The sequence below is a fragment of the Rosa chinensis genome, chromosome 4, assembly GCF_002994745.2.
Source record: "Rosa chinensis cultivar Old Blush chromosome 4, RchiOBHm-V2, whole genome shotgun sequence".
Taxonomy (NCBI): Eukaryota; Viridiplantae; Streptophyta; class Magnoliopsida; order Rosales; family Rosaceae; genus Rosa; species Rosa chinensis.
The window spans coordinates 44,199,526-44,253,041 of record NC_037091.1 but is presented as its reverse complement, the minus strand read 5'-3'; the positions used below and the strand labels follow the sequence as shown (position 1 = coordinate 44,253,041).

General features: G+C 38.6%; 1 protein-coding gene and 1 long non-coding RNA gene across 8 annotated transcripts; both read right to left on the bottom strand.

Moving 5' to 3' along the window:
• Positions 1–26,965: 26,965 nt before the first annotated feature.
• LOC121052980 lies at positions 26,966–28,523 on the bottom strand. Of its 2 annotated transcripts, none has more exons than XR_005810437.1 (6): positions 28,432–28,523; positions 28,120–28,236; positions 27,761–27,826; positions 27,403–27,461; positions 27,176–27,283; positions 26,966–27,016 (listed from the first exon to the last, which is right to left on the bottom strand). It is a non-coding gene; the product is annotated as an uncharacterized LOC121052980 (long non-coding RNA). The 2 variants fall into 2 exon arrangements; XR_005810438.1 differs by having other exon boundaries at positions 28,438–28,452.
• Positions 28,524–31,170: 2,647 nt separating this feature from the next.
• Positions 31,171–40,548, bottom strand: LOC112196621 (putative disease resistance protein RGA4). Of its 6 annotated transcripts, none has more exons than XM_040517802.1 (7): positions 39,061–40,548; positions 35,502–38,952; positions 35,303–35,402; positions 34,422–34,547; positions 33,558–33,716; positions 33,336–33,415; positions 31,171–31,805 (listed from the first exon to the last, which is right to left on the bottom strand). In XM_040517802.1, exons 1-3 carry the CDS (start codon positions 40,222–40,224, stop codon positions 35,395–35,397), a joined length of 4,623 nt encoding a protein of 1,540 aa, XP_040373736.1. In that variant the 5' UTR covers positions 40,225–40,548; the 3' UTR covers positions 31,171–31,805; positions 33,336–33,415; positions 33,558–33,716; positions 34,422–34,547; positions 35,303–35,394. The 6 variants fall into 6 exon arrangements, with proteins under 6 accessions (XP_040373736.1, XP_040373734.1, XP_024192783.1 ...); XM_040517800.1 differs by having other exon boundaries at positions 33,336–33,395; XM_024337015.2 differs by lacking the exon at positions 31,171–31,805 and adding an exon at positions 35,076–35,186 and having other exon boundaries at positions 33,026–33,395.
• Between the last annotated feature and the right edge of the window lie 12,968 nt (positions 40,549–53,516).

Sequence of the window (53,516 nt, the reverse complement as noted above, 5' to 3'; positions counted from 1 at the left end):
GGGACGGAGGGACATAAAACGTGAACCCCGAGCTACAAGAAAACAGTGACAATAATCCTCATAAAGAACATCCTGAATAATAACAGAAGTTTCATCTAACCAAACATCATCAATAGCAAAAATACTAGCAAAGTGTGCAAGCTTATTTGCAACACCATTTGCTTCCCGGTAGGTATGTTGAATTCTAACTGATTGAAAAGAAGAAAAGTACTCTACAATCAACTAAAATTCTACTTACCTCCAAAAGATTCTCCTCCTCACTTCTAAGTGCAGCAATCAAAAGAGCCGAATCGCTGTCAATATCTATGTCTGCCCAACCTTGGTGAGTATCAAGAAGAAAAAGGAGAAGACCAGCTCTACACGCCTCTGCCTCCATAGTCCATACTAAGGGCTGAGTGTGCATGTAAAAAGGGTCTAGCCATGGCCGCAATCCCCCTACCCTCATGATCTCTGACTACTACACCAATACCTCCAAAACCATCATCCACACAAAAAGCCCCATCAATGTTGTTTGCTTCTTTTGTTCTTGGAGATAACGAACAAGAATTCAATGATGTTTTAATGTCATAAACTCTTGCCCTTGGGGCTGGTCTTCATGCTGCAATAATTCATGGCTATTCTCATCTGGAAGTTAAAGGAGATTCAAAACTATTGGTAGATAGCTTCCATGGAACCAATCATCCACCTTGGCGACTCAAAGCCATCTTTAAAGACATCACCTCAGCTTCAAAGCTTTAACCTTAGATATATCAAGAGGCACTACAAGAGAAAATAGCAAAAGCGAGGAATTTCATTGTGACAACTTAAAAAGCGTCGCAAAACTTGGTATTTGCGACAAATTGACAGTTGTTGCCCATTTGACATTATGCGACACCTAATTCCTTGCAAAATGTCAATTAGGTGACAATTTGTACCAATTGTCAGTTAATGTTTGTGTGACAACTTTAATTTTCTCACAAAAAATTAACTATGCGACAATTTCTGAAAATTATCGTTTAATTTTTCTATGACAACTAGATTTCTATCGCCGAAGACTGATTTAGCGACAACTCACATTGTTTATGTGGTAACCTTAATTTCCTCGTTGAAAATCAATTGGGTGACAATTTTAACGGGTTGTTGCTTACTGTTTATGTTACAACTTGAACTTCCTCACTAAAAACTAAGGACTAATTTCAGTTTACCCCCCTGAGGTTAGGGGTCGTCATCATGTTAGTCCCTCGAGTTTCAATTTAATCAGTAACACCCTTGTACTCTTCAAATTCATCAGCCGTGTCCAATTTCTACTATTCCATTCAATTTGGACCGTTAAGTCTGACTTTTGAGGGTTAAAATGGTCATTTCAAGACCAAAAAAAAAAAAATCAAAATTTTTTTTTTTTCATTTAAATTTTTTTTTTTCCATTTTTTTTTCTTTTTCTTCGCTTATTATTATTATTATTATTATTATTATTATTATTATTATTATTATTATTTTATAATTTTGTCTTCAACCTATACACCACAAGTTATAATAGGTTTATAAAAAAAAAAAAAAACTCTAGGTGGTCAAAAAGATGCTCGCTGGTCTACGATATTTGTGATATATCTCCGATAAAACAAAGAATTTTAGGATATATCTGTAAAATATAATAGGTTTATAAAGTGAAGAATTTTAGGATATATCCCCAATAAAGTGAAGAAATATCTATAAAATATGATTAAAAAATAAATACATATATTTCTTCACTTTATTGGGGATATATCCTAAAATTCTTCGCTTTATCGGAGATGTTCCACAAATATCGTAGACCAGCGAGCGAAGAATTTTAGGATATATCCCCAATAAAGTGAAGAAATATATGTATTTATTTTTTTAATCATATTTTACAAATATTTCTTCACTTTATTGGGGATATATCCTATTATTCTTCACTTTATAAACCTATTATATTTTATAGATATATTTTACAAATATATCCTAAATTTTTTCGCTAGGTAGTTAAAAAGTCGCTCGCTGGTCTACGATATTTGTGATATATCTCCGATAAAGCGAAAAATTTTAGGATATATTTGTAAAATATATCTATAAAATATAATAGGTTTATAAAGTGAAGAATAATAGGATATATCCCCAATAAAGTGAAGAAATATTTGTAAAATATGATTAAAAAAATAAATACATATATTTCTTCACTTTATTGGGGATATATCCTAAAATTCTTCGCTCGCTGGTCTACGATATTTGTGGAACATCTCCGATAAAGCGAAGAATTTTAGGATATATCCCCAATAAAGTGAAGAAATATATGTATTTATTTTTTTAATCATATTTTATAGATATTTCTTCACTTTATTGGGGATATATCCTAAAATTCTTCACTTTATAAACCTATTATATTTTACAGATATATCCTAAAATTCTTTGCTTTATCGGAGATATATCACAAATATCGTAGACCAGCGAGCGGATTTTTGACCACTTAGAGTTTTTTTTTTTTTTTTTTATAAACCTATTATAACTTGTGGTGTATACGTTGAAGACAAAATTATAAAAAAAAAATAATAATAATAATAAGCAAAGAAAAAGGGAAAAAAAAACAAGAAAATAAAAAATGAAAAAAAAAAAAAAAAAATTTTTGGTCTTGAAATGACCATTTAGCCCTCAAAAGTCAGACTTAACGGTCCAAATTGGACGGAATAGTAGAAATTGGACACGGCTGATGAATTTGGAGAGTACAAGGGTGTTACTGATTAAATTGAAACTCGAGAGACTAACATGATGACGACCCCTAACCTCAGGGGGGTAAACTGAAATTAGTCCAAAAACTAATTAGGCGACGACTTCTACTAGCGGTTAGTTAATGTTTATGTGACAACTTTAATTTTCTCGCAAAAGCCTGATTAGGTGACAACTTTTACAGGTCGTCGCTTGATGATTATGTGACAACTTGAACTTCCACACTGAAACCCAATTAAGCAACGACTTCTACGAGTGTCGGTTAATGTTTATGTAACAATTTTAATTTTCTAACAAATGGCCAAATAGGCGACGATCTCAACGGGTTGTCGCTTAATGTTTATGGGACAACTTGAAATTCCTCGCTAAAAAACAAGTAGGTGACGACTTCTATCAGTTGTTAGTTAATATTTATGTGACAAATTTAATTTTATTGCAGAAGACTAATTATGTGACGACTTCTAAAGATTGTCACTTAATGTTTGTGTGACAACTTGAACTCCCTCGTTGAAAACCAATTAAACGACTATTTGTACGAGTCGTCGGTTAGTGTTTATGTGACAACTTTAATTTTCTCACAAAAACCCAATTAGACAACAACTTATACCCGTTGTCACTTAATGTTTGTGTGACGACTTCTACAGGTTGTCACTTAATGTTTGTGTGACAACTTGAACTCCCTTGTTGAAAACCAATTAAAAGACAATTTGTACGAGTCGTCGGTTAGTACGTTTTTATGTAACAACTTTAATTTTCTCACAAAAGCCCAATTAGACGACAACTTATACCCGTTGTCACTTAATGATTATGTGACAAATTGAACTTTCTCACAACCTATTGATATATCATAGGGGAAAAATATTTTACCTTCTACCGTTTCTACAAAATTTCTCCGATATATTAGATATTTGAGATATATTTCGATAAAATGTGAGAAACAAAAAAAAAAATCAAAAATTTACTCGATTATTCATAGAGAACATACATAATGGAATATGGAGTTTATGTGGTGAAATCTCTCAAGGCAGATTTAGGTGAGGCGAAATCCTCTTAAGGTGAATCTAGGTGAGGTGAAACCTCTCAAGGTTGATTTGGGTGAGGCAAAATCCCCTCAAGGTGGATCTAGGTGAGATGCAACCTCTCAAGGTTGATTTGGGTGAGGCAAAATCCCCTCAAGGTGAATCTAGGTGAGATGCAACCTTTCAAGGTTAATTTGGGTGAGGCGAAATCCTCTCAAGGTGAATCTAGGTGAGGTGAAACGTCTCAAAGTTGATTTGAGTAACGCGAAATTCCCTCAAAGTGAATCTATGTGAGGAGAAATCTCTTCAATACGAACATGGGTGAAGAGTAATCCCCTCAAGGGAACTCTGGGTGAAGAGAAATCCCCTCTTTGTGAATTTTTTGCTATTGTTTGTACTTTCTTGTCCAGTTGAAATATTTCTTTCCTACTTGAATTATATTACTTAGATTGGTTTGATTAGGTTCTCTATTCCTTTTTTTGGGTCTTAGAATTATGTCTCTCTCTCTGACTCTCTCACGAGAGAATGTCCGCTAGCAGCTATCTAACGCTAGTGCCGGCGGTAAACCTACAATCGGAAACGTGGGATTTTCTCTTCTCTCTGATCGCTCTTCCAGGGAAGGCTGTGGGCTTCGGCTTCATCGAGTCTCTGCGTTTGTTGCATATGGTCATCTTCTGGTGCCCGGAGGCACCTTTGCCTTATCGCCGGGGGGATCTCTAGCTCGGTGGTGGTGCTCTGATGGCGGTTGCAACAGTGGTGCAGCATGGTTTCGAGTCTAGCAGCGATGTGGCTTTTTCTGGGCTGCTCGTTGATGGTGGAAGGAATGAGAGCGAGCCTTTTGGCTGTTTCCTGATCTTCCCATGTCGTTCAAACCGGGTGGATTGGATCTGGTTTTGGTACTGTTCGTCAATGCTGTCCGGGTTACGGAGGATGGTGGCGATGTGGTGGCTGGTCTGGACGATTGGCTGGGAGCGATGGGATCGGTGATGGTCGAAGCAGCGTCGGCGGTCTTGAAGCTATCGGTCGTTTGCAGCGGCAGTAATGGCTGTGGCGGTAGCGGCAGTGCTAATGGTGTTCCCGATGAGTGGGACGACTGCTTTGATGCTAGGGTTTCATGGGAGAAGAGTGGTTGGGTTCCACACAAGTTGTTGGGCCTGGGGTGGATTCTTTTGGATCCTAGGTTTTCAGTTTTTATTGTCAGTCTTATTTTCATATCGGGCTTTCATAAGGTGGAGATTGCTGGTTCTTATTTGGTTGAGGATGTGACTACCTCGTCCAATGTTATTAGTTCTGCTTGAGTGAGAAAGATCGACAAGAGAAAGAACTGCTTCTTGGGTACTTTATGTTTTCTTGGGGTAGTTTCTTCTCTTGTATTTGCGCTTAATCCTAAAAGGTGGGTGTGATAGGGGTGTGCGTAGTTGTATGCTCGAGTGGGAGTGTATTTTGATGTGTACTCTGTGTGATGGCTTTTTCTGACTGCCTTTACGGGCAAGTCATCATTGTACTGCTTGCTGAATTGCATAATGGATGACCTTTTCAACTCAAAAAAAAAAAAAAAAGGTTCTCTATTCCTTATTGGATTATGATTCTAATCCTATTCAACTTATATTTATTTTGTTTACTTCTCTATTTGCTACAATATGTAATTTTTGTAAATATCTATAAGATGGAGAAGAATAGCTAGATTCATCGAAGCTTATTGATAAATTTTTCCTCCATCATTGTTTGACATAATGGTTCATTCAGCCGTCACTTGCCACACGAAGCTAAACTTGCTAGTCCAATAAGATATCGTTGGATGTATCCAATTGAGAGGTAATGTATATTATTTTGTTTGAACTTATTTATATTCTTTTAGTGTGCATTCATAAACTAAGTAATTATTTTTAATTCATAGGTTGTTGAGAATATATAAAAAATATGTGCGCAATAAAGAACGACCAGAAGGGTCTATTGCTGAGGCTCATATCTCGTATAAATCATTAACATTTTGTTCAATATATCTTCGAGATGTCGAGATAGCCTTTAATCGACCAAAACGAAACCAGTCGGGGAGTAAACCCAACATGGAGGATTTTGTTTTTGCTCAAAGAATACGTCCAACTGGAAAAGGGGAGTATAATTTCCTAGCCGATGCAATTGTTGATACATGACATGCATCATCCCCCTGCAAGTATCTGAAGAATTCTCTTCTTTTGTCTGCTTGTAATAAGCATTACTTGACAGCTTAGGTGTAGGTTGTAAAAGAGGAACTTTATTGTAACTTCTTTTCTCTTATTTTTATAAAAACGAAAACTCCTTTTCTCTTATAAAAAAAATAGATTTATTTTTTGAAGAAGATAAATAACTCATATGTAACTAATTAAATGTTAAACTATGTTTAAATTCTATGATATCCTAAAATTAGTTCAATTATTTTTAAAGTTTATATTAATGGCACGTTTACTTACTTGGAATGGAAAATAATCATGAATCGGAGACAAGTGTGTTTGAACCAAAAATGAGCATTTTGGCCTGACAAGGCGTATCTTGGAGAAATTGAGCCAATATCAGTGGCTCAAGCTATATATTGTCAACAAGCTCGAAATATATATTTAGAGGCTAAATAAAGCCTACTATGGAAGCATGGAAGCATGAAAAGTCAACTTTAGCACATTTTCCTACTTCGGCTAGGAGAAACCGAGCTAAACAAGGAAGGAGGGGCGGCAGACTAATCAAATGAAATCGAAATGAGCTAAAACTTTTCAGATTGAATCTAGAAATCCCAAGGATCATTTCTTATGAAGAATACCAGAGCTAGTTTTGAGTGGAAGGCCTTCAAACAATCAGTCCAATTTTCTGCAGAAGCAAAACTGGAAAACTGGACCTGTAAGAGGTCCAGCAGCATTTCCGGCCCAACCACATGGAAGAAAGCTCTAAAAATTTGCCACAATGATCTACACTCATTATGGATCATTTTATATGAAGAAGTCGAAGGCCCATTTTGAGTTCTTGGTGGAGATATAGCTGCAGCAAAGTTGGAGCAGTAAGTGCTTAAACCTAACATTCCATTAGTGTTTTAAGTGCTTAAACCTAACATTCCATTAGTGTTTAAGTGCTTGAACCTAACAATTCCATAATCTCATAAGTGCTCCATCATGATCCCATTAAGTGCTCCATTATGATCTATTTAAAGGCCAAATAGTGTTGCTTGGAAGCCTATATATAGAGGCAAAAACAGGACAACAACACACCAACACATTCACAACAAACATCTCTAAGATGATCTAAGTTCTCTCTAGAGCAACTCCTCTCCTTCTCTTTCTCTTACCGGTGATCACACTCCTAGTCCTAGTCTTCTCAGAAGCCGACTTTCAGTGCCACCAAACCCTCTGTCAACGTACTTCGGTCCCAGTATCCTCGGGAGCCGACGGTAGTGCCGCGACCACAACGGTTACAGACCCAGCCAAGCAAGGGTAACGCCCTAGCAAACCAGCCAAGCTAAAGTCACGCTTTAGCAAGTTCTCCTCACTTCCCAGTGGTTCTCGCTCTGCTCGATCTACAACATCGAGTATCGATTGTGATTTTCAAGAAGCTCAGCAAAAGTCCTCGCCACGAGGCACAAAGAATCCCGCGACGAGGTTGGTGCTCTCCTCGTCTACAATCTCTTGAAAGAAGTCAAGTCAAGGGACACCCCCGACGACAGCACCCGAACGGTGCTGGCACGCCCACGCAGAAAAGAGACTGTTGACTAGCTGCAACAAAACTGGAGCCAAACATTTTGGCACGCCCAGTGGGACTACACTAGAGTCTTTTTGCATTTGTTCGCCATCATTGAGATGCTAGGGGAAAATCTTTACCAAAAGAAATTCCTAAAGTGAATAGATGGTCAATGTTGCCACCACTGGCGGTACTGCCATTAATGATGAGTTTATGCCTATTCCCATCCCAGAGGAGGCAAGCATTGAGGAATTGCTCGCAATCATCATGGCCAACATCGAGAGGCATAAAGAAAAGCGAGCCAGGGACATGGCCAGTTTGATCGCAAAAACAGAGCAGAGGTTTCGCGATTGGGAACAACAAATTGAGCAGAACGCTCGAGAAGCTAGAGAACAATTCCATAAGCCTTTCTTGAGCAGCGACAAACAGACCACTCAACATGCTGCGAACATCACATCTGAGTTCACAACCTTACGCGAGGAAGGTTCCAGCTTGGCTAATTCGCAGCAAGGCGAATTGGAACGTCAAAAACCTGCACGCGAAGAGGTTGTTTCTAAGACTGACTTACCTATAGGTGGCAATCAACCTAATGGCCTCACTGGTGAATCACAGCCTTACATAGAGGCTACTTATGGAGAAGAGGATCAACAAGATTGTTCTTCTGATAAGAAAATTGTCTCTGAACAGATAGCTGATTACTCCACTGATCAAGCCAAATACGTGGCTACTGATCGGATGCATGGGGGGCAAGATGCAGCCCATGTTGATTCCCTAGATCAACAGAAGCAGATGCATAATCAATTTAATTGTGACTCTGTTGCTGGACGTAATCATGATCATGATCATGCAGAGGACCAATTAAGGCATGGCCCACTTAATTATCAATTTAGCCTTGGCCATGGTACTGGACGTCATGGGAAAGATGATCAAAACCATGGCCAACTTAATTATAAATTAAGTTGTTATCTTGAGAAGCCAATTTGTGGCTTTATTAATAAAGCCAACTTGAAGTTCTTCAAGTATGCTTCAAGGCCAGGCGGTGGCTTTGATATATGTGGAGGGCACATCTACAACCCACGTTGTAAGAATGTCCAGAATAATTATTCTAGTGGCCAATTTGTCCTTCGTGACTGTAAATTTGAGTATCATCAATACAAGTTAACTCTTGTTTACAATTATCCAGCAAGTGAAGCTCTTGATGTGGAAAATTCAGACCAGCAAGTGGTCAAATGCAAAAGCCAATTCGTGGCTTATTCGAAAGACAACATGTTCTATGATATGTTAGTTGGCGACAAAGCCGATCTTGGAACATCTTCATCTCCAAAAGTGCAATTGAAGATCATGCCTCGTCAACCAACAAAGATATTTGGGGGGCAAGAATACCCCTCTCACGAGCCAAATTCCTCCAAATTCTTCAACGAGAAGTATCTTTGTTCTTTTCCTACAAGCTCTCACAGGAGGGATTTTTACCCTACAAATTTTGATACATCGGAGCTTGGAATGAAGTATAGATGGCCTCCCCCGTGGTCTTCTAGAAGTTAGCCAAACAAGGTGCTGCTAGCTTCTTTCTTTGCTTCTAATTTTCTGTTAATTTTCAGTTTGCATCTTTCTTTTCGTTAAAAAAAAAATAAAAAATAAAAAATAAAAAAAAATACAAAAAGAGTTCTAAGATTGTGCATCGCTAGATGCGAAGGTAGTGTGTCTGGCCTAGCTGTGGCTTGAACCTAATTTCTAATATATATTTGGAGGCCATTTGACTTTGATGTCGAGTTAAGGCCTATGCGCATACGAAGGAATTCGACGCCCGCAAAATATGCAGGAGTACAAGTCCTTTAAAGCTCTTGATATGGAGAATTTAGACCAGCAAGTGGTCGTAAGGGGTTGTGAATCATAACGGAATAGGTGAAGTCTCTTTTGTTAATAATGGCCTAAACTCCTTATTGGTGCCTAGTTCAGGTCCCTTAAGGTTAAGGGCGGCTTTTATTAACACTTGTTGAACTGTCTTCACACTTATGACCTTTCTCATCTTAGTAAGTATAGCCTATGTGAAATGGTGTCTAGAAAGGGGACAACGTTCATGACAGGTTCTTGAATCCAGAAGTGCGTGCAAATGGGTCTCAACCACTATGTAGGAGTAGCTCATGCCAAAATGGATTCTGCCTCTTTTGTTCGTCCTCCCCCACCTGGCCATTTTAGTAAGGTTGCCCAAAGGATTTGAAAGAAAATTTGTGTCTAGGCGACTATACTTGGGCCGCATGTCTAAACCTTGATTCACATTGTCTTATTGAATTCAGCTACTTATTAAAAAAAAAAAAAGAGTGCGATCCCAAAATTACTGAGGAGTCAAAACACTGAAGGATTCATTTATTAGCCAGTTTCTTCGCATAAGCCTTTGTGGGAAATTCTAGTGTTCCCACACTCGCAAAGCCCATTCATGAAGGCCTGTTTTTGAGGCCCATAATCATTTCTTCGCTATGCCTAGCAACACTAGGGGGCAACACTATACAATACTAAGCCCATTTAGCTTAACAATTATGGCTAATAAAAAATAAAAAATAAATAAAAAATTATTAATACAACTCTTAAGGGGCAATTCTAAGTGTCCCTACACTCGCGAAGCTACTAAGCCGAGTCAGCGGCTCCGGAAACTTTTTCCAGCTTTGCCCTCGCAGGAAAGGCTGAGCTCAAGGGAAATGTAAGAGCCACCACCGTGACCACCACCTCCGTCGGAAGTAGTCTTCATGTTGCCAAAGATGTCCTCACCGTGCATGGGAAATAGTGGAAGGGTTTTAATCTCCTGGTGATCTTCTCCTCGTTGTTCCATGATGGATCCACCAACATCAGCAGAACTAGTTGACCCAAAATTGAGATTAATGGATCCACCAACAAGCCCTGATCTTTGCTTGGGCACTTGAACATCCGAAGTGAGCTTTTTCTTTTTCAGCTTCTCCCAAGCCCTTTGATTCTGGAACCAATAAAAGACGTTCTTGTTCTCGATCTGTCCGTACCATTTTAGCTGGAGAGTGATCCTCTGAACTTGCTCTACAGTGGGGGACTTAACTCCTTTGTCATCGTAAAGCTCTTTGAGGATTGTTATCTGATCTATAGTAGGAAGCCACCTGGTATTACTCTGCTTGCAATGCATGTTAGGACTACTCTCGGCTGCTTTGTTGCTTCCTCCATCCTCGGTTAGATGCCGGTTTTGTGGTTCCATTGATGATGGATTGAGAGAATGTGAGAATGGAAGAGTGATGATGATAAGTAATTAAGAAAGATTGCTGTTGATGAAATGATTTTGGGATTGGAAATTTGGGTTTATAATGTGGAGGAAGATATAGGCATGCAAATGTCCACCCTTGGATGGACGGTCAAAGAGAAGAGTCAAGTGTCAGTAAAGCGTGATTAAAGTTGCCCTAAATTTCGGAAAAGAAGGAATTATTGGAGCTTGAGGGAACCGAACGGTTTTCGAGGATGTAACTGTTCCATTTTCAATATTATCTTCTCACGGTGGAGTTTTCAACAACTAATTAAGGCGAATTGAGTTGGGGCCAGCAAGTGGATCCAAAAGATAAATATTTTCTCAAAACCCTCGTCGCGAGGCTCGATTTGACGCAGAACATATTTTAAAAAGTTCATATTATTTTCAATATACAACTATGGGGGCCTATATTTGAGGCTTTGCGAGAAACAATTATTGGCTTCTCACGGATATTGGAATATCAGGATAAGAAAATATTATTGTATTCATAAAGTGGCTGTGTGGCCAAAAGCAGTATATTCATTACAAAGCCAAAAGTGGCTAGAATACAAAATAGGAATCTTCGGATATCTTCTGAATCTTTTCTCAAGTGGAAGCAGCTATGGAATCCAACGTCGGGTTGAGCCGCGCCATTATCTCAAGGAGGACAGACTTCAGGGAAGGAAAAAGAGGAGTAACGGAGCCCCCGCGCCCCCTTTACATGGAAACGGCAGAGGAATACAACATAGGCTTGGCCAACGCCAGTATCCATGAGAAGGGGAGACTCCAGTAAAAGAAAATGGAGCCTCCAAGCCCCCTCAATTGGAAGCAGCTATGGAATCCAACGTCGGGTTGAGCCGCGGCATTATCTAAAGGAGGGGTAGAGAGTGAAGGAACCGAATATCAGCTTGAGTCTCTGCATCCCCTCTAGCCTTGGTAACCACCATTAGTTGGACGTGAAGTATAGGAGTAGCCATTCTGTAGCTTGAACCCATTCCTTCAAAGAGTCCATCCCTTCTCATCCCTCCAAGATTCTATCAAGAAGAGAAAGGGGGAGAAAAAGGTGAGAACCAAAGCTCCTTCCATCTGGAGGGCACAACACGGGCCGAGTCCAGAAGGAAGGAAACAGAGGAGGAAAGACGAACCTCAATTTGGCTTCCCTCCCTTCCCCGATTTGCTCCAAGTGGGGGATCCTAATAAAGATGATCTCACATAATCGTGGATCTCACACTCGGAGCCCCCTCGTGTTTCTAAACTAATCTGAAGCCTGGCATTGTTGTTGCAAGATTCCAGTAAGGCGAAACAAAGGGTTGCCTAAGATTACGCCATAAGGCCTAACCTAGGCTTAAGATTACGCCATAAAGCCTAAAATTTAGAGGCTAAAGGTCATTTCATGAGGGAAAGATTTGTGAAGAAGGAGAAAGAGAAGTAAGGACTGAAAGGCCATTTCTTGAATGTTTCAGAAAATTTGTTGTGAGTATTCCTTGCCCAAAATACAACTATTTAAAGGGACTTCAGGAAAATCCCCACCCTTGGATGGATGGTTAAAGAGTCAAACCGATGTCAGTAAATCGAGATTAGTGATTCCAAATCTCGGGAAAAAAAGGGACTAGTAGCATGTGAGGAGCGGTTTTTGAGGAGTTAGCTATTAAAAGAAGAGATTATTGGCATTTGAGGAGACCAATCGGTTTATGAGGGGGCCTACAAAGATTGGCCCGCAAAGCTCAATTTCAAACAAAGTTCCTCCACGTGGCGTTTCGCTGCAATGGCACCAGCTTCGGCCTGAGTGGCCCGATCTCTGATACGGGCCAGGTTGAGGCCCATTTCTTCAGAAGCAGCCAAAGGCTCATTGAGTTGAGCTTCTTCTGCAATAATCGCATTCTCAACAAAGCCTAAATGGGCTTGGAGGTCCTCGATCTGAAGTTTGAAGTCAGACCTTTGGATTTGTAGTTCCCGCAGGCGGATGGCTCGCTCATTTAAAATACCACGGGGGATGTCCGTTTCTCGGGAAAGGTTATTCAAAGCCTCTCAAGCGTCGTGAGCCTGGGCGTTCGCTGCTGATTGATGGCGGCGAGCCCTACCAAGTTCATTCAGCAGATTGTCAATAGCACTAAATTGCTGCAGGGTCAATACCTTCTCCTGGCAAAGATACCTTAGGGCTTCCAAGACTCGCAGGAGAATGTCAGTCTCCAATACCTGAGGACCCAGATGTTCGCGAAGCACCATCTTAGCCTCATCCACAGCAGAAGGAGGAGTTACCTCCAACACCCTCATCAATCTCTCGAATCTGGTAGGAGGAGGAAGCGGCAGAGGCGCTACAGGATCATGAACCACCAATGCAAAAGGGTGGACAGCTTCCTCAGTTTCTTCATCTTCAACAGGTTGGTCTGTCCCTTCAGCCTTAGGGGAATCTAGAAACTCAATTCGCGGCTCACCATGGGCAAGTGGAGCAGATTCAAGCACAGAGCCCTCAGCTTCGACGGTTGTCTCATTTGTTTGCGAGACTTGGGGGGCACCACCACCGTTAGTATCATTTTCCATCTCTGGGGCGACTGTCCCGCCGATAAGACCAGCAGAGTTTGCAGCCACCTCCTCGGTACAAACAGAATCCTGGTCAAGTTCAGAAATGTCAGAGAGCAGGGTTGGATCTAAAGGGAAATGGAAAGTATTGGCCAAACATTGGCTTACCTCTCTAGTTGTCGGGTCAATATCTGGTACGTGGTGCCCAAGAGGAAGAGGCCCCGCCTCATTCACCTCTGAACCCCTAATGCCGCGAGAATCTCTGTCGTCATCAGTTCCTCATATGCGGCAGAAGTCTCAGAGTAGCTTTCCACGCTTTCATCCTCCGAGGAGTCGTCATCAGAGATCGTTATTAGAATGGTAGGACCTTGCAGATGCTCTGTAGTGGGAGAAGGGAGAGGTGCCACAGGGTTAGTTGATGTTTGAACTAACGAGAGAATTGGCTCTTCTGCAGTGGCTGAGGGTCCAGCCTCGCTCAGGTGAGATGGATCAGTGGTCCTTTGACGGACCTGTCAAAAGATACATAGTGAAAATCCTGCCCAGATTTTAAATTTAAATAGGATAAGACGGGGCCGGAGTTTACCAGTCGCATTCCCAGAGGTTCATCATCTTCAAAACTCTCTTCGACGAATTGAGCTCGATCGCGTTTGCAAGCAAGGACAGCAGTGGCCTGTACGAGAAAAGAGTCATAACTCAAAAGGGGGGGAAGCACCAAATATACAAGTTTGGGATCGTTCTTAACCAAATTACCTCAGCGGGATCTTCATCATGCGAAGACTCTCCCTCAGAAGTCTCCTCTACTATTTCCTTTTGTTTCCCGGCCTGAACAGAGGCTGTCCTGCTCCGGGTAGTTTGCTGCAAAACACACTCAGGAATAAGAGCGGGAAAATCAACACAAGGAAATGGAATGGTGAAGAAAGACAAAAACCTACTGTTGCCCTAGGCTCGTGGATTTGTATCCCTGGACGCAATGAGCGAGAAGGTAGAATAGGTCGCGGGGGTTATGCTGCAGGTTTGGAGAAGCGCTCAAGAATCTCGAGGTCCTCCGGACCAGGGCTACTCATGCCACGAAAGATCAGGACGAAGAGTTCGTTATGTGGCAGGTCCCAACAGTTCATGGACACTTCTTTCCACCAATCAGCATAATCATCGTCGACATCGTTGAGGGGGTATAGCGCTCTAACCCAAGGGGGAATCACTATCAAAGTAAACTGACTCTGAAATGGGGCAGACCCAGGCGGGGCTAATCTCCGCCAAGAAGTGTAGTAATTGGCAGAATCAACCAGAGGCCAGGGTACCAACTGGGCCAACCCAAATTGGCGAGCAAAGTGGTTAGGGGCGTAGAGCTCGTAACTTACGCGATCAGTGGCAAGACGAATATCCAAGCAGGAGATGGAGCGACGAAAGGCCAGGAGGGCTCTTTCACTATGATCCCGTCCACAGGGCAGAAAGCCATCATCAAGGGGAGGAGGGAAACGCCTAGAAAGGACTATTTTTGGGTCCGGCATCTCTCCCAGCAAATACAAGTAAATAAAACACTCGGAGTAGGGAGGAGCTCGATACCTTACATTGCGGCAAAGCCAGTTCCCCAAAAGGGAATCGACTGGAGGTTCCTTTGGAATATCATCGCGATGGAAGCGAGGGAAATAAATCTGCAGCCAAAAGGCAAGAATCCAGAAAGGGCCACTAATGTCGGTATCGAAGGGGTGCATTACGGCCCTATAAAGGGAGCGATATAACGCACCCAATATAGGTTGCCCAAGGCCAACGCAAATACCATTGTAGAGAGCAGTGGCTAGAGAATTCCAGGGCCCAGTAGGTTTGTTGGAAGAAGTGAAAAAGATAAATTTGCAAAGCCAGAATTCCAGGAATGCGATACCTCCTGTATGGTCACGCTGGGTGCAGTAACAGTTGCGCCAAAATGAGTAGGATTTGCTGTGATGTCCCCGACCAGCCATATTCATTCTCAAAGGAAATTGAATGCCATCAAACTGACCATGCACATAGGGGTCAAAATCAATGGGCAACCCCGTGATGGTAAGAACATCCAGCAAAGTTATGCTTATTTGCCCAAACCGGAAATCGAATGTATTGCTAGAGGTGTTCCAGAAGCAAAGAGCGGCGGCTAGCGGTGCAGGGCTAGTATTATGGGGAAGACAGAAGCATAGATCGATGGTTTGGGTGATACCCACCGCATCCCATCGGGCCAAATCTCTCGCTCGGACCTCCTGATACCAAACCTTTTCCTCGGGAGCGACGGTAGGCCAGAAGCCCACTTTCCTCCTTGGTCCCCAATTGCTAAAATCACCAGGCACCTGCCGAAGAGCCGCTATGGGACGGCGGATGGGAAGCCCATAATAGGCCATAGCATCATCCGGCAAACAATCGCGAGGTATGGGACTCAGACTCGCTTGACTATCACCGCCACCAAAGCCCATCAGTCAACTTCTCTCTTCTCCGGTCTGACGTCTACATCGAATACTCATGTTAGTCCGCCATTTGAATGCGGCATTCTCAGTGATTTCATCTGCCTGATCGATAACGAATGGTTTCTTGGATGCCATTTCTAGGTCACAAGGATTACTTCTGCATTACACCTTGATTTATAGCTCAGATATTTTTGGAGATTAATTTATTAGTTGGGCCAGTAAGTGGCCCTAGTTGATAATTAATGAATCATTATTCCATCTTGAGAATCGCATCTAAGGCGACAGTGAAGATACTTCTCCATTACACCTTGATTTATAGCTCAGATATTTTGGAGATTAATTTATTAGTTGGGCCAGTGAGTGGCCCTGGTTGATAATTAATGAATCATTATTCCATTTTGAGGATCGCATCTAAGGCGACAGTGAGGATATTCAACCTTTTCTTACCACAGCATGGCCAGCATAGTGGCCTGATGTTTTTTAATTAAAACATGATTAAAACCGATGCGGTTTTTAGATGCTAAAGTTGCAGCAAGTATGTTGGTTTCACTTGGTCACACATCATGATGTCGATAGCCATGATCCAATCATCCTCTTCGGCATAAGACTCGCGAAGGATTAAATGACAGCAAACAGTTTGCTATTTTGCATCTTATGTCGCTAAGTACTATAGGCCTTGATCAAGCCAGGAAAGCGGCTCCAACCCCTACATTTGAGAAAATCAACAGAGAGCCAGCGAACAAGGCAGATACTTGTTGCTATACACATGGCGAAGCAACCACCAAGGAAGAGAAGGATCCTCATTCGCGATCAAAAGCAGTTTCCTTCGCATGAGGGGCACGCTAAAGTTCTGATCTCCTACAACCTGCCCAAGTTTCGTCAATTCACTACATACCAGACATCAGATACATAGGGGCAATAAAGTTGGCAAAGAAAGCGTCAGTTCATGACAAAGGCAATCCAGATTGTGGCATTCAAGCTTTATGGCCTATTTAGAGGCCTATATGGAAACAGTCAAGCCAATACAAGTGGCTTTGGAGCAACAACATTATAAGAGCAGTGCTGATTCAAGACCTCTTCAGTCAAGACGAAGACCTTTTGACTTCGAGGTCTGGGGGGCAATGTTTGAACCAAAAATGAGCATTTTGGCCTGACAAGGCGTGTCTTGGAGAAATTGAGCCAATATCAGTGGCTCAAGCTATATATTGTCGACAAGCTCGAAATATATATTTAGAGGCTAAATAAAGCCTACTATGGAAGCATGGAAGCATGAAAAGTCAACTTTAGCACATTTTCCTACTTCGGCTAGGAGAAACGGAGCTAAACAAGGAAGGAGGGGTGGCAGACTAACCAAATGAAATTGAAATGAGCTAAAACTTTCCATATTAAATCTAGAAAGCCCAAGGATCATTTCTTATGAAGAATACCAGAGCTAGTTTTGAGTAGAAGGCCTTCAAACAATTAGTCCAATTTTCTGCAGAAGCAAAACTGGAAAACTGGTCCTGTAAGAGGTCCAGCAGCATTTCCGGCCCAACCACATGGAAGAAAGCTCTGACAATTTGCCACAATGATCTACACTAATTATGGATCATTTGATATGAAGAAGTCGAAGGCCCATTTTGAGTTCTTGGTGGAGATATAGCTGCAGAAAAATTGGAACAGTAAGTGCTTAAACCTAACATTCCATTAGTGTTTTAAGTGCTTAAACCTAACATTCCATTAGTGTTTAAGTGCTTGAACCTAACAATTCCATAATCTCATAAGTGCTCCATCATGTTCCCATTAAGTGCTCCATTATGATTTGTTTAAAGGCCAAATAGTGTTGCTTGGAAGCCTATATATAGAGGCAAAAACAGGACAACAACACACCAACACCTTCACAACAAACATCTCTAAGATGATCTAAGTTCTCTCTAGAGCAACCTCTCTAAGAGCAACTCCTCTCCTTCTCTTTCTCTTACCGGTGATCACACTCCTAGTCCTAGTCTTCTCAGAAGCCGACTTTCAGTGCCACCAAACCCTCTGTCAACGTATTTCGGTCCTAGTCTCCTTGGGAGCTGATGGTAGTGCCGCGACCACAACGGTTACAGACCCAGCCAAGCAAGGGTAACGCCCTAGCAAACCAGCCAAGCTAAAGTCACGCTTTAGCAAGTTCTCCTCACTTCCCAGTGGTTCTCGCTCTGCTCGATCTACAACATCGAGTATCGATTGTGATTTTCAAGAAGCTCAGCAAAAGTCCTCGCCACGAGGCACAAAGAATCCCGCGACGAGGTTGGTGCTCTCCTCATCTACAATCTCTTGAAAGAAGTCAGGTCAAGGGACACCCCCGACGACCGCACCCGAACGGTTCTGGCACGCCCACGCAGAAAAGAGACTGTTGACTAGCTGCAACAAAAATGGAGCCAAACAAAGTGGAATGAGAGAAGAAAGGAATCGGTATTGATTACGGAGGAATGATTCCTAAACTCATCTCCCCCTTCGTAATCGAATTCCTGAGTATTCAGGAATCGATTCCTGATAAGGAGGTGGGACCTACATCCATTCTGATTCCTTCATGTGTTAGTAAACGCAGGAATTCTTTTACCCGGAATCATTCCGATTCCTTTATGTGTTAGTAAACGCATGAATGTTTTTACCCCGTAATCATTCCCTTTCCTTCCAAGTAAGTAAACGAGCCCTAAATTACTCTGCCTAATCCCGGCCTAACTTGGTTCCCATTTTGCTCTTCAGGGCAAATATAGGCTAGTGATGGAATTGTTCTTATTTTTTGAGATGTACATTGGACAAATTCTTTGATAAAGAAGAATGAGATATAAGAGTACCTTCAAAACTTTGATATCATGTCCATAAATATTATGTATGAGTAGATTGGCATAGTCACTAACCATGTTCATAAATTATAGATTGGTATAGCGATATGAGACATGATTAAGGACAATGCTCATTTCGATTATTCGTATGAAATTTCAATTCTTACGTCCTCATTTCTCCCACTTATCTTGGAGTAAAGTAATATGGTCGAAGCATGTTCTTCCCTGGATGTCTCTTTTGACTTGGAAAACTTTGCGTGGTAGAATTCTTTCGGAGGACTATCTTCAAAAGCGTGCAATTTTATTGGCATCCTATTGTGTTCTTTGTCGAGCAAATGGTGAATCTATTAAGCATATTTTTCTTTATTGCCCCCTTGCTGCATTAGTCTGGGAATTTATGTGTGACAAGTTTGATATTTCTTTAATTCCTAAATCTATTCTGGCCTTGTTAAATTTGTGCCTTGTGGCTGGGCGAAGTCAACAGCTGCGGGAGTTATGGATTGCAGGATTTGTTCCGCTCTTTGGTTTATTTGGCAATCTGGAAACAAGGCCAGGTATGATGGTTATCTTTCTGCAACTCCTCAAGTTTGCCGCTTAATTAGTGGTAGTATCAATACTCTGGGTCGATTGGCAACGGGCACTATGTTTAATACATGCCAAGAGTTTTGTATTATCAAGAGATTTGGGGTCTCATGTAAACCACTTCGTGCTCATCCGCATATAAGTGAGGTTATTAATTGGCTTGCTCCTCCATATGGTTGTATAAAATAAATATTGATGGTGCTTGAAAGAGTGTCTTTAATCTTGCTGGCTATGGTGGTGTTTATAGGGATTATAAAGGCATTGTTATAGGTGCTTTTTGTTCTAAGCTCGGTATTCCAAGTTCAGTGGCTGTAGAGATTATGGCAGCCGTCAAAACAATTGAATTGGCTTGGTTAAGAGATTGGAAGCATATTTGGTGGAGGTTGACTCAACTATTGTTCTTAATTTTCTTCGTTCCCCACTTGGTACCTTGGAAACTAAAGGTGGAGTGGGAAAACTACCGGCATTGAATCTCTCAAATGCAATTTTGATCGTGCCATAGTACTTACTGCGAGCTTGTAATCTTTTTCTGTCTTCAATAATTTTTTCCTCGTTTTTTTTTTCGAGGATTCATCAAAAAAAAAAAAAACATAAAAATTCCGTGATGTTTGTTGGGCTTCCAATTTGGACCCATTGTGTTTATGTTGTAGTTTTGTCTATACCTATTGGATCTGTCCCTATTTGTAACCTTTACATGATGATTTGTTTGGTAAATTTGCTAATAGAAAAAAGTCAAAAAACAGAGTCTTGTCACTCAACGCTCAGCCTCTTCTTTTGCTATAAAAGAGAGCGCTTAGGTAATTGGCACAACTGAGTAAAAGAGAGTGTGGGTAAGATCCATAACCAAGGTAATAGGCACAAAAAGATCAATATGATCTATGCTGAACTCAATCAGCATCAACACCACTTGAATCGAGACCAGGTTATTCCCTTAAAAAATTCCAATTGCCTTGCTGCCTGTCTGTTCATACATTGAAGCAAATTACCAAGATTGCATCTGAGTGCATGGCTCTAGGGCTATTCGGATTAAAAAAAAAAAAACATGCACAATTGTTGAGGCAAGCAAAATTGATGATAAATATAACCACATTCAGAATGATTTCACTTGATCAATTGTGATTTATTTCACTTGATACACACACACACATATATGAGGAAGGATTAAGAGAGGATACCCTTACTTTAAGAATTTGAGGATTTTTACAATTTATACTAGTATATGACATAATTCAATGATTTCAACTGTTGATTCTTTAGATTCATATGCAATAATTGTGTCTACAAAAAATCAACCAAATCCATAATCATTTGGTAACTCAAAATTATGTAAACAAATGTAGTCCGTTAGATAAACGAGCATTGTGTTAATCAAATGGTTAAACGATTTCCGATTTGGTTAATTTTTTGTAAGATTCATATGTGTGTAGGTAACTAATTAAAGATTGAGTGGTTGTGATTATTAAAATACATCTTAAAAATAAAAACATCCTTACTTTAAGACATAGATCCTCCCTATGTATGTATGTATGTACGTATTTGGTTTTTTTTTTTCTTTCTAAATAGGGTGTCTCAAAGACATATCATTCATAAAAAGGTAAGGACAGAATGACCATTACATATCCCTCCGCTACCATCTACAAATAGACAAGAAGTTGTGATGCAGCTTGATACATAGACTAGGTTCATTCATTTAACAAACTCATGCTCACTTATTAAAGTAAGCCTATTCTAACTATAAAGAAAAACATAGCAAATAGGCCAAGATAGGTAAAAGAAATTAAATCTTTTCCTTGCCCTTAGAGCTAGGGCAAGGAGGCTTTCCAGAGTTGAGCATACTCAATACTTCCTCAGCAGGAACTCTCTTAGACTTAGAGGAGGATTTATTCTTTGATCCCAATGGGCATCCTCTCTTCTTCTTCACAGCACCGGTGCACTTTCCTCACCATCGTTGATCTCCTTTGGCATCATTACTTCCATGGGGACAAGCATGCATCCTGGAGTCTCAACTAAGCCAAGCGATTTAGTTGTAAAATTCGTGGAAAACTCAGGGACTTTGACCTTCTTTGTCACTGTTTCCTTGGCTAGAGCATCCATGTTCATGTTGAACAAGAACCTCGGCTTCTTTGGAGAAGAGTAGGGAGACCCCAGTGTACTTCTCTTCAATTCCTTTGTAGCTTCATCAAATGGGATCAAAGCATGGCGGGAGCCTCCTGCTAGTGGAACTACCCTCAGGCCCTGATCTCTTGATCACCACCCGTTTGCGTGGTTTGTTGCTCTCAGCAAACCCAAAAAGGTTACGTGCAATAGAAGGCAAAATAGGCGTCTGAAGCCCCTTGAATTTGAATGTGCCATTCTCAAATATGTTCTCAGCAAAACTCATTAATGCGCCTCCGCATTGTCCATATTCTTCACTGGCAAGACTGCTTGACACACCACTTGTACATGATAGATTAGGTTGCATTTCCGACATTTACCAATTAGGTTCTCATAATAGAACGAGATTTCTTCAACAACACCCTGAGCAAGTGTGACAACCCAAATTTTAAATTTATAATTTTTTAAAGTCGAAAGTTATTATTGAGAAATTTTTTCGATTTTACTAATTTTAAAGTTCTTAAAAAATTATGTGAATTTTGAAATTGGTCAAATTTTATTTTTAAGGTTGGAAGTGGAAAGTAGAGGTATCCACGAGTTCGCAGCATTTTTCGGATTCCCGAGCTATTTTTGATGATTTTTTGAAATTTGGAGAAACTAATTAAGATTGGACACATGGCGCGTCACTATTAGTTGCTATGCATTACTTGGTGACCAAGGACAGCAGCCCTACGTGTTGCAAGTGGGAATAGGTATATCAGGTGTTTAACATGTGGCAAATAATGATGACCAAGGACAGCAGCCCTACGTGTTGCAAGTGGGAATAGGTATATCAGGTGTTTAATAAGGATGGAAAGAACAACCAGATCAAGACACATGGCACCCATGTGTTGAAATGTTAGAGATGCCTTGACATGTGTCATTCATTCATGAACCAAAACCATAAAATTTACCTACTACGTTGGTTCCATCAGGCCTATAAACAGGACCCAACCAGATCATGGTTCCTCCATAATTTTCGGAGAGTTTTCTCTCTCTATCATTTTATCTCTCTAGAACTTGTTTTTATCATATCTTTTAAACCATAAGTCCAATTTAGGATCCGTTTTCACCTACGGATTCGTCTTGACTAGCTCTTTCTATTAGTGGAAAGAAAAGTCTAATTTGAAGAAATTATTTTTGACGACCTAAGAGGCTTGATTTTATTTTGTATTGTCCACGATTATCGGAAATAAGGTAGGGGATCTTGGCGAAACTTTTTATATTGGATATTGATTTTATGTGCTTCGTGTTTATATTATTCTGGTTAATATTATTTTGAATGATTTATTTGATGATATTTGAATTATATGTATTAAATGTACGCTGATCGTTGTAGTGCATGTTTTCATAGTGGTTGCTATTCATTGACTGTAAAGGAGTTGGGTGAAAATTATGGTTATTTGGTGTTGTGGGAATTATCTTTTGTGTAGCTGAGTTTGAACATTGTAGGGATCAAGCTCAGGCTAGCCCGTGTGCACATTTAGGTTTAGAATATCGACGGTATAATTGTCAATATATTTGGGTGATTTGGGCTTGGAGATCAATGTTTCAGACAAGATGACTAGGAAAAGGGGTTTTAGGGGATTTGATTGAGTCAGGGGATTAATTTATATGTTTGGATATTCAAGTCACAGTTGCAAAACTGTAAAGTACACGGTATGGGACGTGTAGGCTTGCGTATTCTGGTATATGAATTAACGGGTATATAGATAGAGTTGGATTGCATCATTGTTTGATATGCATGTTATAATTGAAATATATGATGGTATTATCTTTGGTCAATTATCCATGAGGAAGTTTTATGTCCCTACTGAGCCGCTGGTTGAGCTCACCCCTTAACAGATTTTGCAGTTATAGAATCAAGATGCTAGAGCAAGAAGTTCTGATATGTATGTCAAATGGGTTGTGAAACTTGTGTTTCCTTTATGCTTGTTTGGAATAAAGAATGAGTACTAGTGTACTATGTGATATAGACTATGTAATATATGCTTCCGCTGGAATTTTGAGATCTTGTTATCTAGTTTTAGTTCACGATTTATTTATTTTTTTGTCAAATTTTGGTTATAAAAATATTAGTTCTATAATTAAGATGTGATTCACACCTTAACTCGAGATTACAAAATTAGCTCGAGTCAGGGCGTGACAGCAAGCTTTATGGTGTTCCTGGGGAAGAAAGGCCCCTGTGCATGATAGATTAGGTTGCATTTCCGACATTTGCCAATTAGGTTCTCATAATAGAACGAGATTTCTTCAAGAACACCCCTGAGCAAGCTTTAGGGTTTTACTGGGGAAGAAAGGCTTCGAGATTTCATGACTGACATACACACGAATCTTACTAGTGGAGTCTAGCAACTTTTGATCGATATCCAGGTATGTACCAGCAATGGAAGCGATGTTCCTGATCATCTTCTTGTCCTCCAATACATGCGGGATATTACTGATACGAACCCAAAAAAACAGAGCCTCCATCTGCACTGACTGCAGCGGGGAGAGGCCGTCGTAGCCCGGCATCACAACCAGTGATCGATTGAAATACCACGATCCCCCCTTGAGGACTTTGTTCCAGTCTCGGCACAAGTCAAAAGTGAACACAAATCGATCTGGTTTCCTGTTCTGCACCTTAAAGCCGCAGTCAAGAACCCATATACGCCAGAAATGGCGTTACAGTTCAAGAGCATCGATTTTCTTCATCGTCAGGGGATGAGCAAGCAAGAAGGCCTATGTTCCACGTTGAGTTCTCCCTCCATCCATATGGGAGATATCAACCACATCTGATCCCAACAGAGCGAGAGAAGCAGTAAAGGTAGCAGTAACTTCGTCGACGGAAGCCATGAAGGAGAGCAGGGGACAAATAGCAGCATTAAGGTTTTGTTTTGGGAGCAGCTTTCGAGCGGCATAGCAAATATATGTATTTGGTCTATTTGCCATATGGTCGATAGAAAAAATTGTTAAAGAAAAGGCAAAACGTTCAAATCCAAAAGATGGAAGATTAGTTGTGTTTTTTTTTTTTAGTGGAAACTATAACTTTATTTTTCAGTGGCAACATTATAAAAAGAGACCTGCCATGATCCGTATATATAACTCTCACACACATAACGTTACACTTACATATGCTTGTTCGCTTATAAAACATAGAAAACTTATAGAGTACATAGCAAAATAGAAAACAGAACTCCCATACTCCAATTTAGCTGTCGCCATCATGACTACGTCAAAGCTACTGAATAAATTTCCTCATTTAGTATTAGTAAAGCCTATTGCAAGGCATCACTCAAGCCTCCTAAAATGTGATTTTTTTTTTGTTATTAAGGAGTGAGTGCCTTCCTGCACGAGGTTTCAACTTCTTGATAGAGGAAGGAATTCACCACTTCGCTAGGCCTAAAAATCTGGGGCAAAGCCCACTACTATGCCATAAAATTACAGAATTGAAGTAAAAAAACAACGTAAAATAAAATAAAAATAAAAAACAGCAAAATCCAAACAAGATCCAAGCCCAATCAACCACCAGAGGAGAAGACCTGACGCAATCGGAAGTAACCTGGGTTTACAAGCGATAAACCCTAACAGACATAATTCTGGAATCCACCAGAGAAAGAGAGAAAAATCTCTAATTTTTATTAATTTGATATGATAAACTGATCTAGTACAAAGTATAATGGTGCTTATATAGGCATCCAAACCCTAAATCATAGTCTAACAAGAAATTCTAAAGACTCCAAATTAAAAGGAAACTAAAAACCTAAAATAAAAGAATTCTAAAACAAATGTAAGACTAGCCTAAAATATTAAATCCCGAATCGGATGATTAAAACGACATATTTCGGCCAAAATCCGTTAGGGCTCACTAAAGTGAGTCTTGAAGATCTCGTCGTTCCTATTCTGAAAAGGTATCATGCGTCTCAAACGGACATTCTGGCCAAAAGTTAATCCCAATCTGCTTTGCAATTAAGACCTGATTTTTTGCTCGAGTATCCCGAAAAGTCCAAAACCAAATTTTCTTGGATATTGCAGCGGCTAGTAACCTCATTATACTTGAATTACCTATTTTCCAATCACTCTTCTTGATTCCACGCCGCTTCTTTATTATTCTAATTTTCCGCCTAAACCAGGCCCATTCTCGTCCTACATCAAGACCGGTCGCTGCCCAAGAGACAACCCCTGCCCAAACCCTGCAAGTAGCCACTAGCAACGTGCCACCACCACTGCTGCACCACCGCCTCCGTCAGACCGCCGCCACCATCACTACCTCAACCCCGTCCCTACAGCAGGCAACGAACCTTGTTTCGACCACCACGCTGCCCAGATCAGATCCCAGAATACGGAAGGGAATCTTCGATTATTTGTATACTTGGAATTTCGCCAATTCATATTCCTAGCGCAAGATCGCACCCATCTTATGGAGAGAAAAATCTAGAATCATAAAGAACAACACAACAATCAACAAAGAGGTAAATTTTAATGTGGCTCACCCCAATTTGGACTACTTCCACGGCAATAATACACTAAGATGTTCTTTGTTAAGTAATCTCGTTCTTTCTCACAACCCTTCTCAACAGAGAACCCCATTTACACCCAAAGCTCACAAACATTTGATCTCCCAGTTCTCTCCATGAAAACTTTCAACCAAGAGACTGACACTCGAAGAACATAAGAATATTTTAGACTACCACAACTGATGCCAAGCCACAGATAATTGCTCAAATCTCCAAATATATGGCTTGATACTTGAAAGTAAAAGAACTGCCGAGAAGCTCACAATAAGCTCCACAACATGTATGAGTAACTCATAAACAAGCCCGTGGTACCAAATTGACCAGGTCCTCCGGGACTTGTTTGTTGCTCCATTTGTTAAGCTTTCATGGAAACACCAAGAGAGCACAGAAATGCGAAATCTGACAGGAGGTTCTTCATATAGCTCGCAGACAATAGAAGGCTTGTTTCCTAGAAACCATGCATGCTTGACTGAATGGCTTATCCAAGATGCAGATGGAGTTTGTTCTCAATATCGGGCAAAGTTACCAGCCTTTGCGAGAGCCAAACAAACAGCCACTACTAGAAATTTCCCCATTGCACACTGATTTGAATTAGTTCCTATTGGGACAAAGCACACTAATAACAGTGGCTTATGCCATTAGCCACTATGCAGCCACTAATGCGGAATCAGTCCCCTCTATAGCAGATGCTATTGGGGCAATCCACACTGATAAAGCATCAGTGGCATCCCAAAACCCAATGCAGCAAGATACCTTTTTCTTTCCCACTGTTACTGAATCAGTGTGTATTCTCAATGGCACCAACATCAGTGGCAAAATTGGGAGTATATATATAAAAAAATAACAATTTGGTCTAGCTACAACCACGTATTTCTAAAATGTATTGTACAATTCATATACAATTTTAAATAAAATACAACATCACAAAACTTAAATATCTTCATGTTCCTCTCCATGTTGCATCTGCTACCTCCGGCAACTTTTCTATGCAATCTGGTTCCATCTCCCTTTGTTTCTGTTGACATTTACAATTATCCAAAACTTTAGGTTCATTACAGTCTAATGACATTTTTATCAACTTGTATTACGTGAAAAAAAAAATTCACCACATACCAAAAGGCAAATATTGTAGCCTAGTCATTATATTGTATACAAGACGGCCCAGCTATTGAATCAACAACCCCCTGTATTGGTGCTTCATGGCCTTGAGCATCCTCAACCAGACAAATATGAAATGCAGGCACTGTCTAATGAGTAAATGTGCCAACTGATTAAGTAATGAAAGAACAGAAAGCTCATCAAGCAATGAAAATAGGATTACCCGTGGCATTGAGTTAAAATATCTCTGTTCCCACACTCTTGCCATTTCACACTTCAACATAGTTTTGGAGTTGTTATCAGGCTTCTATTCTCTAGTTTCATTTTTTATCATTGTTCCCAGTAGTTTTATGCGCATAATGCTCAAATACAAGGCAGTAAGTAGGGTAATAGAAAGAATAGAAAGCTTATAAAGTAATGAAAATAAACTTACCCCTGTGGCATTGTGAGTTAAAGTATCTCTGTTCTCAACACCAAATAAATGCATCATCTGGAGAGCCTCAATTATCAAATGAATTGCACTAACATGTGCTTTCAAATCCTATACAGCCAATACATGCAAACAAGAAATTTATACAGAATAGTGTCCAACAAGTCTACAAAATACAGAAACTAAAACATAGATGTAAGTCAAGTTGCTAATAAACTAAAGCTTCTTACTTAAAGGTGGAATTGGTGAGAAAATGATAAGTAGAGAAGACAGAAAGAGTCATCCAAGGCTTCAAAACCAGAATAAAACAATTAGAATGAAACCAAAGCAGATGAGTGCTAGCTGTCAACTGAGATCCCGAATTCAAAATCAATCACAGTTTCGATTAAGAAAAATCAGAGAAAGTTTAGAAACATAGTAGACACACACTATTCACGAAGCACTAAGTGCATAGATCTTTCCTTACCTTTTGTATATGAATCCACCAAAACACATTTACATGTCACTCTATTACAGACTCCAATGAGCATTCATATTTCCAATTAAACGATCACATAATACAAGCATATTAACTTAACAGGAAAATACCTTCCATGCAAGCTAAACTCCTGCCAAACTCATAGGTAGGTGTGGCCAGCACAAGAACGTCTTTGCCTGCCATTCATAAAAATATTTAGACAAAATTTTCAAAAGAGAACCCCTATATTCATATACAAATCCTAATTTTATGGGGAAAAAAAACTAATTCATATTTTTCATAAGCCCAAGAAATTGTTTAACCCCAAAATAATTATTTGCAAAAGAGCATGAAAAGAATTGTTAATCTAAACAAATTAAAAGATAATAATACCTAGTAGATACAAGTGAGGTAAAAGATAAATACAGTAAGTAAGGCAAAACCCATTGAACGAAAACGTACAAATCTAAATAGAAGAAAACAGCCATACCCATGAAACAATTCAAAAGCAGGTTCCGTTTGCAATCTGACCAACATTGGTCTCTACCAGAGTTGGCAAATGCACGTAGATCAGCCCACCTTTGTCTCCAAAGTAAACATCCCCTTACTGAAATGTAAAGAGAAAGGGTGTATAATGAGATTGAGTAAAAAGAGGAACTCTTAACCCTAAAATCAAAAGATCAGATCAGATCAGAAAAGAAAAATCCTAAACCCAATTGAATCCTAAAATCAGTTTATCGATCCTACTCCTAAGATCCCCAAATACAAATTCAAACACTGAGTCAAATGATAGACAAATAACCTTTACCGCAACCCTAGATTCAAATACTCTAATGAATCTGGGCCAGAGAATCTGCTATTGGTGAAGGATGGATGGCTCCAGAGAAACGAATTTGGCTTAGTTTGGGAATGCTTTTGAAACTGCTTTTGAGATCAAAAGCGCTTCTAGAAATATTTGGGCTGTTTGGTAAACTGTCAAGAAACAGCTTTTGATCCGAAGCACTTCTCCCAACCTCTGAAATGGAGAAGCTACAATTCGTAGCTTTTGATTTCAACTTCTGCGGGAATAAAAGTCAGGACGTGGAGGATTAAATGAAATTTGATCAACTCTCCGAATTGTCCTCAGGCTTTTCTCAAATTGACATCCTTCTCAATCTCTCGCACACCTCCCTCTGGAAAACCCCCAGCAAAGATCTCGAAGGCTTCATCTATAGCGCCTCCACCTCTTCCTCTTCCCGCTTCGTCGACGCCTTGAATTCCGTTCAGATCTAGTTCCCTGAAGGCTTCTTTCCCACCTCTCCAGCCTATGCCTCCTCCATCCACCTCGATTTGCTCTGCAGACGGCCACCAACACCAATGCCCTGCTCCCAAAATCGATTCTTTGTGTTACTTCTCCGAAGATTAAGGTCGGGAAAGTGGCTGGAGCTGAAATTTGGAAAAGAAAAAGAGGAGGCTTTTGTGTGGGTAAGAGCAGCGATGGTGGGAAGAAGGGAGGGGTGGCCAATTTGAATTACGTGGTGGCCATGGACAACTCTGTGTTAGATTATGAGTTTGATGCTAATGCCTTGAAACCTAAATCTAAACCCAAAGCCCAATGTTTTTTGTAACAATAGGTGGCTCACCCATATCGTCAAAGGTATGCCTCTCATCCTCTAGATCCAGGTGCAAAATTAAAAGCTAGATGGCAGGATGGATCATTCTTCTTCAGTTTTATGTGTAATTTGTAATTTTTGGATGATTTCTTTCTTCTCATGTAATTTTTGGATCATTTATGCTTGGAAGATCGGTTTTCTAATTTCTTTGGATCATTTATGTAAAGGGTATGTTTGATTGAAAGGAAATGGGAAGTATATGAATTTTGGTTGGGTTTTCTTGTTTTAATGGTTTAAGGAATCTGGAGGGGAAACTTCAACTGAAACTCAATAGTGTTTTTAGTAGCAATGAGTGTAAAGTCTAGTTCTTTCCCCTTACTGGGAGAAATCTATGTTTAATATATAGTTGAGCAATCTCAGGAGTGTAAAGTTTATGTATACTTTGGTGAATTTTTTTGTCTCAAGTTCAATATTTTGATTTGAACAATGCTGTTTTCTTGCTTAGTGTAGATAAGTCCAAGAGTAATAGTTGTTCAGTGTTTGTGCAGTTTGGAGCATTTCCAGTCTTTGTGGTTGATGGAAGCCCATCACATTTAAAGTCACAAGCGAGGACTGCAAGATTATTTCGGTCTTCTGGTATTGGATGAGTTATGGAGATGATCTTAATCAGATGAAGTTGTTTTGGACGTTAGTTACTGATTGAAATTGAATTGTATTGTATATTTTTATTGCATCTGTTTTGAAAATTGGCATCAGTTTTGCCAGTTTTGATGGGAATTGAATTGCATCTGTCTTGGTATTTGGATGGAAATTGAAATTGAATTGCATACTGAATGTAATGCATTTGTTTACCTTGTCTTTTAAGTCTACTTTTTATCATGGAAATTGAAATTGAATTGCATACTGAATGTAATGCATTTGTTTACCTTGTCTTTTAAGTCTACTTTTTATCATTGATTGGCTACCATGCTTTTGATAACAGTGCACTTAGGCAGACCTTGAGCTCTAGCCTTATGTATTAGTCACATTCTATTATGCTACTGGTTTACTTCATTATATTCGTGTACATTATTGTTTCTGAACTTTTAGATTGCAGTTGTTAGGATTTAGGTATTTAAAGTAAGGAAAATACTTAAGTGCAGTATCAGTTCAAATTTAGTTTTTGATAGTTGGCAGAGTTGTATGACTGTCAGATGATTCGAATTGGTGTTTTGAGGGGGCTATGGTCAGCGTGTAATGTGCTCATAGTCTAGATCTTTTAGAACCAGTTGCCTTTGCAAACACATATTAGAACTTGAATGTCTATCAAGTTGTGAGTGGTGAAACATTTCCATTCAACTCTGCATCTTTGGTATTAATTGCCTATCAAGTTGTAAGTGGTGAAATATTTCCATTCAATTAGCTATGCTTCTTTGATATTGCCTACCTCCGCTGAGGTTATGGACTAATGGTTACTAGGGTTAGCATGTCGTAATGACCATGTTCTGTTTAAGATGTTCTTGTAGAACCTTATTTGCAGATTATTAATTACCTATGATGAAGACCTTTCAATATTTGCCCTTCGTAACATGACATATAAATCAAGTGAAGAGAATGCATATGAATGAGTTGGTCCAGGAAAATGAGTGACGGTGTTAAGAAATACAATTGCACAAATTATAATGAATACATCAAATTATTGTTTAGTTGGAAATTTTGAACGAGTGTACAAGACAATACATGAGAAAACTTTTAATCTGGTACGGGTACAAAATTCAAAAACAAAATCATGTATTTTAGAAGTATTTGCAGGATTCATGACTATTTTGGTAATTATACCCAGCCAAAGCACTTTTGCCTTGCAACTTACCAAACACTCAGAAATTGCTTTTCGCTCTCACAACACTTTTAAAAACAGTTTACCAAACACTTAGCTGCTTCTTCTCACAGCAAGTTCGAAAGTGCTTCCTCTCACAGCAAGTTCGGAAGTGTTTCTTCTCACAGCAAGTTCGGAAGTGTTTCCTCTCACAACAAGTTCGGAAGTGTTTCTTCTCACAGCACAGCAATCCCAAACTAAGCCTTAGTGATTTTGGGAGGAAGAGGAAGTGACAGAATTGGTATGAGTGGTTGGTGGAACAAGGAAGAGAAAGAGATAAGCTTTTGGTTTCAATTTTCATAACTCAAAATTGAGTAAATGAGTGTGAGAACCGAGCTTATAGGTATGAGTGGTTGGGAGCTCAATTATTAGCTTTTTATTCGATCACTATTATTTTCTTATGATAAAGTAAAGCCTGCACATCTTTTAAAGTCTGAATCTAATTTTTTAAGAATATTTATAACATATTATTGGGTTCAATATTATCTTTTAAATGATAAAACTACCAAAATTGGCACTTATGTCGGTGTTAAAGCCCATTACACACTGATGTACAGTGGCATGAGCAAAACAAGTCACTGAAGTTTTATAATGGTGTGAAACTGTTTCAAAATGACACCGATCGATTATGGTGGCTACTGGTTAGTCCCTATTGGGGAAATTTCTAGTAGTGAGCAGCCACTTGAGATCACGATTTGGGTACTCCAATTCCTTAATCCTTGGGACAATCTGAGTAAGAGAAGATAGGAGTCAGAGCGGACATTAGGAAAAAAAAAATGTAATTCCCAAAACCCACTAGAACAAATTGATCAATAAGTTTATCCAAATCACATAGAAGAAAGCACTAAATCAACAAAAAAGAAATGGTTTCGCAAAGGAAAAACTTATCCAGGGTTTTACCTCAGATAAATGAATGCTATCATTATGTAAAGGTGAATCATTATTGTACCACAAAGTGTTACTAGGAAGCAGCAGGGCCGGTCTTGAGGTTTTTGATGCCCCGGGCAAAAAAAAATTTGGTGCCTAACTACCCATATATATATATATATATATTCATATGTAAAACAGTACAACTTTAAACGATAAACATTCGAGCACAGAACAATAAAACTAGGATTGCGATGTAGCAATTGTAAAGACGTATGCATCAACATATCAACCTGCAACTTCTGACTTCCAATTAATGCATCTAAAGATGCTATGTTTGTAGAGAAAGAGAGCAAAAAAAAAAAAAAAATTCCATTGTAGGGGAAAAAAAAAGTCGATCTTCTAGTGTTCAGTATAGATTGAACCTGTAATTAACTGATTAAGGATGTTGAAAGCTGCAAATTGAACATCAGCGATGACAGTATAGTCGAGATTTTGATATTACAGGCATAAAAATTTATAATAGTTGTTAGAATAATCAACAAATACCACAAAATGCCAGTAATAGAACTTATAATGTCCAAAATTTCAACGAATTTAAAAATTGAAGAACACCCACCATAAAAAATAAAAAAAATTTAAAGAACACCCAATTTAACTATACCTATTTTGATCGATCTCTATTGCAGCCTGAATCGATGGAATGCCAAAAATTGTGTCTGATTACCGTAGAAGAAGAGAAAAATATAGGAGAGAAAGATTGAGAGGAAGTGACAGATGATGAAAATAAATTGCTTGATTGAATAACCATTGAAACCCCAATATTTCAAGAGAAATTTGTTTGTTTTTAAAGTTTTAGAGAGAGTTAAGAGACTCTTGAAATTCGTCTGCTATAATTGTGTGTACAATTCTCAAAGTGAGGAGAAGAGAAAACCATTTCGAAGTGAGGAGAGGAGAAGAGAAGACACTGCGTTTGGGAACAAAACAATTTTTTTTTTTTTTTTGTTTACCGTCGACATATACTATATATAATTTATATATATATATATAACCTTATTTAAAAAAAAAATTTGTGCCCCCCTCTCACTTGGGCCCTGGGCCGTCGCCAAGCCCGCCCTTGGGCAAGGCCGGCCCTGGGAAGCAGATGATTGCAGAGATTGGAAATACAGAGAATAGTTGAAACTAATAAAAGGTAACTGATTTACATTCTATTTTGCTAAGTTTAGTATACAAGATGCTTGATACTTGAAAGTTTATGAAACACTTGACTACTAAGAGAGAAGAAAAAGAAAAACCCATCAAAAGAGGGAAAATAAAAGGAATAAAACAGAACATGAGACAGCATAACATTCAATAAAATGAATCTATGCGTAAGATGGAGAACTGAAGTACCGGAACTTTGTTTGGACCATGTCAAGTTAAGCTGTTCTTCCATTTGAGCAGGACAGGGGCCTGGTGAGAAATTACAAATGCTGAAAAAACAATTATAAAGCCAGCCCGGGAAAAGCTGAAGTAAATAGCGTATAGAGCAGAGTACAATGCATTTGAAAACTGGTGAATCAAATAAAAGAGGAACACCAGGAGGGAAGAAGAGGTAGGGTTTGAAAAGCTTACAATGATTTTAGGAACTGGTTTAACTTAGAACATCAATGGAAGTAATCATGCACAACTGAAATTTTAAACACTCAAGGCACATGCTTCCCCTGGAACTTGAACCCCATGAATATCCCACTGTGCTAGTTTAAGAAGGTCTCTCATAGCTTCAATGCAGACCTGATTTCAAAAAGATGATTCGTCAGTGCTGAGGAAAAGAAACAGAGAAGGATAACAAGTTTACTTCTTTTATTAAATACTTCAAACAGCTTTTCCACAACAAAGCAATGACACACTATACTGAATAGTCGCGAATGAAAAAAATCTGTGGATAGTTTACAATGTGGAGGTGAAAGGTATCTCGAGAGTTTACAGTTGATTTTAAACAAAGATCTGAGCATCTAGGATCTTAATGTTAACTTTGCCCTCCATCCGGATTATTGGATACAAGTAATCTCACAATTGGGACACCTCAGCGTAACTTCACATAGACGGTGAAAACCAATAATTTCTAGTTGCAGTAATATGGTGAGGTTTCTGCTAGATTCAGCAGTAAGTAAATCTTCACATCATTGTTGGAGGGATCACAATTGTCTGACAACCACAAATGAATGAGGGTTTGAAGTTGTCTGGCAGGTACTTTACTAACAAGTATTGCCATTGAACATCTCTCCCTCAACCCAAAATAAGAACAATAATGTACATCCTTATCAATGTCTTCTTGGTTATACTAGAGGATGAACTTCCCCATCACAAAAACTAGTACTTACAAAGGAAAAGAAATAATGGGACACAAGAAATGAGGATAACCAATAAGTTACAAAACTAGATGAAATACAGGGAACAAGAACATACACAAATTACTCATTTGAGAAAGATACTTACAATCTACCTTTGGAATATTAGAAGTCAGCCACTCATGTCAGCTGTCCTCATCTTTTGTTTGCATAGCTTCCACTTTAGGTGGATAATTTACAACTTCTCATTCTCATAGCTGGTCCTGATTAACACCTTAGACAAAGAAAGTATAACAGGTTACAATGACTATACAACTTATGAATAAAGTGAAGCAAAGTAATTAAGCAATCATCCTAGTAGGGTTGCATCAATAAATTCCCAGTTCATTATGTGTCATAAACATAAGAAGAAAACAATGTTGTGGGAACTTCTTTACCAAGTCACTGCACCACTGGTTTCAGATAACTCTGTAGGCAGCTCAAAGAAATCCAATCCTTGTAAATTTGTATAGGAAAGTTACTTAATATTAAATCAGCAGGGAATGAAAATGCAAATGGCAATTAAGGAGTTGACTATTAATCAAACAGGGTATGGCTATATTTTTATATCATTGCAAGTCTTCCTTAAAGAATGGAACAGGGCATCCAAACCAGCACAGCATTTCATGGAAAAGATGTTAAAATTTTAAGTTTATAACAGACTAAAATGATTTCTAATAGTATGCCTAATCTCCATGAGGGAGCAAATATGATATGATTAGATTGAAATGATTGAAGTATATTTTTCCATTATAATGGTCACCTTGTCTTCAATGAAACACAGCAGACAAGCCGTACAAGGGTGATTGAACTATTGGGACTAGATCATCACCTATTCAGCATCATTTGATATTCCCATCACGTATGATAGAGCCTGCTACGATATAATTTATGCCAAAAGGAAAAAGTAGGATTGGATAATGCATTGCTGGTTAAAGTGAAAAAAGAAATGTGAGGATAGAAGAAAAGGTGGTGCTTTGAAAAGCTTACCCATCTTTAGGGATAAATTTCTGGCAATTGGGAATTGATTAACCTTGTAACATGAACAGACATTCTAGTTCATTAAGGGGCATTCCGTAGCTTCATCGCACTGAGTTAAGAAAGATGAAAAATGAGACATAATAAGAAATAAATTTGTAGGAAAAAAGAAAATAAAATGAAAACAGATTGATTTGGTCAAAAAAATTACACCGAAGATCTAGGATGTGAGAAATCTTGGGCCATTCTGGGCCAGTTTCCTTGGTGCATCTTTCTTCGAGCAGGGGACATCCGAAAATGGAGAGATCCTTCAATTTGGTGAGGCTTTTCATAGCATTTTCCGTAGGTAGATACTTGAGATTCTCACACCTCCAGATATGTAGAGTCTCAAGAGATGTAAGATTTCCCAACCACTCAGGAAGAGCCTCTAGTCCCATAAACTGTCCTATCCGGAGAGTTTTTAAAAAAGTAGAGTGCTGAATTTGTTGGGGCAGAGACTTGAGCTTAGGCCACCCCACCAACCTTAACTCTTCAAGTTGTGAATTAGGTGGAAGCTGAAAATCAGGGAAGGCGCCCAGCTCCTCCCAGAAGGGACCAATTGTGAGCGTCTTCAAACGAGTGAGGCGGTGAAATCCTCCTGTGGGCACATATTTTAATTTGCCACAATGACATATCAACGACTGACGGAGATTAGGTGGAATAGATTCTACACTAGGGCAATCCTCCTTTATAGACAAATACTCAACAACACCTGTAAAGACTTGCTCCAGTTGATTCGTTGAGTCCGGGTGGTCGCACACATATGATACTGACATAGATACTAGACTAGAGCAATCAGCTATTTCCAAATCCTGAAGAGAGGCGCAGAATTGGAGCCCACTCGGTAGGCTTAATAATCTCTGACAACCAGCAATCCTCACGATCCGGAGAGATGTGATGCCCTGTGTGATTGGAATTAATGTTAGATTGTGACAATCCGTTATCTGCAATTCCTGAAGAGAGGTGCAGTAGTTGAGCCCACTTCCTAGGCTTGACGATGCCCTACACCATTTGATAATCAATTTACGGAGAGACGACATACCCTGTGCGGTTGGAATTGATGTTAGAATAGGACATTCCCGTAGCTCCAATTCCTGAAGAGAGGTGCAGAATTGGAGCCCACTCGGTAGGCTTAATAATCTCCGACAATTAGCAATCCTCAAGCTCCATAGAGATGTGATGCCCTGTGTGATTGGAATTGATGTTAGATTGAGACAATCTTCAATCTTCAATTCCTGAAGAGAGGTGCAGTAGTTGAGCCCACTTCCTAGGCTTGATAATCCATTACACGCTACGAGATTCAATGTCCAGAGAGACGGTATGCCCTGTGCGGTTGGAATTGAAACCAGATTAGGGCAATCAATTATCTCCAACACATGAAGAGAGGTGCAGAATTGGAGCCCATTCGGTAGGCTTAATAATCTTTGACAACGAATAATCCTCAACCTCTGGAGAGATGTGATGCCCTGTGTGATTGGAATTGATGTCAGATTGTGACAATGGCGTACATCTAATTCCTGAAGAGAGGTGCAGTAGTTGAGCCCACTTCCTATGCTTGATAATCCCTCACAATCCCAGATCCGCAACATCTGGAGAGATGGCATGCCCTCTGCTGTTGGAATGGACATCAGATTAGGGCAATGATCTATAGTCAACACCTGGAGAGAGGTGCAGTGATCAAGCCCAACCTCCAGGCTTGATAATCCCTTACAACTAGATATGTTCAATTCACAGAGACATGCGATACCCTGTGTGATTGGAATTGATGTTAGATTATCACAATCCCTTATCTCTAATTCCTGAAGAGAGGTGCAGTAGTTGAGCCCACTTCCTAGGCTTGATAATCCCTCACAATCCCAAATCCGCAACATCTGGAGAGATGGAATGCCCTCTGCTGTTGGAATGGACATCAGATTAGGGCAATGATCTATAGTCAATGCCTGGAGAGAGGTGCAGTGATCAAGCCCAACCTCCAGGCTTGATAATCCCTTACAACTAGAGATGTTCAATTCACAGAGACATGCGATGCCCCGTGTGATCCGAATCGACTCTAGGCTGTCACAATTATATATGCTCAACTCTTCGAGGCAAGGAAATACCACGACCTCTCCTTCAGCTGATATCCTCGGTGCTTCCATCCATTCAATGAGCTCATGGCACTCATAGATGGATAGTGTTTTTAGAGCTGGAAATAAAGTTGTGCTAGTATCACTATAACCATAAAACTCAACTCCCACACGTTTCAGCTTTTTCATCCATTTAATCTCAAGAGATCTTAGATTAGGCAGGTGGCCGAGTGTTGGGACTTCTTCACAATTGTCGCAGTGCTCTAATCGAATCTGCTTCAAATTTTGGAGACTCGTTATCCATGACGGAAATCTAGCACCCATGAAATTTTCAATCTTCAAGCTTTGCAAGTTACCATGAGGTTCCAAGCCATCTAGTACATCCATCTCATTTTCCTCAGGAAACCTCCCGTATGTCCATTTAAATGTTAGCTCCCGTAAGTGACTCTTCTGCACTAAGCAAGCCTTGTTTGCTTCTTCTCCATCCCTTACATGTTCTAGCTTCAGAATAATTAAGTGGCCTCTCAATTGGTTCAACCCACCCAACTCCTTAATTGCAGGACCTCTCTCCTCAGCCACATTAAAGAAAGGCAATGCTCGGAGATTAGTTAACCGCCCCAAAATCCCAGCCTCAAATTTCAATTCCTCACCAAAGTCAAAATGCCTCAGGTTGATCAAATTTAGAATCTCCTTTGGACACTTTTCGAGCAACCACGGTAATCTCAATGTTTGGAGGTTATAGAGCTTGCCAATAGACTTTGGGAGTGCTTCAATTTTTATATCGGAAAGATCTAAATACCTCAAGTGCTTCAACTTGCCAATAGACTTTGGGAGTGCTTCAATTTTTCTATCGGAAAGATCTGAATACCCCAAGTCGCTCTCTGAATACCCCAAGTCACTCAGCACCTCTTGATTCTCAGTCTGGCAAAAACTTAAGACACGTAAAACTCTAAACTTTGGAAAAATGGTATTAGAGATAGGGCCATTTGAAAAGAGTGATCGTAGTTTTGAAATACTTCCTTTTGACATTTCTTCAAGCATCGGAGTATGAATCCATGCAACATGTCGAATAAGTATATCAGGATCATCCTTCTCATGAGGGAAGTCTGGTGTCAAGCTCTCACACTTGGATACTTCGTTTGCAAGATCATGCACAAGATCATGCATCTTGCATCTGGTGGTGATAACACCACAGTCATCCTCATACTCTGTAGCATCTTGAAACAAGGAGTTCTCTAGTAGAGTCTCAAAATACTTATTGCCTATATCCTCCATTTCAATCTCTTGCTTGGTTTGGGGACCATGAGAAGGATGGAGAAAACCTTGAGCCATCCATAGTTGGATCAACTTATCCCTTTCAATTGAGTAACCTCTCTTGAACATGGAGCAATATGCAAAACATTGTTTCAGTGGTGTTGACAATTTGTCAAAACTCAACTTCAAAACTGACATGATCCTGCTATCCTCATTGTCGGATGATAACTGCCATATTTGACTTTCTAGAATTGACAACCATTCCTCCATACTGTTCTTAGAACGCATCAAGCTTCCCAAAACCTATAGTTATTTGAGTTTCAAATTTTAGCACAAATTAATCTATACATATCAAATAGTTCATCTACACATTAAATATTCAATAAGCTAGGTGATCGAAGATAACCGTACCTTTGCCGCCAATGGAAGACCAGCACACTTTTTGGCAATGTCGACCCTTCCGATTTCCTCTAGTTCTGAAGCTATGGGAGCATTAGGATCTGCAAATGCTCTATCCTTCAATATGGACCAACATTCATCATCCGATAAAGTTTCTAAATTCCACCTAGGAAGTGTTTCCATGATTGATGCAACATTGGATCTACGGGTGGTGACAATCACAGAGCTTCCTTTGGCAGAATTTAGTTGCAACAAACAACTCTTGAAATCATTCCAATTATTAGCATCCTCATTCCAAACATCATCAAGTACAAGAAAATACCTTTTGTCTTTCAACTTACCGTGGAGGCTTTCAATCAATGCTTCCCGACTTGAAAGATTTGCCCCCGTCGCGTCACATGACTCTAGCATTCGACGTAAAATTGAATTGACATCAAAAGTATTAGATACGTACACCCAGAGTGTTGTATCAAAGTACTTTCCCATTTCTCCTTCTTTTAGTTGCTTGGTAATTAAGCGAGCCAAAGTTGTTTTACCTAGGCCTCCCAATCCCACAATGGCCATCACCGAAAGAATATTTTCTTGATTGTTGGAGTTAGTCAAGGTTGCAATTATATCTGACACAACCTGAGCCCTTCCAACAATGATTGCATCTTTGAAGGTGAATTCATTTTTCTCAAAGAATGAGGTTGTTTCCCTGTCCTGCATGCCTTGACTGGCTGCTGCACCTCCATTTGATCTGACGAGTCCCACGCCAGCTGCTTGCTTGTTGAGATCCTCCAAGGATGTGTTGATTTTGTAAATCTTGCGTGCCATCTTGAGACGAAATACTAGAGGATTGTTGCAGAAGAAGCCGAATATCTTCTTATCGAGGCTTGTCTCCTTTATGACCATCCGATAAACTTCATATTGACATTTATCTAGGATATCTTCTGCATTATAAGCTACGCTTATAAGCCTCTTCATCCACTCGGCCCTTGCCCGCATATCCCCATCTTCAGGTTCATGAGCAGCATCCTGGATTATATTTGCAATTAGAGTTGAGGATTCTTTGAGATTATTTAGCTCTTTGCGGAAACAGCAGATGATTTCGAGTCTCAATTGATCAGTAGCAAGTAAAGCCACCTTATTCACTACTCCTCCAGCAACGGGAGTAAGAACAGAGAGGATAAACATCTTTCTTTGGTCTTCAGATGGCAAGAGTCTCTCACCCTGAATCTCAATCTCAATGGGGAAATAGCAATCACACAGGATGAGAGTCCTTGACTAATTGTGAGTGAATAATGTGTGACACATTCGATGGCTCCTAAGACAACTTGACACCAAATATCTCCATTAGCCTTTCTGTTTATTTTAGTCTTTCGCAATAAAAAAAATTGCCTCTGCGTCTCCATCCTCTCCCTCCGGAGACCATATGAGATCCATTTGGAGTCCCGCATCTACAAGACCATACAATGATACAAACATAGTTGTATAAATTTTGAATTTTAGAATTTTAGAGTTTTCAACCTATAAAGCACTTATGCATAACATCTGGTCTGCTCTTTCTTCTTCACCTTTTGCTCATGGTGGAAGAATCATAACAGTTGTAGATCTAAAGGGCTTAATCCATTTCAGTTTTCAGATTCTTTTGCCTCTCATGCCCATATATATATAATTATCATGTGGGTTCTTTGGACGATTACTTGAAGTCGAAAGACCACAGGTTTCTTTGTGATATCATTGATAAACTATTTCATAGATTGAAAATAGAGAAGTATGCAAACTATCCATATGGTTTGATATTTGATCCATCTCCATGATCCCCTAATACCTATCATCATTGAACTTAAAAAATCTTAGAGGATACCGTGTGATCTCAATTATTATTATTATTTTCACTCTCCTTTATTCTACAACAATTTTTTATTTTTTTTGTTTTTATTTATTAGGCTAAACAAAGATTTTAATTGTTTAACCTATCTTTAGGTGACATAACACATGTCAATAATTTATTAAGACGAGAACAGAGAAATTTGAAATTGGGACAAAACTACAAAAGACTTGAACCTATGCTCATAGTTTAACGCTAACACATGACAATAATTGATTAAGATGAGATAAGAGAAAGAAATTGGGACAAAACTACAAAAGACTTGAACCTATGCCCCTTTTTTGTTTTTATTTTTTTTCGGCTGAAGTAACCTCTTGTCAATAATTAATTAAGATGAGCAGGGCCGGCCTTGCCCAAGGGCGGGCTTGGCGACGGCCCAGGGCCCAAGTGAGAGGGGGGCACAAATTTTTTTTTAAATAAGGTTATATATATATATATATAAATTATATATAGTATATGTCGACGGTAAACAAAAAAAAAAAATTGTTTTGTTCCCAAACGCAGTGTCTTCTCTTCTCCTCTCCTCACTTCGAAATGGTTTTCTCTTCTCCTCACTTTGAGAATTGTACACACAATTATAGCAGACGAATTTCAAGAGTCTCTTAACTCTCTCTAAAACTTTAAAAACAAACAAATTTCTCTTGAAATATTGGGGTTTCAATGGTTATTCAATCAAGCAATTTATTTTCATCATCTGTCACTTCCTCTCAATCTTTCTCTCCTATATTTTTCTCTTCTTCTACGGTAATCAGACACAATTTTTGGCATTCCATCGATTCAGGCTGCAATAGAGATCGATCAAAATAGGTATAGTTAAATTGGGTGTTCTTTAAATTTTTTTATTTTTTATGGTGGGTGTTCTTCAATTTTTAAATTCGTTGAAATTTTGGACATTATAAGTTCTATTACTGGCATTTTGTGGTATTTGTTGATTATTCTAACAACTATTATAAATTTTTATGCCTGTAATATCAAAATCTCGACTATACTGTCATCGCTGATGTTCAATTTGCAGCTTTCAACATCCTTAATCAGTTAATTACAGGTTCAATCTATACTGAACACTAGAAGATCGACTTTTTTTTCCCCTACAATGGAATTTTTTTTTTTTTTTTTGCTCTCTTTCTCTACAAACATAGCATCTTTAGATGCATTAATTGGAAGTCAGAAGTTGCAGGTTGATATGTTGATGCATACGTCTTTACAATTGCTACATCGCAATCCTAGTTTTATTGTTCTGTGCTCGAATGTTTATCGTTTAAAGTTGTACTGTTTTACATATGAATATATATATATATATATATGGGTAGTTAGGCACCAAATTTTTTTTTGCCCGGGGCATCAAAAACCTCAAGACCGGCCCTGAAGATGAGATAAGAGACGGAGAAATTGGGACAAAACTATTAGATTTGAACCCGTGAAGGTGTAAACGAAAGAGACAGAGAGATTGGGACAAAACTACAAAAGGCTTTAAATCTTAAACTAAACACTAGGTCTGTGTCTCATCCTAGTTGTCGCTATCTACATGATGTTGACCCTTTACCAATACTTTGTAGGAAACAATATTTTTAATATATTCAAAATTAGGTTTTAAGTATTAATATTGACTAAAATATATCAATTTGTTGTAAATATTATAAATATGTGGCCGTCCACATGAATTCTCATATTTAATGTCCTCATGATGTACACTCAACTCATATATAAAGGGATTCATGAGAATGAATAAGACACACTTCTACCTCCTCATATATTCTGTTTCTATATTTTATTTCTCGCTTTTTCTCTAGTTTATAACATGTTATCAGCATGCATTTGCTCTTATTATTTTTTTTTCCTTTTTCTTCTTCTTTTTTGAAGTCCATGATGATCCGCAAGCCTTCTACTATGAGTTTTTTTTTCTCTCCTAGATGAACATCAATTTTTTTTTATGCGATCATACAATTTACATATATTTGTACGTATCTATATTGTAATTGTTGAATTTTACGTTTTTATATACGACATTGAGAACTACATGTTCCAATAATCAAGACTCAAATCCGCTGACTAAGTAGTCTATGGTTCTATTGACATCACAAGAATATTTTTCTCGTATTTTCCCTATGGGATCCATTGTTCATATTTATGAACACTTCGAAACCTCTGTTTTGTATATGAATTTCCTCTGATTTTTCATAGCACATACATTTCTAATACTTATGAATCCTCACATGGCTGTAGATGTGGCTACGGTAATCATTTTTTGCGCATTTGGCGCATGCCCAAACATTTAGTGGCACTTCACCAAGCCCTCTCTCAAAGGCAAGAAAGCCGAAATCAGTTTTATTGATCAATTAAATCCCTTGGGATTAATCTGTGCCAATGGACGTCAATCACCCCACTCAAAATTGACGATTTTCTTTGTGGATAATAGAAAACATGTTGGTAACATGATCAAAGGCGGTGTTCTTGACACCAATTAATTTTAAGTCTATGTTTAGGCATTTTTCTATTTCTCTTTGTTTGTTTAGTCATTTTAAGCCTATGTTTTGACACCGATTAAATGTAATTTCATTTCATTATTTTGTTCTGTTTAATCACTTTTATTACGTTTAAATTACTTTTATTTTAATTATTACGTAACTGATTTAGTAATGAGAAGTTTTAAATACACACCCCTAATTACTTAATACACACTCCTTACTCAATACACCTACCATTTAATTTCTCATTCTAATATTTTACTAAATACACAACCCAAATTACCTAAAATATCCTTAAACTAAAAAAATCATGAAATACACTATTATTTAACTACATTAAGGCTACTATTTAAGTTGATTAGTATATATAATTGACCATATTAATTACTTGTGTTAGTTATTGGGAAATCCATAAAGATTTATTATTGTTCCCTTCAAATAGATACTTAGAAATAGGTTTTGTATTATTTGAGTTCTCATTCACCAAACACAGAAATACCCTATTGATCAAGTATAAAATTTTGAGTTGAACATTCAACCAAAATTGTATCAGTAGTTTCTCCACAATGGCAAAACTACGAAGTTGTCATTGGATGGTCAAACAAATTAACAATTACAAAGTTTTATACATGTGATGTTTTATATTAGATAATAAATTGACTAATCATAACTTTTAGGAAAAAACAAAATCAACTAAAAAGTGGAAGTACAGCGATATATATTTTTAAAACAATGGCATTAAGTGATTTTGAAATTCTAAATTATATGGTCTCTCACCCCATTTAATTACAATTTATTTAAGGAAAATTTAAATTAGATGGTTTCTAACTTTATTCTTGTTTTAAATGAGGATGCCATTTATAGATGTTCATTGTGTTTATAATTATAGAATAATATAAGGAAGATATGATTATTCTTATTTTTCTTCTAATATATAGATGTCTATTTTGGTCATTTAATCTACCTATGAAATCTGATTTGAAATATAAAATAATAGGGATGTGTATTAAGTAGTTTAGGGTGTGTATTTAAAATTTCTCTTTAGTAATGGGTATTTGTTGCAAATATCATGATAATGTGAATGTCACCATTTCTATTACCATTATTTGGTAGTTATTGTTATTAATAACTCGTTCCATTACCATTTTTATTACTGATATATATGGTAGTTATTGTTATTAATAACGCATTTTATTACCATTATTTGGTACTTATCATGGTTATTTATTTGATGTGATCATAATGGCCTGACATATTTTTAATGCATATGATTATTTTATCACAATAGTATATCAATGAACATGCATAATTAATATTTATTTTCTTCCCTAAAACAAATCATATTTGTACATTGATATTTGCTATCTGCCATGATTACATCTCTCAGCTTTAATTATACTTATAGTATATGTTTTGAGCGATGTACACATTGACTACGTACTTGTTGCTTTAATTATCTATAGTATTAGCAACATATTTATATATTACAACTATGTTTGTCATTTTGTCACACATATAATTGAAATACTAACTACATATTTACATTTTCATTGTATAGACGTCCACCGTGACATCTTAAGTGGGAAAAGTTTCGGTTGAAACTTTTATTTCCCATTCTCATTGTAATCTTCGTTTTTATTAATGAAGTTCTTATTTGATAAAAACAAAAAACTACATATTTACCTGTGGTTGTGAATTTTGTAATCATAAGAGGTCAAAATCTCTATTTTTCTTGATTCAATTACATGAAAAAAAATTCCTCCACTAATTGTTATACAATCAAAATAGATCGAAACCTTTTGTTTCTTGATCTCCATTTATGTCAGGTTTTGTCTCTTCTCTTTATGAGTACATGTGAACCTCTATTCACTCTACTTGTTCTAATTGTGAAGACTCGAGCCCAATGCTTTGAGTACAATATGAAATTTGATGAGGCTATGATCTTCCATTGTATTATCAATGGAGTATATGCTTATACCCATGTGGACCACTGTCCCAAACTCGAAATTCGAGTATATCATTTTAGAATTTTTTTTTTAATTGTTAAACAATAATATAAACAATGTGTTCATCAATAATTCAAATTGAACTATGAATGTTCATGATAAACATAATGACAAATGTATTTGTCTTGCACATAATGCAACTATAGACATGATCCATTGCAATTGTTGATAACTTTTCACAATTGATGCTTCAGAAACCTAAGGTAGCAATCATCTCAAAAGCTGCAGATCTTGATTGATAGCTCCAGGTGAGCTTGTATTATGTTATCTATGTGGAATACCATTGCATATATTTGGTGATGAAATTTTTACCTAAATTAAGTTGTATTAATCAACTACAAGTATATTACTGTGTACTATATCATGAACTAAAATTTTCATTAAGCCAAATAAAAATGATTTTGGTTTGACCAATGTGTCATTATTTTATGTACTATGTCATATAGACTTATCTACATACTTTGCACAATTGTGTAATACAACAATAATTGCAAACCTTCCTAAAAAGGAAATTATAATTTATTGCATATTTGTGAGTTGTCACTTTAATATGACAATTCTCCAGTCATTAGGGGAGAAATATCGTTTATGCAAAATGATATGAATTGGTGTCTGATATCTATTCACCATGTCTCATTTTAATTTTGAGAAAAAATCTAAATTTTTTTATCTTTTTTGACATCAAAATTTGGTTTGGGCTCGCCATACCCCAATGGATATCATAAATCCAATATTTTTTATCGCACATTTTGTGAATGGTTAAATTAGATAGTTTCCCACCGTTAGTGGGAGAAAACACTATTATAACAACGTGAATTTATGTGGAATAAATCTACAAAGTTCAATGTTTTAAGCTCCCTATACGGGAAGATTGTACAAGCCCTATAACACTCGCTTACACTGTTGCTTAAGAAATCATAGAGCATGATGATATCGAACCATGCTCTATTGAAAAATGTCAACAAAGAGTAGATTGGCCTAAATGGAAAGAAGTAATACAGGCAGAACTAGATTCCCTGGCAAAGAGACAGGGATTTAGTTCGATAGTGCTAACATCACCAAGTGTAGGACATAAATGGGTCTTTGTCAGAAAGCGTAATGAGAAGAATGAAGTCCTGAGGTTCAAGCCTCGCCTTGTGGCGCATGGTTTCTCACAACGCCCTAAAATTGACTACGAGGAGACATACTCTCCCGTAATGGACGTTATAACATTTCACTACTTAGTTAGCCTGGTAGTTTCCAAAGGACTGGAAATGCAGCTCATGGATGTGGTTACTGAATATGTCTATGGGGATCTTGATTCAGAGATATATATGAAAGTGTCTGATGGCCTTACATTACCTAAGTCAAGTGACTTTAAACCACGGAGTGCGTTTGTTACAGGACCCGCCCCAGAATTTCACCCTGAAACCCGAGATGGCCTTACGGGGTCCATTTTTTGAGAAAATTCAGCAAAACTTTCCCTAAAGTTAGACAACCCTAACCTGAAAAGAAGTAAACCACACTTCTAAGCAACCATCTTTATACTCCTGGAGCCATCCTGCTCCCCGATTACCAACAACTCCATTTTCACATTAAACAAATCTCATCTTAATAGTAATAATCCCATAGGTTATCAGAGCAATTCTACAATAAAAATAAAGCGAATAAAGGATCTATAGACCCTACAATGCAGAAGCAGTGACAACTATGCCTCAACTCCATGTACGCTCGACCTCAACTAATCCGCCCACAAATTGGGCATTTGAAACCGAAGGGTCCAGGGGAAAGTAATTGAAAAACACGTTAGAGTGAGTGGACAAAACTAAATATCATAGCATACGAAAATTTCAATAATTTATACTTTCCCACAATTTAAATTAAAATAAAACGCGATGCATGCCGAAAATATGATTAAACTTAAAAAAAAAGTCAAGCTGACTAGCCCCGCTAGCCTAAAATAACAAAATATAGAATAGGGGAAGACGGTGGCCATATAAGTGAGTCTCTCAGGCTCGGGTGATAGCCTCCCAGGCTAAAGTACTCCCATACTCCCATTTTATACCCACACGCCACTAAGTGTAGCAATTAGGATACTGGGCTTCAGCATTACTATCACAAGGAAAATAACCAACGCCACGCCTGTCCGCCTTTTTTCGTGATCCAATCACGTTGCCACAAAGGCGGACTCAATGCTAGCTTGACAAATTAAAATCACCCCAAAGTATGGCACAAGAAAAAAATTTGAAATCCAGTAAATCCATAAATACATAAAGCTTCCCCAAATTCTCACAGTAAAACAAATATATCATCAACGTGTCCCACATGCCAAAAACGTCTTCTCAAATCCGTAAATCCATAGAGAGAAATAATATACGGATAACATTTCATCGAAATTCCAATTTTAAATATCGAATCAAAGTTCTAAATCGTCGAACAAAAAGATTGCATATAATTCCAAAAATAATCTCAGAAATGAATTCATAAAAAAATTATTTGAAATCATAAATCCAAAATCCAAGTCAAACAATTTATAACCAAAGTTTATAATGTAAATTCAACAATAAATCAAATAAATAAAATCTCAAAATTTAGTTCATGCTGAATAAAATAATGCCATAATTTAATAAAACATTATCCGAGGAAAATAATTACATGCATCATTATTTAAAAAAAAAGTTCACTCACAGAGTCACAGATTTCGGTTACGACGACCGTCCAATTATTTTTTCCTCAACTCTCATTATCTGTCGTCCTGAACAATCAATATAATAAATAATTGTTTCTCAAGAACCGAGACTTAATTTATGATAAATAGAAATCGAAATTCTAAACATGTCCTTTAAAATAAACTCTTTCAATTCACATCGGATTCCACCCAAACTTCACCAATAATATTGGTTCGTCGATTTACAAATTCTATGGCAAATTCGAGAGAAATCCGACGGTCGGATTCTCGTAAATCGATAACCAAAATACTAAATTTCAGAAAAATTATAATCGAACCAAAACTTCTCCAATTTCCAACAAAATCACATATACGAGTTCTACAACTCACAAGGAATTAATCTAGCTAAAAACAGACATTAAATCACTGCTATACTCGCCTCCACGCGTCACTCACAGTGGCGGCGCGTGGGCCACCTCCGGCCACCAAATTTCATGTAGAACATCATCTCAACATTTTCAACAACTTTTTCAATTGTGACAAAGTCAGAAAGTACTTAGAAGTGGCCGGAAACCAAGCAAACCGGAAAAACCCGACGGGGAATAGTGCAGAAAATTTCCCGACGTGATTTCTCCGTCCACGCTTCGATCTGGGTTGTGAAACTTGGAAGGATTCAAGTATACTCCAAGGCGCTTCTAAAGAACCTTGTTTTGTTGCCGGAGATGGCCGGATTTGGAAGAAATCGGTGAAAAACCCTGATTGCTACAATAACTCTCTCGGCTCAAATTCTCTCTTCTCTGGTCAAATCACGACGACCCACAACTATGGATGTGTGGAGGAGGAATAGACGGTTCCAAAAAGTCCTGTGGCAAGCCAATTGGTGGCCAGATGGCGACGAATTGACGGAAAAACCATAAAAACCCGTAGAGCATGACGCTGCAGTGACTTCTTCTTGTTGCTGCACTTTCCATAGTCCAAAATAAATTACAAAACCACATAGAATCGAAGAGGAGGAAGAGAGCTTTCCAATGGTACCTAATTCATCAAAATCTATCGCCGAATGGAGGAGATATGGCTTGAAGAAGGTGAAGAGGTCGGGATTGGGGTCGCGAGAGAGAGAGAGAGAGAGCTCGGTAAGTTTTTGAAATGGAAACTTACTACAGTAACTCGATATATTTATAGAATTTATCATGAACAGTAACTTTAGTATTTTGACCATAACTTTCGCATACGAACTCTGATTTTAGCGTACCATATATGCACGTGTTCGGTTTAACGTCCTTTACGACTTTCATGAAGTAAATTTTCTCAAATTTTGATCCGAACAAAAAGTCATCTTTTAGGACCCGTTATAAGGTCAAAACAGAGTCGAAAATAAAAAATAACTCTCGTTTACCTTCCGAAAGACCAGTAAAACTGTAACTTGAGATCCAGGACATAATAGTTTGCAATTAGGTTGAAACGCTTACTTTATGGATTGAAACAATTCGGGTGGATGTGGTATACCCATCTAAGTGACTACTTAATTGAGAAGAGATATAAGAACGATGAATTATGCCCCTGCGTATTCATAAAGAAAACAAGTTCCAGATTTGCAATTGTAGCTGTATATATCGATGATATGAACATAATAGGTACTTTTGATGAAATAAGAGAAACCGCGAGCTACTTGAAATCCGAATTTGTGATGAAGGATCTTGGAGAAAACTCGATTCTGTCTAGGCCTTGAACTAGAACACCAAGTTTGTGGAATACTAATCCATAAGTCTGTGTATGTCCAAAAGATGCTCAGGTGATTTAACATGGACAAAACGCATCCTGCTAGCACTCCCATGATTGGTCAATGTTTGGATGCAAGGAAAGATCCATTTCGTCTAAAGGAAGATGACGAAGAGGTGTTGGGAGCTGAAATTCCCTATCTAAGTGCAATATGCGCATTATTGTACTTAGCCCAGTGCACTTAACCAGACATTGCATTCTTAGTGAACTTGTTAGCTAGATTTAGCTCAGCGCCAATGTAGCGTCACTAGAATGGTATCAAGAACATTTTACGATACCTAAAAAGAACCATTAACTTGAAACTGTTCTTTCCCTACAGAGAGACAAGAGGGATCGCAGATGGCACTGCAATCCCTAAAGGAAATGTTGATGGCAAAAGTGCCACCCACTACACCAAAACCCCAAATAATGTTTTGGTTGGTTTTGCTGATGCTGGGTACCTCTCGGACTCACATAAAGGTCATTCTCAAATTGATTATGTATTTACCAATCTTTGGAGATCAACCAAGCAAACCTTTGTGGCTACCTCATCGAACCACTCTGAGATAATTGCTCTACATGAGGCGGTTCGTGAGTGTATATGGTTAAGGGCTATCATTACACATATTCGAGGGACTAGTGGTTTGAGTTCTACCACTGAAGAGCCTACTAGTATTTATGAAGTTAACGCAGCTTGCATCAAACAGATGAAGCTAGGATATATCAAAGGTGATAATACAAAACACATATCGCCAATTTTTTTCTACAGTAAGTAACAACAGGCTCTCCTCAAGATTCAAGTGAATCTACTTGAATCAAGTAAGGTCTGAGAAGAATTTAGCAGATTTGTTTACTAAATCATTGCCTAAGGCCATATTTGAGAAACATGTGAAAAACATAGGAATGCGAAGACTTTCCAAGCTCCCTTGACTGATGTAAGGATCAGGGGGAGGTGTAGACTTCAGGGGGGGTCCAACACACACATGTCATCATCAAATGTAATAGGTGCGTTGTGCTCTTTTCCTTCGACCATGGTGTATTTTTCCCACAGGGTTTTTGTTGTTACTTAGCAAGGTTTCTAGTGAGGCAATAATTCATGCACCATTTCGTCTTTGACTTGGCACAAGGGGGAGTGTTAAAGGAAAAACACGTTATGTGTCTTCGTCAAAGTAACTGATGAAGAGTGAATTAGGGAATTAGCGGTTACAACTCAATCATCCATTATTGTCATTATTGTAATTGCTATTACCATTGTAATCCTCACCCTATATAAATGGACTATCTAATGAAATGAGTAGACTAATTTTCCCATTTTACTTTTACAAAGACATGATTATTACCAACACAAACTAAAATATTCAAAGTATACCAATGCTTTAGTGAGAGAGTGAGAAGTTTCCATAGTTGTTGACAACCCGACCATAGATTTTGTTGTTTTTAGTCTGCATAAAATGTATAATAACGAATCTCAAACATTAATCCCTATAAAACACATACAAAAAATAGAGAGGGGTTTTGACCTAGAGCGTTCAGCTTCGCTTGGTAGATTCGGTCAGGAATTATGCCTTGTTCGACGACAAGCCTTCGCGACAGAGTTGTCGGACCGGCCCGAGGGGACCTAGTGTCCGGTGGTCGATGGCCTTGGTGTAAGTCCAGTCGCAATAAAGATTGTGGAATGGTGGCTTCTTTGTCCAGATCGATTTGAGGTGTTGTCGGGATGGTGCATCGGTGGTTGGATGGCGGTGGACGGTCTATTAGGTGGTCTGAGTTGGTGTCGTGGGATATGGGATCGCCTGGCAGTGACGAGCGTCTACCAGCGGGATTAGGATCTGCTTTGCTCAGATAGGATCGGAAGTTCCAGATCGGGTTTGGGCTACTTGATTTCGATATGAGGAGAGGGGTGGTTGGGAGGGGCAGCAGTTGGCGTGATGGGGATGCAGGTGATGTTCAATGCCTTTGCGGTGGAGATGCTGCCGGTGGTAGGGCGGCAAGCAGGTTTTCAGCGATAGGGTGGTGTGGTGCCATCTGCAGTCTTCATTTTGCGCTTGGGCTTGGTGGTTGTTGGGCCTAGGCTTTGGCTCTGGGCCCAAACTTTCTTTATGTTATGTTTTAATGTTTTTTACTTTTAGTACGACGTGACTTTATGCCGGTAAAAAGTCCCTACCACTTTCGGGCATGTCGACGTGAGATTGATCTCGGCATGCACACTCAGTGTACCTTGTCTGGCGTAGCGAGGCGGCGAGCTATTTACTTGATCAAATAGACGCAACCTCCTAGTGGCAGGATGAAATTGAGTGCCGCTGGACTTTTTTTTTGTGCGGCAACATAGTGGGAAAACTGTGCTATTTGTAATGATGCTTCTTCGTTATAGAGTTATCTTTCCGGTATGTCACCGCTATGTCAAAGCAAATGGAGTAGTCATTCGTGCACTCTTTGCTAAATGATGTTTGTTGGAATACATAGATTTTGTGGAGAGTTTTGATATTATTTCAGGATGTTCCCTTTATGCTTATTGTAATATGGGGTTCAGGCTCTACGTTCCTCCCTTGTATTATGCAATTTCATTAATCAAGGCTTGAAGGCAGCCGCACCAGCTCCATTTCAAAAAAAAGAAAAGAAAAAAAAAGGTATAATAACATAAGTGCCGATCCAAGAAGCAATTTTAAAAAATCCAACAGGATAAAAACAAACGTTTTGGCCTGATGGCACCCCTACATAGAAATTACTCTTAAGAAAATGAACATTTACATAAACGTGTAACATAGTCAGAAATTGAACATTACAAAGTCAGCCATATATACCAAATTAGCAATGATGGCAGAATTTGTCGTTCCATAAGCAGCTTGAAAAGTTTGTGATTTTCTTCCATATAGACATAATATAACCACCTTCGAGGCTTCAATTCATTTCTCCTCGAAAGCGTCGGAAACGGAAATAAGGGCAGGGGAATCAAAATCTCTAAAATCCAAGCACCAGCGAAGGTCTCCGCATATTAAATCAATAAGTTCAACCCCAACATAAGTAGCTTTTACTTTCTGCACATAAATCAATTGTTAAAGAAAATCAGTTTGATTAGTCGGAAAAAAAAAATTGCAATAATTTCCATTGCAACTAGGGGGAATTGCAAAGCGTAAAATAAACATATACCAGTCAATAAATATTATTAGCACTAATGTAGGTTGATAAAGTCAATAATGGAAAAGCTCAAAAAAGACTAGTAGTTATTATATTGTTTCACTAGGCTTTAGATTGTTCAAAGTAGGTAAATGTTCCCATTAAGTGGTGCTTAATAAAAAGAAACAGAGAGCATTGCATCAGGGTAATAGGCCAACACAGCGGTCACTGCCTGATAATACGAAATTAAAAATAGAAAAGAATATCATGATGGCCTATTTGAGAGTCGGCAACGCCCCTTCAGTTTTCCACCCTCTGTGGTGCGTCTCCACCCTTTTGTGATGAGGTTTTCTGAGCTTTGGTCTCAGTTTTAAATCTTTTCATGTCTCTTTTCCATTTTATCTCTCCTTGTGCTTGCCCAATTTCTCATCAGATTTCCAGATTTGTTCTCAAACCTCTCATCCTCCTCCATCTTAGACACCTCACCCTCTCATCTTCATCCAACTTTTCTCTTTTTCCACAACCCCATCTTCACGTTCAACCCTTGGAGTCTCGACAGGGATCTGTTCACTTAACTTCACACTGATGATTGCAGCAGTACCGGC

What these genes read in the sequence shown, in the direction of transcription:
- LOC112196621 (XM_040517802.1), bottom strand. Translation starts at nt 40,224, where the DNA reads ATGTTTATCCTCTCTGTTCTTACTCCCGTTGCTGGAGGAGTAGTGAAT. An exon ending in GTCTTCCATTGGCGGCAAAG is followed by an intron (nt 38,953 to 39,060) that starts GTACGGTTATCT and finishes AAATAACTATAG; the next exon opens with GTTTTGGGAAGCTTGATGCG.